At 34.7% G+C, this 72,089-nt stretch overlaps 1 pseudogene; it reads right to left on the bottom strand.

Moving 5' to 3' along the window:
* Positions 1-30,712: 30,712 nt before the first annotated feature.
* On the bottom strand, positions 30,713-32,571 carry LOC112910241 (tissue-type plasminogen activator pseudogene; annotated as a pseudogene).
* Positions 32,572-72,089: the final 39,518 nt, after the last annotated feature.

The raw sequence follows: 72,089 nt of genomic DNA, 5'->3' as shown, positions 1-72,089 counted from the left end.
ACAACAGACTGCAAGTCTGTTTCATACATGTAATAGTTTAATGCCTGTGTAGTTGGATGTAGACCGATTGATTTTTTTTCCATGCAATTAATAATTTATTCCAGTTCTTTCTATTTTATGGCTCCAAATCCTCTAACTTAGGGCCTCTTCATTCAAACTATCCAGGCAGCAAAAAGAGAAAAGGAGAATGGAGAAGGCATAAATAATTCTTAAAAACTTTGGGCATGAGTAACACTGACCAGATTGCTTCTAATCACACTTCTTTGCTGAGGACTAGTGATAAGGCCACATAGAGGCTTACATAAGGGGGAGATGGGCTAGATGGGCTAGCCTCTGGCTCTATCTTTGCTATAGAAAAGGATATAATTCTGGGGGAAAATACGGTCTCCATTGTGATTTTTAATTTGTTCCCCTCACCCCCGATTTGTATATTGACCCTTACCACCCCAGTACTTCATAATGTGACTGTATTTGGAATTAGGGCCTTTAACAGACAGTTAAGGTAAAATGAGGTCATTAGAGCACTCCTTAATTCAATCTGACTGGTGTCCATGTAGGAAGAAATTTGGACACAGAGGGACACAGATAAACATGGAAGACTGCATGGAAACACATGGAAAAGACAGGTGTGTACACTGAGCTGAGGAACAAGTTCTGGAATAAACCTCCATAGTCCTTAGAGAAAACCAACTTTGCTGACACCTTGATCTCATTCTTCTAGTCTGCAACACCGTGAGGAAAGAACTTTGGTAGAACTTTGCTATGGCAACTCTAGGAAACTAAATACATAAGTATATATAGTTATATACACAATTATATAATAATATAGGCAATATAGATGTATGTTTTATCATTGCAAAATATAAATATATATAAGTATGTATATTTTATGATTATATATATTATTATATACAATAATCAAAATAAGTATACATACCAATTATAATGAGAGTAGGTTGTATTCCTATTCTATAGGAAAAAAAGGGAAATGATCATTATCAGATAAAGTTTTAAAAATATTATATATATATTTCAAATACATATAGCAATGTACTAAAACACAAATTATTTTATATAAACATATACATGTAATATGCATAAAGCCTAACAACAGAACACTTCTCTTCTTTTACTCTTGGGCACCTATTTTCATATTTCACTCATATTTAAAAACATTATGCTTTTACCTGGCATGAGTCAACTATCTGTCGTAGAAAAGAAGATGATTGGCTGTCTCCCCCTCCCCTCCTTCTTCCCTTTCTCTCTCTCTGAGATCCACAAATCTCCATTGCAACAATCTCGAGCTCAAGATCTCCATGTGGTAAGTTGTATTCCCCATAAAGTCCATATGTGGTTTCTTTTATATTCACAATCTCTGAATTTATAAACTCAGAATTTTTAAGCTAATAACGTCTAACACTTCTCATCTAAAATAATAAAAGAAAAAGAAAAAGCAGTGGCAGTGAGGTTGGCAGGGGGTGGAATACACAAAATGATGCCTAGAAGCCAAGGTCTTATTTTACTAACAGGTCATGAAATGACCTTAGTTATCCTTGGTAATAGAGATTAATCACTCTACCTAGCAAGGAAACTCCCTTTTCTGCTTCTTTTTTTTTTTTTTCTTTCACTGACACAAAAGTTCTCTAAATATACATGACGACTTTTCAATTCTTCAATTCTAAGTTGAATAAGACCATTTTGGGAAAGATTTCTTCCTTGGGAACCAATATACCTTGAACAGCATAGTCCAAAGTTAACTTGGTTTTTAGGTGCAACAGTGAGATAGTAAGAGGGGACACAGCCATTTCTACTCCTTGGTACCTTGATCTGTGCATTCTGCTTTTACAAAAATAGCATCATATCTTGGCCAGTGGTTTACACAGTAATAGGGTGCTTTCTCTGTAACATCACTATAAATAAGCATTTTAATGGGCATTTCACTATTCTTTCAAGACATCTGTTTATCAAAAAAGCATGGCTATCAGCAAGAATAGGCATGGCTTTCCCTAGTTATTTGTGCTGTGGTTCTCCTTTGGGGCTGTCCAAAGACTCCATATAGCATTCTCACAGTGACACTTGGAGCAATGCTGGATTTGCAGTGCCATAAGTACAAAATGGGACATTTTCTTGTGCTGTGGTCATTGCTGGAACTGGAACTACTGTGGAGACTTCTCTTTTACAAGGTCTCGGGAACACTAGTGGGTTTGCACATCAATTTAGTAAGACTCCTAATATAAGTTCCAGAGTAAATGGGTCAGCACAGCACACCTAAATATGGTATATATTGCCTCCAACACCCAAAAGGCCTACCAAGTATTGTACTTCTTTCCTAGTGGTAAGAAAAACAAGGTAAGCATCTTGGGTTTATTCAGAACCTTCTCCCCCAATAAAATCCCAGAAAATTCACTGTATTGACAGGTTCCTGAATATTTGTCATGTTGTCTCTCCTGCACTTTAGCACTGGGCCATGCATTTTACTTGGGCTTCTAGGGTACCCGATACCCCCAGCTCACCAGATCCCATGACAGCATGTCATTTGCATAGTACACCAGTGTGATTTCATATGGGATGTCAAAAGCATCAAGGTCCTTGAGGACTATATAAGACACCATAGCAAACTGATCTAGTTCTGGGAACGAGAATTAAATTGGACTTCTATCCTTGCCACTGTTGATGATATCCTTTCTGACTGGCATGGAAAGAATACATTTGCCAGATCCCAACAGCAGTCAGTTGCCAGAGACTTGCTAATTTATTAGCAAAAATGTCACCTCTCTGCCCTCAAATGTGATTACAATCACTACCTGACTGCAAGATCCATTCACCAGACATACTATATTAAAAGCTATATGATAAGAACATCATTTTTGTATCTCTTAAGATTTTGAAGATACTGCAGATCCCTGAAAATTTCCAAGAATGTGGTATTGCTTTACATTATGATATTGCTATGGATGGACAGTCCCAGAGATTTCCACTTGATTGCTCCAATAATAGTACTCACTTCATGGGCTGAGGTACAGATTTTGCCGTTTAACAAGTATGTCTAGTGTAACTTCTCTTTGAAGAACTCAAGAGGTAACTTATGGGCTTACCAGGCCTTCTATGAGATAAACTTGAGCCCAAACTTGATATGTTAATTTCCCAAGGATTAGGGACCATTTAGAACAAATATCTAATAACCTCTAATTTTTTTTTTTTTTTTAGTATATCTGTTTTCTAGTACATAGTCACCCTGATAAATGGGCATAGTTCTCTTTAGGACAGGATGCATGAATCATACAAGAGTTGAAAGGTTGTTTCTTAAGAATGTTGGTTCCCAAACTATAGTGTGAATCTGTATCACCTGGAGGGCTTTTTAAAAGATGTATTTCTGAGCCATAAACCTGAATTTCTAACCTGGTAGCTCTGTGATATGCCCAAATGCATTTGCTTTTATAACAAGTTTCTAGTTAATACTGATGTTTCTGAACAAGGGACCATCCTTTGGTAACTCTTTCTTAAAAAATTAAAACTTGCCTTTGATTAGTGGGATTCTGAGTATATGAATTTCCTGAAATATGGAATTGAGGGAAAGCTCTTGGCTTTTGATTTGAAATTTTCAAGAAGAGAATAACTTAAATGTGTTTCCTACTCACGAGGACTTTATTTTTTCCTCATCATATAGCTAAATTGTACTTTAGTACACTGTCCATTCACTTTATTCCTGAAGACCCAATTTTCAATGAACCACATCAGTAATCTCTGTAATTCAAAATATACTGCTTACCACTTTGAGGGTAGTGTACTACCTTGACATGTCTGTGGAAAAGAGATTTTATTTGATTTTGAATAAATTGCTCATATGTGTCCACACAATGGCACTAAATAAAAAAAAAAATTGCCTCTATAACAAATGTCCTTAGTTATATCTAATATGCGCCCCTTCACAATTTTAATAAAGCAAAGAAAGCTCCCTTGCTTTTCTTCATTTTTTCTTACATAGAGGTATCAATTTAGCTCTTAAATTCCTTGAAAAACTTGGGGATTTAAATGTAGCAGTATAGATGTTAAAGCATATAATATGTTTTAAAAAGACTCCAAAATAAATTTAAGGTCTCCATAGTATGAATATATTATTAAGTTTATTAGAAAATATTCTGAGTTTTTTCAAGTTGATTTTATTTTCTTTTAAAAATTATAAATTTCATTATTAATTTTACAACATAAAAGAAAGCCTAACATTATGATTAAAAGCCAATATTTCTTGGGCTTAAAAGGGTTAATATAAAATTATAATTCAAAAAAATAAAATTATAACTCAAACTTAAAAATTATATATATTATAAATTATAAAATATATTCAGAAAATGAACAGGATGAATATATATTTCTTGATCAAAAGACTGATTTGTACTGCAGACATGATATTTGCCTCTCTATAATAATTCCATGTAAAACATTTGAAATTTCTAAAGAGAGTTATTTTACATCTGGAGCATAAGCATTTTCAGAGTTTTAAAGAAGGAAATTTATCATGTTCTTATAAAGGTGTTAGTAAAATAATTCTACAGAAAGGTTCATGTAAATACTCAATGTTAGTAAATGAGATTTCTAAAGTTACCTTTGTGATTTAAAGTTGTGTAAGTTAAGAGTGAATTGCCAAAAACCCTTAAAAAGAAACTTTAAAAACCTAGTAAGAAAGACCATCTTTCTGTATCTATCTTTAAGATAAACCTTCAAACACTAAAAAGTCATAACACCCTTGGGGGCTGTTTGACAGATAAGTAGAAGAGCTGCCAACTGCGGGGAATAGCACTTCAAAATAAGTTCTTGAAAAACAAAGCTTTTAGAGGTACATGTCTACTTTTCTTAGAAGACCCCAATCTTGGGAATAATTCACACAATAAAAAGTAAAAATAAAACTAAAGGTAACCAAATATAAATCTAATAAATTCATTTTAGTAAAGAAATGGAATGGAGCACATTAGACTTTCTAAATTACATTTGCTTCTTTGCAATCATTTCTGTATCAGATGGCACTAAACCTAGGTAACCTAATGTTTCCAAAAAACTAAATACTCATTACATGCAGCACTTTAAAACACAAAACCTATAATAGCCTAAAGCTCAAGGTGTTAAAACTTGACTTTCCAATTACTTCCATTTCCTCCAACACTTAAATCAATTTTTGGAGATGATTAGAGCGCCCAGAACTAACATATATATATTTCTTTTCTTATTCTAGCAGTTTATATAATCACTGTTTCTTCCTATCATTGCTACAATTTGGAAGGCAGTATTGATCTGGTTTTCATTCAGTATATTGAAGATTGATGAAACCCTATATTATAGATTCTACTTTTACCTGCAAGCACCATTTTCCCTTGTTATTACCAACACTAGCAGTCTTTTAGGGAACTAACCCACTCTATTCTACTACTGGAGGCATTGAAATATAATACTCACATTATCTGACCACTTAGGTACAAACACCATGTGGGCCAGTTGGGCTCTTATTTGGGATTTTTTTTTTCCATTTGGAAACTCTTTTGGAAATGAAGTATTTGTGTCTGACATTTGCCTGCTGCCTGCCATCATGTCTCCAGGTGTAGAGGCAGCCTACCTGAAATAATGAAGACAACATGCAGAGAAGCAGAGTCTAGAGATGGAAAGAAAGGCACTGTGTGGTGTTTGAATCCATGATTCCAGTCAGCCCTGAGCCAAGAGCACTTGCTCTTTCTGAGGTTTTACCTAAGTTAGAGCTGCATTTTACTTGCAACCAAGAAAACAACCAGAAAGCCTCAAAGTGTTTATGTTTTAATTTAGCACTACATTAGTTTCCTATTTCTGCTCTTATAAAGTAATACAAATTTACTAAAAACAACAGAAATCAGTGATCTCATAGTTTGGGAGGTTAGGAGTTGGTAATTTGGTTTCGCCTGGCTAAAAACAAGATACTGGCAGTGCTGCATTTCTTTCTGGAAGCTCTATAGCGTGGAGATTTGTTTTCTTGTCTTTTACAGCTTCTAGAATTCTTTGGCTTGTTGCCCTTTTTTATCTTCATAACCAGTAATAGCTGATCAAGTCTTTCTCACATTTCATCACATTGACCCTTCCGCCTTCCTTTTCCACATTTAAGAATGCTTTTATTACATGGGCAAACCAGACAATATAGGACAATCCCCCATCTCAGGGTCACCTGGTTATCAACTCTAATTTCATCTGCTGCTATAATTACCCTTTGCCTGTAATATAAAATATTTACAGGTTCTAGGAATTAGGACATGAACATCTTTTTTTTTTTAAGATTTTATTTATTTATTCATGAGAGATACAGAGAGAGAGGCAGAGACACAGGCAGAGTGAGAAGCAGGTTCCATGCAGGGAGCCCAACATGGGACTGGATCCCAGGACTCCAGGATCATGCCCTGGGCCAGAGGCAGGCGCCAAACCAGTGAGCCACCCAGGGATCCCCAGGACATGAACATCTTTTGAAGGCCATTACTCTACTTACCATAAGCATCAAACTTCAAGAGAGAGAGAGAAATATAAAAAGTGATTTATATACATTTATATTTTTTTCACCATAAAATATTTTAAGATAAACCAGAAACAAATGTAATGCATTTTTAAAAAAGATTTGAGAGAGAGGGAAAGAAAGAGGGGAGGGGAAGAGGGAGAAAGAGTCTTCAGCAGACTCCATCCTGAATGCAGAACCTAAGGCAAGGCTCCATCTTATGACCTTGAGATCACAACCTGAGCTGAAATGGAGAATAGGCCAATCAACTGACTGTGCCGCCCAGGCACCCCAAATGTAATTTTTTTTCATGATTTTTCTTATGAAAAATTATTGTGCTGGTTCACATTAGCCACTACTTTTATAAAATAAAAGGGTTACTGTTTTCTATATTCCTATGCATTGTTGCTAGTGGTATTTGTTTTCCCCTACATAATATGTAAAGTGTGTAGTATAAAATACTGACGGAAAATGTCAGGCATGGAACAAATGCTGGAGATTTTTTATTTCTGCCACTTATTCAAAGCTCAATTCCCTTTTAAAACATCCATCCATGTTATTCCATATTTGAATGGAATACTCCCAGTGATAGAGAACTCATTATTAGGGAGTTTCATGAATACTCAAACTTGGGAGCACTGAAGAATTCCCACATGACTCTGCTTCCATGACTTTTCATTATTTGTAATCTTTGCTGATGAAGAAAGGAATTTCTGGGATCCCTGGGTGGCGCAGCGGTTTGGCGCCTGCCTTTGGCCCGGGGCGCGATCCTGGAGACCCGGGATCGAATCCCACGTCGGGCTCCCGGTGCATGGAGCCTGCTTCTCCCTCTGCCTATGTCTCTGCTTCTCTCTCTCTCACTGTGTGCCTATCATAAAATAAATAAAATTAAAAAAAAAAATTTTAAGAAAGGAATTTCTGCATTTCATGCTTGCATCTAATTTCTCACAGACCCAGCAGACTGTAGCCCCTGGGAACCAATGAGAAACATGGGCTCACTAAGAGGTTGTGAAATCACCAGCTCTGGTCCTGTAATTCCTTGCTCTGGCTTATGAGGGGAATGCAGAGGGGTTGAGGATGAGGCATTCTTACCTTGCAGTACAGGCAACTTGCATTAGTAACACCGTGGCTCACTATACAGCATAGGCATTCTCTTACCCTATTGTACCATGTGAAGCAGCATAGTTGACAATACATATTTTAAAAGGTCAAGCACATATGTCTTCTAGTGATTAATTTTGTTTCTGAGTCAGAACCTGTACAGTTAACAAAGAAAATGACTACTTTCTTTCTTAGTGATCATAATTATCAAATTACTATGTAAGACCTAAAGAATTAGCACAAAATTTTTCATTGTAATGTATCAGTAGGAAGGACATAAAAAAGAGGTTTTGTTATTTTTATTTATTTTTAATTTTTTTGGTTTTGTTATTTTTAAAATGATATATTGCTCTCATTTACTTCATAAATCCAACAATGGATAGATTCTAGAATATTTATAAATGTGTTTGCATATGATCAGGAATCCCAGAGTCTATTAAACCATGTACAGTGAAATAGACACCACTGCTTTGATACTACAAAATCAAATAAGAAGTACCACCACCACCACCATTTTGAAGTGTCTCCAGATATAGCCAAATGTCACCTGAGGAACAAAATCAGTAACTAATTTAAGAGTAGTGTCTATACCAGCAATTGCACTACTAGGTATTTACCCCAAAGATAGAAATGTAGTCATCGAAAGGGGCTGGCACCCTAATATTTATAGCAGCAATATCCACAATAGTCAAACTATGGAAAGAGCTCAGATGTCCATTGACAGATGAATGGATAAAGAAGATGTCTATCTATCTATCTATCTATTTATCTATCTATCTATCTATCTATACAATGGAATGTTACTTAACCAAAAAGAAATATTTCCATTTGCAATGACTTGAATGGAACTAGAGGGTGTTATGCTAAGTGAAATAAGTCAATCAGAGAAAGACAATTACCATATGATTTCATTCATATGTGGGAAGAAGATGATAGGGGAAGGGAGGGAAAAATAAAACAAGATGAAATCAGAGAGTGAGACAAACCATAAGAGACTCTTAATCATAGGAAACAAATGAGGGTTGACGAGGGGAGAGGGGGCAGGGGTAGGGTAACTGGGGATGGGCATTAAGGAGGGCATATGATGTAATGAGCACTGGGTGTTAATATAAGACTGATGAATCACTGAACTCTACCTCTGAAACTAATAATACACTCATATAGTATAATTAATTGAATTTTTTTAAAAGAATAGGATCTGTAGAAGATTTTGCTATAATGAAAAATTAGAAATAGTTTGATATAGACAAAATAAAGTACCCTAAATCTTATAATTCCTTATATTTTAATCACATAGAACTTTCTCTAATAGTTTCAGTTCTTTTGAACCAAGTCGTATGACCAAATCATAGATTGTTTCATCAATTATTTTTTATCAATTATTCAATCATTTCTAATACCCAAAGAGCCATCCCTCTTCTTTCTGTATAGCTCTAGAGAAATATGTGTATATTTTTATGATTTTTTTTAAAAAAGTAATTACATAACATTTATTACATATATATTATGGGCCAAGAAATATGCTAAGTGGTTTGTATGGGAGGTTCCATTTAAGCTTCTTTATATCCTTATTTGTTAGGTCTAATTTCCTCTAATTTGGAATGCTGCTGAACCCCTGAAATAATTTATTTTTGAGAAGGTCTCACAACTTCTTAATGTAAGGACACAGCTTTATGCCAAGCCTGATCCATTTTAGAGTTGGCTAAATTTCTGCCTAAAATTTTCTTGATTGTACACATGTGTTCCTCTCCAATAATGAGCTCCATGAGGGATCTTCTTGATCAGCTTTCTTGCCTCTCTTGCTACTCCCAGCATCTTGCATGCAGGCCCCACTGAACTCAACTAATTTCTACTAGCCAGGAATTACTTTGCTTCATTTGATCTCTAGACCTCAGAAATAATGCTTTTTGCTTCAACCCCTTCACATTTCCACACCAGAGTTAAGGAACAGAACTCAATAGATTTTGACAGCACAGCTTGGTTATGTTGTAATTTTAATTTTGTGGTGCTCCCTACTGGTTGGCCTTTCTCTTCCATGCTACAGTTCTTGCTGTTTTTAATAAACTCACCTTGGTCTGCTGCTCGTTTTAATCAGCACATATGGAAAACACCAGGATTCTCATTTTTTAAAATCTAGTCATCTTGAAGGAAATTTAAGTAACCCATGTTAAAACCTGTGTTGAGACCCTTGGGGGAAATGTGTTGTAAGGTGAGCATGATATGGTTGCAGTGCTAAAATAATTACAAAAGAACTCATGTGGTACCAGACTGATTTGAGCAGTACCCTGTAGCTTCAAAATTCTGAACAAATTTAAGTAAAAATATCTTGCTAGGAAGGGAAAGGTACAAATCAATGTATCAGTGGCAATAAAATAATACCTGGCTGAAAGTGAATAGAACAATGAAAATGTGTAATATCTCACGATAAGAAGTTCAGAAGTGGGCAGAAGCAGGACTGGCTACTAGGCAGGATAATGTCCCCAAGGACCATTTCTTACACATTTCTTCTTTGCCTGCATTGTCTTGGTTACATCCTCTTCTTTAATTATAAGATGGTGACAGCAACTTCATATATCACCAACTCCAACCATCATAAAACTCATAAAACAGCATCCAAAAGCAGTAAAAGATGCCCCCCAGATGTCCCCCAATTTTTTTATCATAGAGGACAATCCAGAAGACTATCCTTTATATCGTATTGGTTAAAAATTGGTTAGACACTATAAAACAATCTCTGGTAAAAGGGAATTGGATTAACATAGCTGGTTACATAATTGGCTTATTCATGAATCAATACCTTTATTAACTTCCCAGAGAACATCATTACCACATAACTAACAAAACTGAGATCCTGTTAGCAAAGCAAAAAAGGGAAAGATGGCTGTTGTTAGTTAACCATATTTTCCATGTTTAGTAAATTTAACTAATTTAAACCTAAAGTGTTTAGGCATTACGTATGTAAGCATTAAGATATAACTTTGCAAATCTTTAAAAAGAGGAGGGGGCACCTGGGTGGCTCAGTCAGTTTAGGGTCTGCCTTCAGCTCAGCTCGTGTTCCAATTGTCCTGAGATCAAGCCCCATGTCGGGCTCCCTGCTCAGTGCAGAGCCTGCTTCTCCCTCTCCCTCTGCTGCTCCCCCTGCTTGTGTTCTCTCTCAAATAAATAAATAAAAATCTTAAAAAAAATACAACTTTGGCTTGCAAATAGTGCTTCAGATTTGTTCTACTTCCATAATATTGGCTGGAAACAGTTCAGTGATGATAGATCATGAAGTAGAGTATCTTGGGATAATAAAATGATTGCTTTCTCACTCCCCAAAATAGTAAATACACAGATACAACTTCACAGACCATCAGAAAATAAACAAATAAATGAATGCTTTGTGGAATTGGCTTCTAATTATAATCAGGAAGTGGAATCCTCTGCCCCATCCCAAACTAGACTGAATCATAACATTGAGGAGTACAGCCCAAGCATTAGTTTTGTTTTGTTGTTGTCGTTGTTGTTGTTGTTGTTGTTGTTTTGTTTTAAGCATTAGCTTCCCAGATAATACTGTGGCCACCTGGGTTTGGAAAACACTGCTCTAGAGTAAAGGCACTTTGAGTTACTTTGGATTTGAAAATCCCAATGTGATAGAAAATGACATTTTTATGTGGTTTTTCAGTTTTAATCACTTCCAGCCCCAGACCCTGGAGACTTAAAATTTTCTCCTGCATTCTTCCTTGTTTTCTTCATCTGTCATCAACAACCTCCATAATAATTCCCTCTGCTCCCCTGATCCTTCCCATCCTCTCATCTCTGACACTCACTCTGAATTGCCTGTACTAGTTTTTTGCAATTTCCCTTGCATCTTGATAGAGTGCAAAGTCATATCCAACACCACCCCTAATTCCTTAGGCATGATGCAAAAAGAAAAAATCCAGCACAATTTGCTGATAGGTAAGGATCTGCTTCCTCCTTTGAGCTAATTCCACAGTGTTTAATATTGGAGTCAACAAGTAGAATGTATTTGAAAAGAGCTTTTGTGTAAGGTTAGAATTTTTGAAGTTCTTACATTGTTTATATATCACTGAAATAAGGTTTGAAGTTTATTATTTGATTCTAAAATGTGCATGTCCTACAAGTTTCCTTTTTTTAAAAGATTTTATTCATTTCTTTGACAGAGAGAGACAGAGACAGAGAGAAAAAGCAGGGGGAGCAGCAGGCAGAGGGAAAGTCAGGCTCCCTCTGAGTATGGAGCCAGATGTGAGGCAAGCCCAGGACACTGGGATTATGACCTGAGCCCAAGGCAGATGCTTAACTGACTGAGCCACCCAGGCGCCCTGGTCCCACGGTTTTAAAAAAATATTTTGAAAACATCAAGACAAATAGCACTCATCCATTGAATAATAACTATCTTAACCAGAGAGTCAGCATCGTATGTTTATCATCATGATCAGGACTATTGTTGTTGTTGTTGTTGTTGTAGTTTTATTTTAAGCATATCTTAAAACTATTGGAGCTAGGTTTAAATCCCAGTTGTTTACCATGTACTTAAACATGGTCAAGTTAATTCACCTCTCTGACTATATTTTGACAGTTACATCACCTCTTTCAATGGGTATATCACCTCTCAACATTGTTACGAATATCAAATAAGAGTTTATATTAGAACACTATAAACATTACTCCCTAATTATTTTTAGAGACAAAGAGGTGGTAATTTATGTAGAGCTATAGATGTATGTTATTCTTTCATATAGACACATGAACTGTTTTAAGAGAAGTAACATGAATGTGTCTCTTCAAATAGGTAAGTATCAGTTTGAAACTGACAAGGAATAAAAAGAGTTTAAAGTCTCATACCATCTATGTGTGACGATTGTCATCAAATATTTCAGTTTGTAAGTAGACAATTATTAATCTCATTTCCTCCCAGGAATCAGATTATTGATGCATTTGAATCATGCGAGAGTGGATGTTCAGCTTTTAGTCACTCACCCAAATAAAGAAACCAACCCTGGATTTAACTCAAGCATAGATGAATAATGTTAATTCCTTACAATTATATTTTCTAAACAAAAAAACAAAAATATGTATTGCAATTTAGACCCATCACCATCTTTATAAAAGAGTTTATATTCATATCTGTAGCAATTAAATGTAAATTAAAGTAGTTACTAATTAATTGTGATTAATTAATTAATTGTTATATAATTAATACTCCTTTAATAAATAAATGTCATGATAAAAGGTAAATATAACTTAAAGAGGAAGAGTAAGAAAGTGTGATAAACTTTTGATTAGGTTGTATCACCAATCACCAGTTACCCTAATTTCAGTTCATTCAATATTGTCCAAAGGATAATTTTTTTCTTCTCTACAGTAAAACTGGTCAATGTAGTTTTTTTCATATTTTAACATACAGAAGCTTCAATATTGCTATTATAACATTTGTTTCTTTAACTAGATGTTACCTTTAGACAAAAGTGTAATGTTTATAGTTTTATTTCTGTATATTTTTGCAAACTCATAAACATTTAGTCTAATATGAGCATAATATATGGCTTCTTAGGGAACTGAAGAGAGCTCCAGCTTAGCTCCATGGCATCTGTGAAGGAGGGAGGTAGATGAGACTTGGATCAGAAGTAAAAGTGGATGTATTCTGGGGAGGTAGGAGGATGGGATTTTCAGCCCCAAACACTCTGTCCTCTTTTTCCTCACAGCAACACAATGGAACCTCTCAGCTTTGGGATCCCAGCAGTATGTGATGTATTTTCCATTGTAGCTTTTAGAAGAAGAGGAAAAGATATAAGTTGTCTGTCTCCAACCAGAAAATCTATTCTTAGAGTCTCCCTGCAGCAAGGATCATTTGGGCATCATCTCTCTGTCTGTGATTATTAGTAACACTTGCTTCAGTTTGTCTTGTTTGAAGACAGAGTGAAATGCTTTTGCCTGCTGGTTATAGTTCTGAGAAGACCCCAGGGTATGTTGGCTGAGAAACTGAGCAAGTCCCTAAATTCACAGTATTTTCAGATTGATAGAGAAAAACCTTTCCAGAAATTAAGAGAGAAGCATGTCTTACTGCTTGCCAGTACTTCATCAGAGCTGCTTCTTCCATCTTAACTGCCACAACTCAGAAGTCTGGGAAGCCCCTGTTTGGCCATATCCAGAACTCTCATTGACACTAACTGACACACATTTATCCCACATTCTGGGTTTTCCCAGGTCCTATAAATATATTCTCTGGATTAGGGAGTTGATAAATGGCATCTGGTTTCTAAAGGGTGCCATGATCATTTATAAATAATATAAACCTGATTGGCCATAATCTCCCACTGAAACCATCAAAGTCCATAGAGAATTTTGGTTCCTTCCTATCAGGTGTGGTAATCTCTGATAAGACACTTCTCATGTTCTCCAACCAAAGGGAAGCCTTGAAGAACTAAGAGATTCTTTCTCACCTTCCCCTAAGTCTATAATGTCTCTGGAAAACAAAATGTGAACACAAAATTTCATGTTTGCACTGCTCCTAGATCCTCTTTTGATAATACCGTATATTGTAACAATAGCATACCCTTCTCTAGATCCCTTCTGTTTACCTACCACATCTGTCCTGTATATCCATGCTATCATCCACCATATGAACTTCAGTGGATACCTAATATTACCTCATAGCATGTAGCAAACATACAATAAGTTTTGGAAGGCTTTGGACAGTTGTATAGATCAAAATTCATCAACCAAATATGTAAGAGATTAGATGTCACTTTAAAATGATGGAGATTACCATCATTATAGGCTCTCTATTGATTTTTTCCCTAGACTCATAAATCAAATCTATATTATGCCCTCTAAGACCCTATTTATCCAACTATCAAGTTCCAATGTGTAAAATCAAAATACTCAGGAAAAAAATATTCTGTGCATCAAATAACTGAAAATGCCCTATTCTAGATGATATTGTCTTCTAAAGGAGAGATTATGTTCCACTCTCCTAAAAAGAGAAGTAGTTTATTTCTGATTCCAGCCAGGGTTGACTTGGGTGGGTCACTGAACTGCAGTGTCTGCAAGGTAAGGTTTAGTTACATAGTAGCTTCTCACCCTTACTATAGAGCAGTTCTTCAAGGCTTTCAACTGAAGGGCTAGCATGTCTTGCTACTTAGATCTAAATGACTGAGGGAAATTCATTTCTGCTCTTCAGAGATTTTAGTATGAACACATATTTTTTTGCCTCTTTCAGGTTCAAAACTTGCACATGCCATAAAGGAGAAACTGGCCTCCCAGTTCTGGACCAGAAACTGGTCTCCCATGATAAGATTCATTATTCCATTCCTGTGCAAATGCTAAAATCTCTGTTAGATTCTTATGCCCCACTGAAGGTCCAAGTCTAAAATCTCAGCCTTTGGCTATAAGGGATCCTAGGTAGAAAAGTGGCAAGTGTCTATAGGATCCTCATTGTCAACTAGACCTTTACTCTCTGACTTACAGTTCATGTCTGTTTTATTTTTTTAACCCTTGTTTTTGGCAGTTCTTTGTTTTCTGAACTACTTGAGACGTGGAAGCTTGCATGCTACTTTAGAGAAGCTTTCAATCCAGCTGTTAACATTCTTTGCAGCTAGACTTCAGTAAATATCATGTTGGGAAAATCATTGTGACTTTGAGGATTATCAGATTTCCAGTTTTATCACTGCACTCCCGTACAACCAGTACAAAATATGCTGGGAACTGTTTCTGCTAGCAGAGAGCTTTGCCTGTGCCAAACCTCAATCCCTAACTTCTAGGCTACATCAGTCTCCTCCTGGGAAGAAATGTCTGCAATCCTCAGGTCACTTCTGAAAAGCATTCCCTGGAATGTCATCCAACCTAATTCTCTTTGCATGCATAGTTACCTGATAACTTTAATTATATGATTTCAATGTTTTACCTTTCCCAGGTGTCTTTAGTGGGAGTATCAATCTGTAACATACTACCTTCACTCAGGAACAGAAATCTTACCAATGAGTTAAGTAGGACAACCCAATGGATTTTCATCAATCTTACTCTCTATAGTATTTGACACCGTCTAGAAACCTCCTTTGCTCTAGTGATAACTTTATTTCCTCAAACTATTTTTTTCACCCTGTAACTAATTCTCTATTTATACTTGTTTAAGGGTAGCCGAAAATGCCCCCCCAAAATATGCTGCTTTGGTGTAATAACTATTTTGAAGGGTAGGTATTTGAAAAACAGTAAATGCTAAGGGCCTTTCTTTGAACTCCCATTATCTCTACCTAGACAGATCCCCAAAAGGAACTCAACTGTCATCAATCCCTTGCCCAGGAATTTCATCACTCAGGGAAGATTGATTCATTGCAAAAGAGGGTACTGGAAATCCACAGCACACCCAGACAAACTTTGTCACAAACTATCATACCTCCCTTCTATTCTACAAGGCCAATTTATCTTTCCTAAAAAAATAATAATAAATAAATAATTATTCTACCCCAAGAGGCCTGCATCTTCACTCTCTTTTCCATATTAAGATGATAAGTAAGTGGGATGCTTGGGTGGCTCAGCAGTTGAGCATCTGCCTTTGGCTCAGGACATGATTCCAGAGTCCCAGGACCAAGTTCTGCATCAGGCTTTCTGCATGGAGCCTGCTTCTCCTCCCTCTTTCTGTGTCTCTGCCTCTCTCTGTGTCTCTCGTGAATAAAAAAATAGAGATGGTATTTAATTTCAAAACTCCCAGGCATCTCAGAAAGTTACTCATTTTTCCCTCCATATCTCCCATGCGTGCATGTGGTATACATGTTAGTAAAACTCTATTTGTTTTTTCTCTTTTTAAATCTACTTTTATCACAGTGGTCTCAGCCAGTAACTCAGAAGAATAGAAGGAAAATTACCCTCCCCCCAACTATCCAATAAAATTTTCTAGCCCTCACCCCTCTAACTCATTCTTCATACACTTTATCCTTATAGATTTTATTTTGTACCATGGCATGATTGTCCTTGAGGATGTTTATAATACCAAATCTACATGTTCCAACCATACATCCTTTTTTATATCTAGATTTTACTGAAAATGTATATTTCTAAACTCGACTCATCTTTCTTCTTAAATTTCATCCATTTCTCAAATCCTCTATGTCAGAGAATACCAAGCCCAGAAGAGTACTTAGTCATTACCCTATTTATTTCTAGCCTTCAGTTTCTTAGGATCCTACTCAGTCATTAATGTTTTGATTCATTTGATAAATAGGTATTAATGAAAACTCTAAATGTGTTAAATGTTGCTTCAAACAATCAAAACTGAACTAGAAAGAAGTATACATATTCCTTTAAAAAGAATAAGGGGCCTAAATTATGGCAATTATTTCTTAATTATTTCTTTTTCATTTTGGAGTCTCTATCTCTCTTGTGTGTGTTTTTTTTTTTTTGTTTTGTTTTGTTTTTTTTTTTTTTTGAGTCTCTATCTCTATATGACTCAGGTCACAGGAGCCATAGGAACTTCTCTGTATTTATTTGGGATGTATCTCTTGCTTCCCTCACACATCTTATCAAGAATTCCAAGGTACTTTTCTAAATGTACATTACCACAAAATATATGTTCTAGAGGACAAAAGTGTCTAGTAGAGAGGAGAAGATGTACTTTGCAAACTAACGTAGTGAATCACAGATAGGGGAGTTGACTTAATAATAAAATACTATGAAAACATGTACTGATGCTCTTGTCATCCGAAAACTTCTGGAGGTTCCTATTCTTCAAAAGGATAGACAGTTATTAACAACATCAATAGGCTCAAAGCCAATGTCAGCAACTGACTTAAATTTGGGGTAGCAAATGAAATATAAGTCATCAATATTTTTTATTAATCTACCAAAATCTACAAAATGCCTCAGCCTTTTCCACTTGTAAAACTAAAAATATATAAAATATGTGACAAGAATAATTTCATATATTCTTCATGGAAGTACAAATCCTTATAATATCTCTGGAGATGCAGCATTTTATTTTGATTTATTTTATTTCTGTAGCAAATTGGAACTCTAAAACTTTCCATGTAGAACATCCAATTAGCATGGACCTTATGCTATAGGGTAGAAGCTAACATGGGATTTGGCCACTTGAATTCCAAAGTAATGCTAAAAACTGGAGAAATAATCGTAGTGTTTTAAAAGTTCTATTGCTGCCAACACAAAGTGAATTTTATTAGAATATCTCTTATTACCTGGCACCCATTAACTCGCTCCCAGATTGGCAGGTCAAGGTGGTAATTTAGGGTTCATGGGAACTAACATTCACTGGTTATTTTTCTCCATAGTTCAGCTATGCACATTACATATTATCATAATAATTCCATAGGAAAAAGGGAGGTTCCAAAACGTATCATGATGAAAAGTCTTGAATCATTCTGCCTGGATCTAAAGTCAGAAATTATCACCCTCATATAATACGACCCTGCTGAAACAAACTAACCCCTTCAGCTTCAGTTACCTTGTCAATATAATAAATTTGTCAATCCCACTTAACCAATGGAGATTTTTCAATTAATGAAATGGTCTATACAAACACTTAACATACTATCTGACACAGAATAAACACTTAATACATGCCAGCAGGAATAGCAGTGGTCATTAATAATTATGTGAAAATGTGATAGTGACATGGAATCTAAGTTAAAAATTCTCCTTCACATATGCATTCCATTGACATTATCCACTTTCTTCAAAAAGCCAATCCCTTTTCTTTGCTAATCTCTTTGTCTGCACATCTTTTATTATAAATAATCAGGCAGTTTCATTTTCTACTTTCGGAAATAGTTTTTATGGAGGACAATTGAGCTGCAATTCTTTTAACCACATGTTTCTCTATTGTGAATGAAAGAATATATTTAGTGTTCAGTCCTTCTGGGTCAAAGATGGAGCTATTTCTTCCTCATCTAAATTTAGCATTTTCAGTCCAATGGGTCTCCTCTCAGCCCCCTATAACCAAAGTGTAATTTTCTCTTTCATTATAGGCATTGTTAACAATTTCATTTGATCCCAACGCTGTATTTATCTTGAGTTTTGCTCTACCTATAAAATGTCGTGGGCTAATTTTAGGACTGCACTGAAGGGTTGAAATGTGTTATTTCTAAATTTACTCTTGCAGCAAATTTTCATGAATAATAGAATTTAGTATTCTTCTCCATTATCTGGTTATAACCACTATTATAATGCAGTATTCTTAGAAAAGCCTTTACATTTTAAAATCTGTTATATAAAGTTCCCAAAAAGTGATATAAATACACATTCCAAGTTACTAACTGAAATCTACCTGAGATGACCTACTTTTATCATATTCTTAGTTTAAAAAAAGGTAATATCTATAAATTTTTATCTTTTGTAGAAATTACTGTAATATTCACTCATGTAGACATTTTACTCTAAATATACTTTCAAATGGTCTTGTGAATGCTACACACATACTTGAGATTTTGTAAGCCACACATCTTTCTGTGGACAGGAAAATGACTCTTTTCTCTCCATTTTCTCTTTTCTCATTCCTTTGGTCAACATATCATACATTTAAACCTATAATCAGAATTTTCTGCTGCCAGCACATCTCAGCAGAACAGTTGAAATATGCAAGAACCAGCCAAATTGAAAATACAATTCAAAAACAAGTCAAGGGGACTACTCAGAATGTGAATATGAGTCATTAGAAAAATCATTAGAGCCTTAATTTAGGCAATTATTCATTATTAGGTATCTGTAAAAATAATACTTAAAATAACAGTCCCAATAATTGTTAAAAAATAGTACTATACCATACATGGACGTTTGCTTTCTGTTTCACTGGCATTGCAATTTGATGAAGGAAAGGATGGCTACCTTACTTACATCATACACAAATACACACATATGTGCATGCACACGCACACATAAACATGCAGATTGTATGATACCAATTGTTTATGCTTGAAAAAGCAAAAGTTTAAAACTTTAAGCACACAGTATAGGGTAATATATTACATATTGAAATAGCTCAGAATTTTTCTTTTTAAAGATTTATTTACTTATTTGAGAGAGAGAGAGAGACAGAGAGATTGAGAGAGAGAGAGAGAGAGAGAGAAGGGGTTGGGGAGAAAGGGAGAAGGAAAGAGAGAATCTTAAGCATTCTGAGCGTGGAGACCACTGTTGGGCTTGATCTCAGGAGCCTGAGATCATCACCTGAGCCAAAATCAAGAGCTGGATGCTCAACCTACCCAGGCACCCCAATAGCCTAGAATTTCTTAAAATAGTCAAGCATAAAGGAAAATATCCTATGTGTAACTACACTGAAATTGAAGATATCTATACATCAAAAGTCATCCTATAATACTAATAGAAGATATTTTCAATATGGAAACTTCTAAAGATAAGAAACCAAAATATATAAACTTCCCTACAGGTTAGAAGTACAATAAACACACAATGTGCAATTCACAATGAATATGAGAAAGAAATAAAGTACTAAAAATCATAAAAATATTGAACTTTACTAGAAATAAGAAACATGTGCATTAATAATCAACCTTACTAGAAATAAGAAAGGTGCAAAAAAGTAGCACAAAATATTTAATGCTTGTCTTCTGCAAATAGTTATAAAACTCAAGTTTTTAATGATAGCTCCTTTGTTTTATTTTATTTTATATTTTATTTTTATTTATTTTTTATTACTTTTGTTTAAGAGAGAATTTTTTTAAACATTTTATTTATTTATTCATGAGACACACAGAGAGAGAGAGGCAGAGACACAGGCAGAGGGAGAAGCAGGCTCCATGCAGGAAGCCTTATGTGGGACTGGATCCCAGGACTCCAGGATCATGCCCTGGGCCAAAAGCAGGCGCCAAACCGCTGAGCCACCCAGGGATCCCCCAGCTCCTTTGTTTTAAAACCTAATTTATGCTCGCCTTATAGTCTACCAAACCATCTGGATAAAATAATTTACTTGGTTTTGTTACCATGGAGAACCTTCACTCCTGGAGGATAAATGTTTAAGTTGATATGATTATTATCAGAAAAAAAAATACTCAGTGAGATAATGAGTTTATGAAATTTTTCAAGATTCATTATCTGACCCATTATGCAGTCTTTCTTGGTAAATTATCTATGTACATTTTAAAATAATGTATATTCTGTAGTGGTTGCACATGTTACACTACAAAAATTATTTAAGTCAAGTTGGTCGATAGTGTTCAAAACTATATGCTCTTGTTGATTTATTTGGATTCAAAGATTTTAATACATATTTTGTTCATATTTTAGAATATAGAGTCAACACAATGTTTTTCAGTTTATTAAGGATATTTTAATTTACAGGTTGTTCCATATAAGTAAATCAATTTACCTACAAATGAAAAAAGAATAAGGAGGTGGAAATAAGCTCTTGGTCTCTGGGCTCATTCATGCAGCTATATACCATTAATCTACAGGCTTAGTGCTGGGCCCAGCTGGTTTTATTTATTCTTGGTCTAGTAGTTTCAAAAATTACACGAAGTGATGTTACAGTCTCCAGCTGTGATTGTGAATTTGTCTATTTCTCCATTTAGATTTGTCAAATTTAGTCTATTTTTAAAGCTCTGATATTATCAACATACATATTTAGGGCTGTCATATTTTTCTGGTGAATCAAATTTTTGCCATTATGAAATGTTCTTCTTTGTCTCTGATAATACTCATTACAGCCCCGCCAACTTTCTTCTGCTTTCTCTTAGCATGGTATATGTTTTCCCTATACTTTTACTTATTACTTTTTTTGTCTCTTGGATACAGAATAAAATCAGGGCTTGCTCTTTTATTCAGCCTGACAACTTTTGCCTTTTTTTTTTTTTGAGTGCCTAATACACTTACATTTAATTTAATCACAATATACTTGCTTTAAAAAAATTATTATTATTATTATTATTATTATTATTATTTTTAGAGAGAGATAAGGAGAGAGTGCACATGCATACCAGCTGGGGTGGAGGGGCAGAAGGAGAGGGAAAGAGAGAATTCTAAAAGGCTCAACCTCATGACCTTGAGATCACAGCCTGGACCAAATCAAGAGTAGGAAGCTTAACCAACTGATCCACTCCAGCACCTCTATAACTGTGTTTTCATTCTATTTCTTTTTTTTTTCATTCTATTTCTCTTTAAGTCCATTTTCTTCCTAATTATTTCCTTTGAGTTATTTAAATATATTTAACATTCTATTTAGATTTGTTTCTATTTTTCTATCCCAACCTTTGGCTAAAGACATTTTAACCTTTGATCATAAAATTATATATATCCTCATTCAGACTGTGTCCACTCCCTCCTTCCCACCTGCATAGTTTCCACCTCCTTCCACCTGAGCAGCAGCCCTCATCTCCAATCTTCAGCTTATACTTCACCTTCCTCAAGCAAAATTTTAGGGTATCTGAGCTTACATTACTTGTTTTCCTTTTCTTAAGGACCAAAGACTTTTACTTCTCTTTATACAATGCTTGCAAACAATTGAACTATACATTTTGTCCAGTTTCATAGATGTTTAAGGCAACATACCAAGCCAAGAACCAGTTACTATGTTATGAATGGAAGAAAAATATTCCAGGACCTACTTTTCAGAGGGATACTAATTATCAGTAGAAGAGGTTCTGAACCTACCTTAAAACCCAGACACTCACTGTAACTATCCTGGCCTGCTAGAGTTCTGTACCGCCCCCCTCCCCCCCCATATAGTCCTGTTCCATGGAGTGTGAGATACATTGCATTGTAAAGAACAAGTGCTAGAATATCTTCCATCACAATCAGGACTTTCTGCAGACCTCATTTTTTTGTTTGTTTGTTTCCAGGTCACATCCAAGAGTAGACAGTAAAGAAGTTATAGAGGACGTCCATATATAGGAAATGTCAGGAAAACCAGGCATGATCCTGGAGACCTGGATCCAGTCCCACATCGGGCTCCCTGCATGGAGTCTGATTCTCCCTCTGCTTGTGTCTCTGCCTGTCTTTCTCTCTCCCTTTCCCTGTGTGTGTGTGTGTGTGTGTCTCATGAATGAATAAATAAAATCTTGAAGAAAACAAAACAGAACCAAAACCAAAGGACATCCGTAAAGTGCTGTGTCTCTTCCTACAGGATGAGAGGTACAAGTGCAACATCTTGTTTCTCATTAGTTGAATATTTACTTTATTTAAATTTAACATATATCAATATTCTTAGGATTAATTGTTCCAACTTACTATTTGTTTTTTTGTTTCATCTATCTTTAGTTCCATTTTTTCCTTCTGTCCTGTTTACTGATTAGATCAATTATATTTCTTATTCTACTTTATCTCTTCTATTTGTATTTGAGATACACATTTTTGTTTTATTTATTAATATTTTATCAGTTGATAAGGGGATTAAAATATTCGTGATGTATTCATTCCACCTTATTATGAGTATTATATCACTTAGAGTATAATGTAGAATATAAATCAATTATACTCCATGACAACTTGACCTCTACTTCTTTTTTTTTTTTTTAAGATTTTTATTTATTTATTCATGAGAGACAGAAAGAGAGAGAGAGAGGCAGAGACATAGGCAGAAGGAGAAGCAGGCTCCATGCAGGGTGCCTGATGTGGGACTCGATCCCGGGTCCCCAGTATCACACCCGGGGCCGAAGGCAGCGCTAAACTGCTGAGCCACCCAGGCTGCCCTTGACCTGTACTCCTTTTGTGACCCTGATACTTCTGTTGATTACAAGAAAACTATTTCCTTTTTTTTTTAAGATTGTATTTATTCATTTGAAATAGAGAGAGGACAAGTGTGAGGGGCAGAGGGAAAGGGAGAAGCAGACTCCCTGCTGAGCAGGGAGCCCAAAACTATTTGCATTTCAGTATCCCTATCATCATCATCTCTGAGCTACAGAAATGCACTTAAGAATGTCTTAGCACTATAGGAATGTTACTTTCTCCTGACCAATTCATTAGTTTAAAAACTGGTTAAAAGTTCTTTTAAAAGAGTTTTTAGAAGATGGGTAAGCAGGTTCTACATAATATTTCCATTCCAATGCTCTCATCTCTCCGGCCATCATCTATTGTATGCCAGGGAGAAGCTGACATTTCAAGCTCATTAATTGTATGCCATCACTGAGTCCACATTCAATTTATCTTTAGCAGATTATTAAAACTATTCCCCTGGGATTCAGCCAAAATTTGAAATTCTAATTCTAATACTAATCCCTTGTAACCACTTCCATATTAATACAGTGATCCTATTGAGCCTTGTATTTCTCCTCCTTGGTACACCACCTTCAGTGTCTAATCTTATGTGTACTCTCCACTGACATTACCTGGTTAGAACTTGCCATTCTTTCAGTACATAGTTTTCACCTCCATGAGTATTCCTTGTAATTCTCATGTGAACTATGCTGAATGCCATAGAATGAATGTCTCCTCCCTCTGCACCCTACGCCTGCCAAATTTATATGTTCAAATCCTAACTGCAATGTGGTAGTATTAGGAAGTAAGGCCTTGAGAGATAATTAGGTCGTGAAGGCAGAATCATCATGAATGAGATTGGTACCATTATAAAAGAGATCTCTTGCACCTTCTACCATGTGAGGACACAGTGAGAAAAAAGCAGAAGGGGTTCCTTCAGCAGAACTTGACTATGCTGCCACTGGGATCTCAAACTTCCTGCCTCCAGAACTTTGAGAAATAAACTTCTGTTGTTTATAAGCCACACAGGCTATGATATTTTGTTATAGCAGCCCACATAGACTAAAATATTGGGTATCCAACTTAATTCATAGACACAGATGAAATATGTGGCAGTAGAATGTATCCTAAGGAGAATCACTGTCTTGAGTATAATGCTTCAAAGATTTAAGGCAGACCAAAACAGTTTCCCTAGATACATTTGAAAGAGTTTCCTGCCACAGTTACAGAATTGCAGATCGATTTGTGGTTATGATTTGTTTGTTTCATCCCTATCTACTCAGATATCTCTATCCCCTACTTCATCATCCCACTCCTCCTCCACTAGTGTATTTACTTACCATGAGAAACCAAGGAAGATTTCTGAATCTATGGAACCCTCAGAATAATTCCGTATGTGAATTTTGGTCACCATAACATCCATGTCTAACTGCAAGAGGAGAAATTAGAATGTGAAGAATCATCTGCCTAAAGTCTTAATGTTCAGACATAGAAATCGAACCCATGAGTTATATACACATACCATTTATGAGAACTAATTGACATGCAACGCTGCAGCACAAAAAAACCCCAAGAAAATAGAGTCAAACTGGGCAACTACATGTAGCGTTCCCACTCTATTACTCTGAAGAAGGCAATAAACTATCACTTGGTCATGTATGTCTTTGGTAAATTCACAGAAATTATGCAATAATGCATTCTAAAACCACGAAAGTAGTTTAACAATAAAGAAAAAAGAAAGGATAACCCTGGAGATGGGTACATATCTCATTGATTAGGTTCATTTGTATTTCATATTTTATATCTTAGGTGATGTGTTAGTTTTCTGTCACTGCTGTAGTTACAACAAACTTAGTGGCTTAACACAATCACAGATTTATTTACTCTCTCATACTTCTGGAGGTCTTTAGTCTCATCAAGGTGTTGGCAGTATTATGTTCCTTCTAGAGGAGTCAGGGAAATGATTTGTTTCCTTTACTTTTGCAGCTCCTAGATGTCTTCTGGATGCATTTCTTGGACCATGGCCCCTTCTATCTTCTAAGTGTATCACTCCAGCCTCTGCCTCTATTGTCCCATCTCTTTCTCCTGCTTTGCTATTCTTGCCCTTTATATAGACCATTGTGATTATATCAAACACACCTGGATAATCTGGAATAACCATCCTACCTCAAGATTTTTTAATCTAATTTCATTTGTAAAAGTCCCTTATGCTATGTAAGATCACACAGTCTTACGTAACATCTTTACTATGTAAGGTAACACATGAGAATTAGCATATAGATATCTTTGGGAGCCCATTTTCGCCTAATACAAATAGCATGACGTTTACATATAATTACTTTATGTTGTTATATACCTTCATTACAGTGTAACCATAAAGATGTCTATAGAAAATAGAAAATAATAATAAATAGAAAATAATAGAAATATAGAATAGAAATATAGAATATAGAAATAGAATAGAATATAGATATATATAGATATAGATAGATATAGATATAGATATATAGATAGATAGATATAGATAGAGATATAGATAGATATAGATATAGATATATAGACATAAATATAGAATAGAAATATAGAATAGAAATAATAGAAAATAATAGAAAATCTAAATAAGTAGGTTTATAAATCAATGAAAGCTTTGAAAGAATTCTTTAAAAATGAAGAAAAAATAGAAACTGGCAAAGTAATATTGATCATACTGATGTCGAATTAGCTTTATCAAATATATTGTATTATATATATGTAGCTATTTAAAATTAATTTAATTTACTGGCTAAAATTTAATGTAAGCAGAATAAACATTGTGACATATTTTATAAATTCCACCCTTGTCCTACGGAAATCATCCGAAAGTTATCCAGAGCAAGTAAAGAAATGAAACCACAAACTCTATTTTCAGGACAAGTAAGAGCAAGCAAATATTCAAACTTTAAAAATAGGCGCGAGGACAATTTAATTGAATGTTAAATGAACTTTGGCTTCCTAGAATAAAGTACACTCAGTCATGATGTATTATTCTCTTTATAAATATTGCTGGATGCTGTTTGCTAAAATTTAATTAGAGAAGTTATATCCATGTTCTTGAATTATATTAAGCTACAGTTATCTTCTTACAGAGTCTTTGATTTGAAAAGCAAGGAATGCTGATGTAGAAAAATGAGCTGGGCAATTTTCCCTCCTTTTAATTTTTGAGAAGATTTTGAGTAGAACTGGTATTATTTTTTTTCTTGAGTGTTTGCAAGAATGCACAAAGGGAGGACCATGTGAAGAAACACAGGGGAAAGGCCACATAAAAATGAGGGATTAGACTGATGCATTTTACAAGCCAAAGAACACCAAAGATTGCCAGTGAATTACTAAAAGCTAGAAGCAAGGAAAGATCCCCCTACAGGTTTCAGAAGGAGCATCATCCTGCAATACACCTTGACTTTGGATTTCTGGTCTCCATAATTAACACATTTCAGGGTCACCCAGTTATGCTACTATAACAATAGCCTTAGAAAATGAATATGGAAGGCAAATCATAAAAATAAAAGAAATATATGTTCAAAAGTGGTATATAATTATCCAAAGAGGAAGTATAAATATCACTTAATTTTATAAAATAATATCAATTTCATTCACAGTAGGAAAAATGCAAACTAAACTTGCATTCTATGCCACTTTTTACTTTCCAAATTGGCAAAAACCTCAATATATTATAGCATGCTTTGTTGGCAAGTGTATAGGGAAATAGGCATTCTCATGGATTCTTGCAGAAAGTTTATAATACAAATCTATAGATATCATCTATGGCAATCTGTGCCACCAAAAACAACAACAACAACAACAACAACAACAAACCACAACAGGTAGGGGAACACTTTGATCAAGAAATTCCACTTCCAAGAATTTATTCTACAGCTCTTCTGCACAGATATAAAATGAGTTAATTGTGAATTTTTCATTTTCAGCAAAATACTGGAAATTATTTAGTGCCTATCAACAGAGTACTGGTTTAATGAATCACTGTAAATCCACAAAAGGGCATAACATAGGGCTATAAAAAAATAAGAAAACTCCAAATGTGTTGAATGTAAAATGCTCTCCTAGATACATATTTAAGAGAAAAGTGCAAGATTAGAATAATGTGTATTGTTTCTTACTATTTATATGAGAAATAAGAAATCAGCAGTTTTTACATTTTTAAATGTTTGTATATATATTTTTATTTTTTACTTTTATTTTGTATATATATCTTTATTATATATGTATAACATTTTTCCAGAAGAAAAAAATCATTAATAATATTTTTGGCCTATATTAATTTATGTGGTTGAGGGACAAGAATATGAAAAAGAATCTTAGGGGATCCCTGGGTGGCGCAGCGGTTTGGCGTCTGCCTTTGGCCCAGGGCGCGATCCTGGAGACCCGGGATCGAATCCCACGTCGGGCTCCCGGTGCATGGAGCCTGCTTCTCCCTCTGCCTGTGTCTCTGCCTCTCTCTCTCTCTCTGTGACTATCATAAATAAAAAAAAAAAAAAAAAATTATTAAAAAAAAAAAAAGAAACGAATCTTGAAGGAACTCTGGGTGGCTCAGTGGTTTAGTGCCTGCCTTCATGCCCAGGGTGTGATCCTGGAGTCTCAGAATCGAGTCCCACATCAGGCTCCCTGCATGGAGCCTGCTTCTCCCTCTGCCTGTGTCTCTGCCTCTCTCTCTCTCTGTGTGTCTTTCATAAGTAAATAAATAAAATCTTTAAACAAACAAAAAAAAGAATCTTGCCTTATTTTGTACATTTTGAATTTTGAATATTAGTGATTTCTTTATTAAAAATTTAGAGAAAAAATAGGATTTGATATAATTTCAACATGATTTTATTAAACATGACATCATGTAGAGTTCTTTGGTTTAATTTTATTAAAGTAACAAATACTTAAATGGTACTCTCTCTGTGCCAGTTACTGTTCTAAGACTTTTGGCCTCTTGTGGGTCTGGTTATTGGCAGTCTACCAGACTCACACAGTGTAAAGGTGGGCATTTATCCAAAGTAATTGATGCAGAGAATTTGAAAATAAGAGACATCTACTACTAGCAGCTAATAAGTATGAGGTATACTGTTTAATTTTAAAGGATTACAAAAGTGATTAAAGTCCAATTTTTACCTTGAAGTTCTCACAATCTAATTTATTACTGAAGTGAATATTTATAGCCTTAATTAGTAATGGCTGCTCTGTTCAGATTCTTTTACTTGACCTAACTTGTGAAATTGTGGTCTTTGGTTTATTATTTACTTATAGTAAATTATTAAAGTTCAAATTTTACTGGTTTTGTAAGTCCTCAAAGCAATAAACATCCCTGGTATTATATGTAGTTATCATTGTATAAGATTATAGGGGATGATTCTTTTTTGTTTTGTTTTGTTAAAGAATTCATTTATTTATTCATGAGAGACACAAAGAGAGAGACACATGAGAGACATAGGCAGACAGAGAAGCAGACTCTCTGTGGGGCATCCGATGAGAGACACGATACCAGGACTCTGGGATCACTACCTGAGCCAAAGGCAGATGCTCAACCACTGAGCCACGCGGGTGCCCCTATAGGGGATGATTATCAATGAGATTCTTGTATGTCTATATATTTTGTGAAAAAACATTAATGACTATATTGAAAGATATTTGTATAGTAAAAGGACTTGGAAGTTAGAGATAGTGTCTTCTTCTGGGATGGAAGGCAGATGTGTTTCCTAACCAGGATTATAAGACAGTATCTTCCTTCAGAGCAAAGATTAGACAGTTACCCCTTCACAAACAGTTACCCTCTTATAACACGGGGGTTTCCTGTGATCAGGATTCTCCACCTGTAACACAAACCACCACATATGAAACATCCGGTGACCCTTCCTCTGAATCTCCCACTATGGGAACTAGGTGATCAGAGAAAGCAGACACAAAAATTAAGTTCATACTGCCTGCCATGCTTTTGTCCTTGACTCAGGAGTCACCAGTCTCCTGCTAAATCTATGAAACTGTGGCAAGCTAAATTGTTTGGTTGATTAAGGCAAAATTTCATACCCCCAAATATTTTTTTTAGTGATTTTCAAATAAATGCTTTTCTTTTCTTTCTTTCTTATTTTTTTTTTCTTTTTGCAAGTGTACTTCTAGACACAAAACTTGGGCTCCTATTTGACAAATAATTATAGATTTTACCTATTTTTCTAATAAAGGATCTAGCAAACCTTAAAATTTTGTGTATAGTCATAAAAACATTAGAGATGCACACACACATATACATGTTAATACTTATTACTTCAAAAAATTATGTATCTTTAAAAAGAAATAATCAACATAATTAAGGAACTGTACATGTGCTTATCTTTCATATTCTCAAGCAACTGTACTAATTTGAAAAAAAAAAGGTTGAAAGCCAAAAGAAGCATTTTTGCTTTTCAATCATTCATTTAAAAACTTACAGTGCTAAGGTAATTTGATTCACTGTATAGATCCTTATTCATAAGTCAATTTATGAATAAGAATAAAATCATTATAAAGCTATTTTGCTTATCTTGATGTTATAAATCAAAGCCACATACATGTATATATGTATAAAATATATAATATGGGAGAATCTGCATTTTTAAAATATTTGCAGGTTTTAAGGAAGAATGCATGTTGCATTTTCATAATGTAATTCAGAGGTATGTTATAAAAGTTGCATATTTCATTTCCTAAACCTCCACTTTTAAGTAAGTAAAGTATTTTCTAATACAATGTATCTGCAACAAGAAAAAACTATAGGAATTCTGTATGTCACAATTAAAATATTATGAAGATAAATATATTTTATTTTATATTTTATTTTGGGAAAATATGTGAAAATTTATTTCAGCACAGTATGATACATGGATGTGGCAACAAGTAAAAACAGATTGATATAAATATACTAAAGCCTAGTTTATCAGTTATTAAAATGATACAAGTCTTCCGTTTTATTATGAAGTTTATAAAGAAAAGGACTTACACTATACACAAAAAGATTTCTTTCCAAGAGCTATAGAGTGGAGAAAGGGAAAAGCCAAATATTTGATTTAAAAGGTGGTGTTGAGGAACATGATCTGGCCAGCCAGCCCATCCCTTATTAGGAGGCCCCTGTCGGCTTCCTTGTGACCTATAAATAGACATTCCATTTCTAAAGCAATCCTTCATTCCTGAAGGACCTAGTTATTTTTTCACTGAGACATGCTTTTATCTTTGCGGTCCCACTTCCAAAGCTTCTCATGTTGACAGATAAGGAGGTGGGGCTTTTGTTCTACCTCTCTTCTGCCCTCGAGGTGGTTTTCCAGGAGGGGTTGGCATTTATCCGTCTTGTCGGCTGACATTCTGAAATCAGATCTTAAGCCCTGAAAACTTCTAAAATAGGAAGTACCTATGAAAACCTATCCTCTCCCCTCTCCTCTGGGTGTCCCCTGCCCTGCCACCCACTTACACTGTGTGATGGCTCAGCTCTGTGAAGAAGCACTCGGCTTGATGTGTCTTCTGAAGTGGAGGAAGCAGAGTCTCCCATGATTTCAGGGAATTCAATGTCCTTGGTCACAGTTGCATGTTGTCCCGAATCCAGTCTAGGTAATTGGTAACCTTGGTATATATACCTGGACCGTCTTTCTGTCCACAGCCAATGTCTCAGCTGATGATGCCAACCAAGGTCACGCGGTTGTCCTTCATGCACACCAAGGGGCCACCTGAGTCACCCTGGCAGGCGTCGTGCAGGTTTGCTTGGTTTCCACCACTCCGTGTGTCTCCGGCACACAGCATATTGCTCGTCATGGTTTTGTTAGACAAATGCCGCGATGTGCAGCGGCTCGATGGGTCCAGCCTGACACGAGCCTCCTTCAGCCGCTCAGAATCGAAAGGAGAAGACGCGTGGTGCTTGCCGCAGCCGGACAGCTCACCTTCTGCCCGGTGGTGGGGCAGCTGCAGGTCGGCCTCGGGGAGACAGGCGGTGCGGACAGCATCGCTCTCCTGGCACAGTGTAGCGGATCCGACTGCAGTTTCAGCAGCGCAGTACCCTTGTTGTAAGAGTCGTCATCAGATTCCTATGGATGATGTACTTTTCTGCTTCAGATTTCTGCTCCTCCTCTCCAGGGACCTCTCCGTATGTTCTGCCCAAGACCACCTTCAGGTGGTGGGGAGGAACCTCTCCTGGAAGCAGTGCGCAGCGGACAGGACCCAGCAGGAACTGATCAGTATCCCCCCCCCCCCAAAAAAAAACTAACCAACCAAACAAACAAACAAAACAAAACCTCTCTCCTGGTGACCTCCTGCTCTTGACAGAGAGCGGCCTGCCAGGGGTGAGAGGTGATGTCTGCGTAGAGCCCTCCCTTAACTGCTTGTAGCGTCTCAGACCACAGGTGGAGCCCTGGGGCACATCACAGTATCCCCGCGTCAGCCTGCGGTCCTTCAGCACATGCACCACGGCTTGGCATCCCCATCTGGGTTCCCACAGCAATTGTGGTTGCCCAGGCCCAGTTGTGTAGAACTTGCCTGCGAGGACCCTGGGATTCCACGGGAGGCAGGAGGTACCAGATGTGGTGAGGCTGTAGGTGCCACGTACGCCAACCCTTTTCCAAAGTAGCAGTCCTCCTTTCTCTCCCTCGGGGCAGGCGGGCGTGCTGCAGAACTCCGTGCTGTACTTCCCCGCCTGGACCACGTAGCACCAGGGCCTTAAGTCCCCATCGGGGTTTCTGCAATAATTGTGATTCCCGAGGCCCAGCCGGATGGGGTCGGGCTTCAGGGCCAGCGCGCTGCTGTTCCAGGTGGCACACTCGGCCCCGCCCTCCGCCGTGCTCCACGTGCCCCGGTAGGTGATGCCCTGGTCCTTGTAGCAGGTGGCACCGGCCTCTATTTCGCAGCGTCTCCCCCAGGAACCCTTCAGGACACTGGCACACGAAATCCGCGAAACACAGAGCCTGCCGGCCCGGCCCGCCGCTGAAGCCCCCGGGCTCGCTGCAGCCTGTGACGGGCACCGGGTGGCCCCGCGGCCGCCCACCCGCGCACCTGCAGGCCTCCACGCGGTTGCCCCGAGGCCCGGCCGCAGCCACGACTCCTTCGGCCCGTACAGCGTGGGGGGCTTCTGGTCTCTGCAGCTCCCTCTCTGTAAGATCTGCTCTTCTGAATCGTGTGTGGACCTCCCGGCTGGGCAAGGTGAGGGCTGCTCCACAAAGCAGCAGCAGCATGCACACAGCTTCTCCTTACTGTCTTCATCGTTCCTTCAGTGTCCCTTGAATTCGCCACCGCTTGCCTTCCTCGCCTCCCTGGGAGAGCCGATACATACGTTTTAATATCTATTAGCTATTATTTATACTAAATTATGTGTGATTTTTAAAGTTTTTCTATTCTTTTCATTATGCTTCTTTATTTTTTATTAATTAGAGCCAAACAAACAAAAATTATCTCTTGCCAGCCTAAAACATCATATACTTTTTATAATTTACAAAAGAGTTAAAGATAATCATTTGCTAATTTATTTTCTTGTTATTGAAATAGGCAGAGAACTGATTATACTGTGAAACTTCCTAGAAGTATCCAAGAATAATGAATTTAGTTTTTTTAATTTTATTTTTTATTCATGAGGGATGCAGAGAGATAGGCAGAGACATAGGCAGAATGAGAAGCAAACTCCCTATGGGGATGAGTGACTCGATCCCAGGACCCCAGGATCAGGGCCTGAGCCAAAGGCAGACGCTCAACCACTGAACCACCCAGGCGTCCCAAGAATAATAATTTAAATAGGATGAAACAACTTTAAACTTATGTGAAAAAAATATTTATTTGATGGGGGTTATATGTTTCTGTCTCTAACTTGCTCAAAGGTAATCTGAGCAAGTCTCTATTATAAAAAATAGGGATACTATACAGTATAGGTTATTTTTCATCCTCATAAACCGGATGTTAAGAAAGTCATAAATCTTCACCTACATGCAGAGGGTACAATTAAAAAGGAAAGGAGAAGATCCTGAAGTTAATCTACTTTAGAATCTACTTTGTCAATAAACATATTATACGTATACTTTAATTTTATGTTATTGGAAATAAAAACTTAATATGCTGACACTAGCAAATTTAGACTTTTTTATAAAGATTTTATTTATTTGAGAGAGAGAGAGAGCATGAGCAGACTGGAGGGGAGCAGCAGAGGCAGAGGGAGAAGTTGACTCCCCAATGAGCAGGGAGCCCCATGTGGCTAGATCCCAGGACCCACCTCCCCTCCATCATGAGATCATGACCTGAGCTGAAGGCAGATGCTTAACCAATTGAGCCACACAGATGTCCCTAGATTTTTAAAAATTTTTACCAATGTAAGTAGTGAAGAAAGACTGCTATTAATTTTTTCCAGGTTTATTAAGGTATAATTGGGAAATAAAAATTGTGTATATTTAAGGTATTGAACATGATGCTTTGATATTCCTATACATTTTGAAATAAATGCTACAGTCAAGCCGACTAACATATCTCACATCTACCACTTCACATAGGTACCTGTTTGTATGTGTAGGGTGTGTGTCATGAGAACCCTTAACGTCTATTTTCAGCAAACTTCAGGTACACAGTATAGTATTAATAACTATAGTCATCAAGCTATATATTAGAGCCCTAGAACTTATTTATTTTATAACTATTATTTAATTTGAAAACAAGTTTATCTCTACATTATATATAACACACTTCAATAAATTGTGGACAGTTTCTTTGGTTTGGAAAATTATCAGAATAGACTCTAACCAAGTATAAGTAAATGTCCTTTCAACAACTATGAATTTACCATTAACATAAATGTAAATGCTCAGTTTTGTGGAATGTAATTATTAGACTAGTTTGCTTGTATTCTTTAGATGTCTTTCCTGTAGTGATAGTTGTTCAAATTTGGTGAGTTATATTCCATAAACAAGGTCTGAGGGGAAGAATCTGAAACAATAATCTCAGAAACTCCATTCTTTAAGCTCCCAAGTGACAAAGTGTGGCATGGATGATGTGCAGAAAGCCTTTTTTTCTAGGTAATTATGCACTGAAACCAAAGCATTGTATACCTGGGGGGTAGATCACCTGAGAACAACCATGATCTGGGAGATAGAGTGACTTTGTAGTGGCCTCAAGAAATGATAGGAGGAATAAAAGAGAGGAAATACAGTAGGGAAAAAAATGGTAGACCAATGCTTGCTAAATTGAATATCTATATATGGGGTTGTTCATGAACCCTGAAGTCTCCATTGAGTAAAACTGTAGGGTATTACGTAAGAGCAAAGGTAAAGGCTTGGTTAATCAACATTAAATCAAGTATCTTGATTTTTTGCAAATGCCAAGATCCATCCCTTAGAGATTTAGATCCACTTGATCTGATTAGAGACAATGAATGGACAGTGATATATTAAAAAAACAAACAAACAAACAAAAAAACTCCTCGCATAATTCTAATGTTTAACCAGAATAATAGTAGTAACCAAATTTTCATTTATTGTGTAAAGAGAGCATTGGACCTGAATTAAGGAGACCTAAATTCTAAGGTTGAATAATATATCTACTAAATAAAATAAATTATAGGACTCTTTTCAGCAAGCCACTTCATATTTTACAGTATACATTTCTTTGGATGTAAAAAAAAATGGTGTTTTATTATATGGCCCTTCTAGTCCTTTACACTTCAGAGATTTTGATAGTCTTAGTCTATGAAGTAAGATCAAAGAAAAATTCCATTTCACAGAGGTTTAATTTCCAGGAACAAAACAAAACACAATACACTTAAGAACATGTTTTGTTAAATTCTCATTCAATAATATTGTGTGTGACTCTCTAGGTACTACCTGAAAATAGCAAATATGCTTTTGAAATTTTAGGAGTATTTTATCACTATATCAGTATATAAAAATGAAAACTTATTTTGTTTTTGTAAAGTGAAACATGGACATCTACAAGGCTTTATTTTTAACTTTTTTTCCTTAAATAATCTGTCCTTGTTTTCTGTCTCTCAAATAGTTCTAAGTGCTTTACACATATTAACTTAGCCAACTCTCTGAGCATCTCCATGAGGTACATTTTCTTATCTACATTTTACAGATAAGAAATCTGAATTTCAGAGAATTTCATTAACTTGCCCAACATCATAACTTCTGATAAACAATACATGTTGACTAGTACAGAATTGTAAATTTTGGTAATAATATTTTAACTATTAATGTCTTAAATTATATATTACATCATCAGTGGTTTGGTCAAAAGAGTATATATGTATTTTCAAATAGTAAATTCATGAGGATGTTATGCTAATCAATATTTTAATTATAATTCTTATTGTATCTTTATATATTTGTTCTGTGGATATAAAATATGTATAATTAAGTTAGAAGTAAGCTACAAAGACATAAGTAAAAGAATTCTGGAACACTGCAATTTTCTAAATGCAAAAGATATATCCTTAGAAATATGTATATATACTGAAAAATTATTCTTTAATAATGTAATAATTATTATCATAATAATAAGTATCAATTTATTTTCCCCAAATATCTTTGAGTTTCTAACAAAAACACATCAGCATTGCATAAAGCCTACCAATAACTCAAAATGACTGAATTCAAAACTAATAGCTGACTACAAGGAGATAGCTATTAGTCATAAGTTATGCACCCCCACAGAGGAGGAGAAAATGTTGTTAGTTAACATGTTAACTCTGAAGAACACTTTTTGCTAACACAAAGCCTTTTACTCTCTTTTTAAACAAGTGAATTTTGAGTCACAGAATACTCTAGGAAAATGTTTTTTTTTCAGAACATTTCAGTATAAGCTGATTTGAGACTTTCAAATGACAAGTTTAAAAAAAAGATATTTTTCATTAGCTTACTTGGTTCTATGTTAATTCTCTATTTCCTCATACAGTTTTCATTTTTTTTCTTTTTAAAAATTTTTCAGATAGCTATTTAATGGTTTGTAAATGACAGAGAGTTTTTAAGTCTATTTAGTCAATAAGCTACATCTAGTTGCCTAGAATGTAGCAAATAGCTTATTTTAAAATAATCAGGTCAAAGAATAAAGAAAAAAAAAATCAGTGATGACATATGTTAACTGAGTACCTTCACAGGGATACGGGCCTTTAAAACAACTCTTGAAGGATAATCAGTTTAACAAAAGCTCTGCCAGCTATTTAAGACTGTATGTTAGGACAGCATTTTCTGTAAGATATTTCCTCATGTTAGATTCACTTGTAGAGGGAATTCTGCTGCTATGCTTCCCTCTAGAATCCTTGACCTTTAATTGAACTCCATTGAGTCACTACTATCAAATGCTTATTGCTATTTAGAACAAAGCTTATAGAGAATGCTAATATGGATCAAGGGAACTCCAAATACGGTATTTCACAATTATATTGTAAGTAAGCTGAAATAATGTAAAACAGCAATTTTATTTTAATAGAGAAAATTGTTAGAGACATTATATTAATTCTGTAATTACACAGTAATGTCATCTATATGTTTTGTGCTTTAAAAATAAAACCCTAATTACAATATTCACAAAAGCAAAGATGGCTATTCTAGTAAGTATTAGGAAGATAAAAAGTAATTTTAAGCTGACCTCTGGTTAACGAAACACTCTCAGATTTGAGAGTTCTGCTCAGCAAGTTTCCTTGCACCTTGATTTAGTGCACTGAAGAGATCTGTGACTAGACGATTGCTCACCACAAGACTCCCTAATTTGTTCCAAATTATCACAATTAAGGAAGGAGCTTTAAAGCTTCCATCATTGCACAAAAGCTGCATTTGGTCTCATGGTATTCTGCTTTGGTATTATAATTAGATAGTTTTAGGGTATTTCATTCTCTTTGAAAAATTAAAACTCAAGTAATTGGTCAACTACTGCAAAGCTATATTTAAGATATTATTCTACTCTTGGATTATCAGGATATTGTAGTTTTGCTACAAAATTCACTCAGGATTGAAATTAATATTTTTAGTTTCCATTCAGACATTAAAGTAATTTAAAATAACACATTGCATTTCTAAATTGAAACAGCTGATCTTAGAAAACATTCTATGTTTAAGTCGAACATAAATCAAATAGCAAATTACATTTATAAATAGTTTCTAAAACAGATTTAGAGAGCAAAGAATGGGAAATTCATTAATAACTTTTAAATGTTTGTTAGTTTATCTCAGATGATACTGGATTAGTAACTTCACTTAAAAGAATTTATAATGGATCCCTGGGTGGCTCAGTGGTTGAGCATCTGCCTTTGGCTCAGGGTATAATCCCGGAGTCCAAGGATCAAGTCCCACATTGGGCTCCCTGCATGGAGCCTGCTCCTCCCTATGCCTGTGTCTCTGCCTCTCTTTCTGCATCTCTCATGAATAAATAAATAAAATCCCTTTTTTAAGAATTTATAATAGGAAAATAATCAGAGCAGTGCACAGAGGATGTTCAACATTATGTAGAAAATGCTCATAAAAGCCTTATTTATAACATGCAAAATGTAGAAATCTAAATGCCTCAAAACAAGTAAATGAAGTTAAATAAATTGTATTACAGAATACTATAGAGACAATATAAAAACAGTAACAATTCAGACTTGAAAAATGTTGTATAGAATAAAAATTTCCTTATGTACTTAAAAGGTAGTGAATATTAAATTTCATATATTCATAGACAAATAAAAGAAACAGAAGAATGAATAATTTCTTTGCCTTGGGTTGTTAATGGATTTACTTTTTGTTTTTAATCTGTTTCCTTTCTTCTCTCTAAATCTTCAATATTCTTCGTGATTTAAAAATTTGAAAATACTCAAAATAGTTTATATTTTACCTTCTCTATACTGTTTTTAAACATAAAAAAGTGCTGATTTTAGGAACTAAAATCTTTAATCTATGACTGCTTATAACTTACAGAAGCAGTCATGCCTTCCACCTTTTAGGGCATTACTCCCAATATGTTTATGCCACATTTACATTTACAGATTGTCCACAACTTAAATTATAAAATTACTGATGGATTATGATGGTTTGCCAGTGGCCACAATTGCCAGATTTTTAATTTCTCAAGTTAACTAGCTTATTTTAATATTAGCTTACAAAGTGCAATACATAAATGTTACTGTCAGCTCAAGGTTTCATTGGTTTATATACTAGTCAGGGTTCTCCAGAGAAACATAACCAACAGGAGGAATGTACATATAGAGGGAGTGAGAAAAAAAAAAATCAGTTAATTTGTTTTCCTGATAGTGGAAAGTTGTTGAGTTGAAAATCTGATGAGGGGAGGCCAGCAGGCTGGAGACACAGGAAAGTGTCCAAAGGCAGAGCAGTTGGAGACCCAGGAAGAGCCAATGTTGCTGGTGAAGTTTGAAGACAGTCCTGAAAGAATTTTTTCTCTCAGGGGGAGGAGGGATTTCTTTCATTCAATTTAGGTTTTCAACCAACTAGACGAGGCCTACCAGTATGCAGAGGGCTTTACTTTGAGTAAAGCATATTTAAGCACTGATTTAAATATTAATTTTACTCGAAAACACCCTCACAGGAGCATATAGAATATCCGACCACATATCTAAGCATTATGGCTCAGCCAAACTGACACATGGAATTAACCATCCCAGCTCGTGTGTCACGTGATTTCTAGTACACACTCTAGATATCGTTAATGTTAGCTTGTCAAACTATCTTGGTAAACAGCTTTATAACTGGTCTTGCTTCAGTAACCCTAACTAAAATTACATAGAGCTATTTTATATGTACTAGGACTATAAGAATATATAACCTAAAAAAGGAAAAAGAGAAAATAGGAAGGAAGGAAGGAAGGAAGGAAGGAAGGAAGGAAGGAAGGAAGGAAAAGAAAGGAAAAAGAAAGAAGAGAAAGAAAAGCAAGAAAACAATTCACAGAAAAGTATAATTCTTTCAACCTTTGTCTAAATCTCTTCAAGTTTGGGGCACCTGGGTAGCTCAGTGGTTGAGCACTTCAGCTCAGGGCGTGATCCCAGGGTCCTGGAATCGAGTCCCACATCAGGCTCCCTACTTGGAGCCTCCTTGTCCCTCTGCCTGTGTCTCTGCCTCTCTCTGTGTCTCTCATGAATAAATAAATAAAATCTTTAAAAATAAATAAATAAGTAAATTTCTTCAAGTTAAAGAAATAAACATCAGCAATGGTAAAAAAAACAAAACAAAAACCACTTGAATGTCTTTCATATTCAAAACTGTGTCATAACCTCTTTCAAAAGTTTTCTTTTTATTTTTTATTTTTACTTTTATTTTTTTTAAAGTTTTCAAAAATAAATGCTTTCTTATTTAATTTCAAAGGATGAGGTACAAAAAGAATTAGTTTGCCAAACCATGGTAGTAGAGCATGAGTAAAATTTGTCTTTCCTGTCTTCGCGAAGGTTTGCATTGTAGGAGCTCTGCCTGTCACTTGACATAAGTCAGACATCTGTGATTACTCATCAATTCAGTGTTTTCCAGAATGCTAAACAACACAGATCTTTTCAAGAGATGCCACCTTCTTCAGAGCACACTTGAGCTTTTAATGTGTCATGTACACTTCTGCTAGTTATTTGATGCTGAGATCTTCTGGTCTAGCAGACTGCAAAGTGCACCGGCAGTTTTTGTTTTTGAAATATTTACAAGCAGAAACTTATGTCCTTCAGGCAGGTTGCTCTCTAATTCTGCAGCAAAATTGCATTGCTGCAATTTCTCTTCATCATAACTGTGAGGAGCAAATATTTTGAGGATCAGAAGTTCTCATTTTCTGTACATTCCTTATGTACTGGTGCATATAGTAGCTTCCTGAGGAGCAGTTTATGAGAGGCCAATTTTCTGATATTTACATGTAAAATTCTTTCTTCTGTTTTTTACATTTCTTTTATAGTTTCCTAGGCTATTGAGAATTCTGGTGCAATTCCCATTTTTGCTCCGCTGCCATTTGTATTTGCTTCCTCCACCCATAGCCCCCAGATACAGCATCTTCTCATCACTTCAGGTGTTCTAATACTCTTAATGGAATTTCTTGAAATGGATTTTTCCCCCTGCTGTGTTCTGGGTTTCTGTCAATCTGGAAAACCATGACTCTCTACCTTGGGAAATTTTATTGTATTATCACAATGAACATTTTTATCTTTCCTTTTTCTCTATCATTCTTTCTATAAATTCTACCATTATAATGCAAATGTTATACTTTTTTAAAAATTGATCCTACAAGACATGTCTCATTCATTATTCTCTTATATTTATTTTAATATCTTGGAAATTTCTTGAGGTTTAGTCTACAATTCTGTTACTAAAGTTCCTTTAATTTCAGACATGAACTTTCATGGGGATTGAGGCAAAAGTAAAAATGTAGACCATGGGATCCCTGGATGGCTCAGTAGTGTAGCTTCACCTTCTGCCCAGGGTGTGATCCTGGTGTCCCGGGATCGAGTCCCACATTGGGCTCCCTGCGTGGAGCCTGCTTCTCCCTCTGCCTGTCTCTGCCTCTCTCTCTTTCTGTGCTTCTCATGAATAAATAAACAAAATCTTAAAAAAAAAATGGAAAGCCACATACCATATGCCTAAATATAAAAAAATTGTCAATCATGCTAACATACTCTGAAAAATGTGTTCTATTCTCCTTCCTTAATAAAAAATACTTTTATGAAACCTGGGTGGCCACATTGAAATTTAGAATTCTTAAATTCCTTGGAATTCCATGCCAAGATACAATGGTATATAGGGATAATGCTGTTTCTCCGTACTACCTGACCCCCTTCTCAGCATATACCCACTTATTTTTTACACATTACAGTGCTTCACCATATCCATGCAAACATCTCTACTAAAATAACTGAGTTCAATCTGTATTCTTTACAAAACGTTTCTCTCGGTCACTTTGGACCTAGTGGAGCATACATTGGTAGCATGGTCCATACTCAGAGGAAATCTAACAAAGAGCCTTGAACTACCCAGAAGAGTAGTCCTATAGCCATTTGTACAGAGCATTTCAGAGCCCTAGTTACATGGAAGGTTGGAGTGGGGTTCTGGGTAGGCACAAACTTTACTCTTTGAAAAGTGTTATCTTGGAAAGAGCCAAAACCAACTAAAGCCAAAACAAAGTCTTCAAAAATAATATACAGTGTAGGGTGGCCTTCCTGGCATTACAGAAAAATTTTAAACAATAACTAAACTACTCCAGTCAAGTACCATATAAACACTTATGGACCCAGTACCATCCATAGCAGCCAAAGCAAGAAGGATGAATAGAGTTCCATCCTTCTGAAGCTATAAAGATAAGCCCCAACACACTTATCCTCCTCCAAGGTAGTATCAGAGGATAGGTACATAATGTTGGTAGATAATGAGCTCCCTGTCCCCAACCTACAATGTTAGTGCAGACCATGTGGAGAACCTGGATTTCTACCCCTACTTAGCAGTATGAAACTCTCCTCCCATTCCCCATGGTGACAGTGTCAGAAGCCTGGTGGGAAATCAGAATTTTAAGCCAGTGATAACGAGGCCACCCTAACTATGGTTTGACCCACATGATGAGCTGGAATTTCTATCTCAAGCCCATAGGAGCAAAAATAAGATGCCACCCAGCCACCTGCCACAATGTTAATGGAGGACAAGGTGTAAACCTGAACTTCTACCTCCATTTGACATAACAAGGCAGCAAGCTCCTTTTTACTACTAGAAGAGAATCAGAGAAAACCAGCTAAAACACATTTAAATAAAATCCAGAAAATCAGAATATAATATAAAAATGCTCATATTTCAATAGAAAATCACTTGTCATACCAAGAACCAAAATGATTTTAAGTCAACTGAAGAAAATAGCTATCAACATCCAGGTGGCAGATCTGAGGAATAATCTGTCAACCATTTTAAAGCACAAATGTAAAAAATGTTTCAATAACAATTATATTTAGAAATTTTAACCACCCTCTTAAAGCTTGATAGAAAAACTAGATAGAGGCACCTGGGTAGTTCAGTGGTTGAGTGTCTGACTTTGGCTCAGGTCATGATTCTGGGTTCCTGGGATCAAATCCTGCTCCCCCATGGGAGTCTGCTTCTCCCTCTGCCTATGTATCTGCCTTAGTCTCTGTCTCTTATGATTAAATAAATAAAATCTTAAAAAAAGAAAAATTATATACAAAAGGTAAGTACAAATACAGAAAAATTTAACGATACATTAACCAACATTATTTAGTCAACAAAACAGATCCAATAACATAAAACACATAACTTACTGGTCCTCACAAAAGAAATATCAATATAGACCATAACCTGGTCAGAAACAAACCTGAAAAAATTTAAAGAACTGAAATCATATAGATTGAATTTTCTGAATTAAGTGGAAATAAATTAGAAATTCATAATATAAAAAAATTGGAGATTCCACACTTTGAAGCTATCCAACACATTTCTAAATAATCCGTTGGTCAAAGAGGAAATCACAAAGGAAATTAAAAAAAAACATCGAATCAAGTGAAAATGATAACAACATAAAATTTGTGTGACTTGGCTAAGGCAGAGTTTAAAGGAAAATTTATAGAAATAAGTAGATACATTACAACAGATAGGAAGTATCATATTAATAAGCTAAGTATCTTTCTCAGTAATTTAGATAAAGAAGAGTGAAATAACCCAAAGCAAGCAGAATGATACTGGAAATCCTACTGAGTCCAGTAAGGCAAGAGATGGAAATAAAAGTCATAAAGCTCATTAAGACAAAAAAAAACTTTACTCACAGATAATATGATTATATAGAAAATCCTTAGGAACCCAGGAAAAAAGGAAATAAAAGATCTTCTAGAACTAGGAAGGTCACAAAATGCATGGACACATGTTTTAAAATTCAGACATATTCTATATACCAGTAATTGATATGTGGGAAACTACATTACAAATATAATTTATGATTGCTCAAAAATAATGAAATATTTATGTGTAAATGTAATAAAACATGTATAGGACTTATAGGCTGCAAACTATACAATGCTGATGCAAGACATTTTAAAAAATCTAAATAACTGGAGAGACATATAGTTGACTTTTGAACAACATGAGAATCAGGGACAACAGCCCCTCACAGCTGAAATCCATTTATTTTTTACTCCCCCCAAAACTTAACTACTAAAGCCTACTGTTGACCAGAAGCCTTACTGGTAACATAGGCAATTAACATAAATTTTTTGTGTTTTATGTATTATATACCGTATTCTTACAATCAAGTAAACTTGAGAAAAGAAAATGTTACTAAGAAAATCAGAAGAAAGAGAAAATCCACTTAGATTACTGTACTGTATTTATTGAAAAAAAATCCACAAATAAGTGGGCCTGCACAATTCAAAAATGACCCTTGTCATTCAAGAGTCAACAGTACTAGGTTAATGGATTAGAATATTCAACATAGTAAAGATATAAACTGTCCCTGAATTGATCTACATGTCTAAGACAATTCTGGTAAAAATCCCAGAAAGTTTTCTTGACTATGTAGAAATCATTATTCTACAATTTATATGGAAATGCAAATTAATTAGAATACTTAAAATAATACTAAAAGAGAATAAAGTGGGGAGAATAAATATACCCAATTTTAAGACTTATATAAAAGTTATATAAATCATGATTGTGTGGTATTAATGGAGGGACAGACATATGGATCAATGAAACAGAATACCAACCAGAAATATTGGTTCCACATAAATATGCCCAACCAAGTTTTGCTAAACATGCCAACACAGCATATTTCTTTTTTTTTTTCCAATTTTATTTTTACTTATTCATAGAGACACACAGAGAGAGAGGCAGAGACACAGGCAGAGGGAGAAGCAGGCATCATACAGAGAGCGTGACGTGGGACTCGATCCAGGGTCTCCAGGATCACGCCCTGGGCTGCAGGCGGTGCCAAACCGCTGTGCCACAGGGGCTGCCCATAAACATGCCAACACAATGGAGGAAAGACATCCTTTTGACAAATGGTATGGTAGAAACTAGATTTCTATAGTCAAACCCAAACCAAAACAAAATAAAACCCTTGACCTAAATCTCATACCTTATATAAAAATTACCTAAAATGGGTCAGGTGCTTAAGTAAAAAATCATAAAATTTTTAGAAGAAAGCCTAGGAGAAAATAGTCAGGTTATGAGGAGAGAAGAGTTTTTAGAGTTGACACTAAAAGCATGATGCATTTAAAAAGAAAAAAAAAAGGTAAATTGGGCCTCATCAACATTAAAATCTGTTGCTCTGCAAAAAAAAAAAACCATATTAAAATATCCTTATTAAGAGAAAAGATAAACTAGAGTGAAATGAAGATTTATGTTCACAAAAATCCTGTGTACATGAATGCTTATAGAAGCTTTATCTGTAATAACCCCAAACTGTGTATCTATCTATCTATCTATCTATCTATCTATCTATCTATCTATCCACACAAAGATATAAAGTGTGGTCAAACCATACCATGGAATACTACTCAGACACAAAGGAATAGAACACAGATAGACCTAACAACTTGGATGACTCTCCAGAGAATTGAAAACTGAGTGAAAACAACAACAAAAACAAAGAAAGATGAGATACTATATGACTCCATTTATAGGGTATTCTTGAGATATATAAATTATAGAAATTGGGGGCAGCCCCGGTGGTGCAGCGGTTAAGCGCTGTCTTTAACCCAGGACCTGATCCGGGAGACCTGGGATCGAGTCCCATGTCGGGCCCCCTGAATGGAGCTTGCTTCTCACTCTGCCTCTGCCTCTGTCTCTGCCTTTCTCTCTCTCTCTCTCTCTCTCTCTCATATGAATAAATAAATAAAATCTTTAAAAAATTATAGAAATTGGGAACAGATTAGTGGTTGCCAGGGGTTAAGTCAGGTCTGAAGGTGGGATAGGTGGATGCAGCTCTAAAACGGCAGTGTGAGGGTTCCTTGTTATAAACGGAAAGTTTGTGATACAGTGTTCTAATAGTTTTGCAAAATGTTCTGACTGGAAGAAATTGGACAAAGGATATACTGGATTTATCTGTATTGTTTCTTACAATAATTGTATATGGATCTTTAGTTATCTCAAAATAAAGAGTTAAATTTTAGTAGAATTGTGTCATAATATCCTCTCTTCCATTATCTTTACTCTTCATTTTAGTAGAGTTTCAGAGGGGAAGAAGTGAACATGCTCCATTTACCATCATTAACCAGAAACCTAGAGTGTTTATTTTATCAAAATCCACAGAATTTCTTTCTTGGTTTTTGGAAAATGTATGCCGTGTTGTCCAAAGTAATACTGAGAAAAAATGCAAAATTGATATTTGGAAACTTTATTATTATTGAACCTGTAGAGTATCTTTTAAAAATTCCAGAGTGAGGAGCACATGGGTGGCTCAGTCAATTAAGCATCTGCCTTTGGCTCAGATCGTTATCCCAGGGTCCAGGGGTCAACCCCCAAATCCGGCTCCCTGCTCAGCAGGGAGCCTGCTTCTCCTTCTCCCTCTGACATTCTCCCTGCTTGTCCTCTCTCTCTCAAATAAATAAATATTTTTTTAAAAGTCCCAGATAGATACTTTTAATACAGATTTTCAATTAGGCCTGAATAGTTAGTAAATCCAATTTCTATGTGACTTAGCCTAGCCTTCACTCCAAACTGAATTAATCCCAACCTACTTTGCAACTGAGGATAATGTTTTTCATTGCTTGATTTTACAGAATTGTTTGTTTCATTTAAAACAAAATAACATTGATCTTCACTAGAAATCGCAGAGTTAGGCACATCCAACTTCTTTCATTTTAATGACAATGGCAATACAAACACATTTTCAAGAAAAAATGGAGAAATTGTTAAAAATATATTTTCCTCTCCATTACTGGATGGCTAGAAAATTCTCTTATAATATTAAATGTTAGAAGAATGTTCAAAATGACAATGAATTTATTCCAAAATGACAATGAATTTATCCCAAAACTAATATGAGCAAAAAGTGTCCTGAGCTCATGTACTGAAATCTCCTATTCATTCCTTGCTTTTTATTTAGGTTGCAAGACTACATCTGAAATTATTTAAGTCATATTTTCTCAGTAATGAATATATGCTCAAATGCCCCTTTATTCAACTCCAAACTGAAACATTTAAAAGAAATAAAGTGCTCCAGTAACTTTAAATCATTTCCTATGACACAAGGCAATTTGGAACTATTGAAGCATTTTGTAAGTGTTTCTTTTTCAAAGTGTTCAATGTTTAGGGATTATAAAGTTATTTATTGCAATACTTTAGATTTATTAACATCATTTTAAAAGAAGGAGGGTTATGATATCTTATAAATCTATCAACTAAAATAGTATAAAATATATTTAATCAATATAAAGGCCATAAAGAAGCATATGCTGAATAAAAGAAGAACAGAAATGGAAAACAAGAACCGTCAACAATTTTGAGGTCAGGCTTTCAAGGGCTATAAATTAAGAGACAGGAATAATAAACACATGATAGTTATTTAAAAATCCTATATATCTGGAATTTAAAATATAAAAATAAACAAATAACCCTTAATATGAAGAAGCATAACCCTTAGGCCAATTATAAGATACATAGAGTTGAATGCCATTTGAAGAATACAGTTCAAAATGGGTAAAATGCCCTATTCTTGAGACTGAACTGGACCCAGTGATTCATTTCTTAATAATACAACATGGCAAAAGTTATATTATTTATGAGATTAATATAAAAAAGACAATGGCTTCCATACTCCCTGCCCTCTCTTGCTTGCTTACTCTGCTGAAGCAAGCTGCCATGTTGTAAACTGGCTCATGGATAGGCCAAAATAGCATAGAACTGAGGTCACCTTCCCATAAGCCACAAAGAACTAAATTTTGCCAGCAGCTATGCTGGCAGTTTTGGAGCAGATACTCCCTAGTAATGACTTCAGAAGAGACTGGGCCCACTCCTCACCCCACCCCACCGCGCAACCACTACCAGCTGGTCTTGAATCTCATGAGAAACTTTGAGCCACTATGCTCTGCAGGATTTCTGATCCATATAAACTTTGAGATAATGTTTACTGTTTTAAGCCATTAAGTGGGTTAATTTTTTAACATCAGTAGATAACTATTATACATAGGTATGACACTACCACAAGGAAATAAATAACTATATGAAAGTAAAAACACAAAAATTAAATTAATGCACTAGAATTTTCACGAACTAGGGGTGGTGGAAGGGGAGGCGGGTGGGGGGTGGGGGTGAATGGGTGACGGGCACTGAGGGGGGCACTTGATGGGATGAGCACTGGGTGTTATTCTGTATGCTGGTAAATTGAACACCAATAAAAAATAAATTTATTTAAAAAAAACAACAACAAAAAAAAACCCCACCAAAGAGTAAACAGAAAAGCAGAAAGAAATGCAATAATAAAAATAAGATATAATTGAAATAAATAGCAACAGAAATTTTATTAATAAAGCTGAAAAGTGATACTTTGAAATATATTAGTAATCTAACATACTAACAAGAAATGTCAGCAAAAAGGTGTTTAAAATAAAAACGCAGAATAAAAGAGAGGAAAGCAATAATAGGTTGAAATGTGATAAAGAAATAATACAAATATTAATACCCAAATCAATTTGAAAAGTTAGGCAAGATGCATTAATTTATTGAAAAACACAAAATTGGAAAAGAAAAAAATGAAAAATGAGTCATCTCATAAACACTAGTGAAATTTGAAATGCTGAAAATATCCAGGCCCAGGCAATATTATGGATGTGTTTTCCCAAGATTTTGAGGAATAGTATTTTGAAAGTTAATATTTTGTGTAGTATCTAACACAAGTAGCTTGAAACAGAAAAAGGGTTAAAGTTGATTAATTAATTTTATGGGAGTAACACAAACTTCATTCCAAAACTAGATAAACTAGATAAACAGACTACAAATAAAGATAATGTATATATTCTTAAAAATTATTAAATATTTATTATTAATTAATAACCAACAATCATTAAATCCATAATATTCATTAATTATTACAATAATTAATATGTAGGTTATATTGACCATTACTATATGTTAATATAATATCTTACAATTAATAAGATAATCATTAACATGTGTAATTTTAAAATTTTCTCATTAAAGTGTATTATGTTTTAGTCCACTGTAAAACCATACTTCTTCAGTCATTTAATTTCTTTCCTGGACTTTTTTTCATAAAGCACACTTTCAAATCAAGTTTCTTTCTTTCTTTTTTTTTCTTTTTTTCCTTCTTTCTTCTTTTTTTTTTTTTTTAATTTTATTTTCCATTCATGAGACACCGAGAGAGAGAGAGAGAGAGAGAGAGAGGCAGAAACACAGTCAGAGGGGGAAACAGACTCCTTATGGGGAACACAATGGAAAGATCCAGCCCAGGATCCCGGGATCACGACCTGAGCCAAAGGCAGACAGAGGCTCAACCACTGAGCCACCCAGGCATGCCTCAAATCAAATTTCTATTAAATTTCTGAAAACATATCAGATAAAAACAAGATATTACTGTAAAGTAACATGGAAGCTAAATGGCTTTTTTTAAAAATGGGTTTTGTAAGGAAATACCCAGAATATTTTTATATTAGTTAAATCATCATTTTAAAGCTACCTATTAGGAAAAGACTTTTTTTGTTAGATTGATTGATTGATTGATTTATGAGAGAAGCTTTATTTATTTATGTATTAGATTTTTAAATTTCTTTTAAAGAATTTATTTTTTTATTCATGAGAGACAGAGAGAGGCAGAGACATAGGTAGAAAGAGGAGCAGGCTCCATGCAGGGAGCCTGATGTGAGACTCTATCCCGGGACTCCAGGATCGGGCCCTGGGAGGAAGACAGACGCTCAACTGCTGAGCCACCCACGTGTCCCGAGGAAAAGACTTTTTAAATAAAATGTTTGGAAAGCTTTCAAAAGGAAAAATTAAATTATGCATTAAAACAAAGTAAATATTCCTTTGGGAATGACTTGTCTAGAGAAATAAGTATTTTATTTGTTCTATTAAAGCAGGTATACACACACATCTGGTGTATATCTAATAATTTTATAAGGGTATAATATTATGAATGGGAAATCTATTATAAGTTTTCTCTGTAATTTCCAATTAGCTATATTATATATCGACCATTACAATAAGCCTAGATTGGACCTCAATTCTTGGATTAATTACACAACCTTTCAGATATTCTTTCAAGATAAATAGTGTGAAACTTATCTCAATTATATCCTGAGACACCCAGTGTTCACCCAGTGTTCATTATTAACTTTGTGTAGAAGCTAGTGTCATAACACATTGTATTCTGTTTATATATGGCATATATAAATTGATCGAGTGGATATGGTTCTATGATGTTTTCTACTGTTGCAATTTAGATTTCAGAACAAGGAATTACATAGGCATAATCTTTGAAAGCTTACATCACATCAGGAAGGTTAATAGAATATTATTTATTTATTCATTCATTATAGAGGTTTTAAATGTCTCTCTTTCCACCTCTTGAAAATTAAGAGATACATGTTTAGTAGAAAGGTATACAAAAAACCTTTGGGAAATAAGTAACTAATAGCTTTAATTTGTTTACTAACTATTCAAAAGTTCACAGAGTTGTGTGTGCAAGGCATGACTCTACCTATTGCAAAGTTAGCAATTAACAAAACAAAGAAAAACTCCCTACCCTTAGTCTAATGGAATAGATAAACATAAAAAAATACATAAATAAGTAAACATACTGTATAAAAATAAAAAAAAAACACATTAAATGGGAAAATAAATCATAAAAGAGATTGAGTACTATAAAGATAAGATGTTCAATTTTAGCCCTGGAGGACTTCATTGAAAATGAGGCATTTGAGTAAAGACCGAATTTTGCCAGGTACAGAGTACTCTGTATATTTGAGGTATATAGTATTCCAAGCATAAAGAGGAAAAATATCAATTTTCTAAGGAAAAATACCTGTGTTGAGATACTTCAAAAAAGAATTCATGCATAGTCAAAAATACAAGGCAAGATATAACTAGTAAGGAGTTGCCATTAATTAAGACTGGATATCTGTAGGAATGGGTTTTGAAAAAAAAATCAGGAATCCAGTTTGGATCATAGCAGGTTTGGGATGTCTAGTAGATACACACATAGAAATGTAGAGTAAGAAATGAATATAGAAGTCTGGCGTTCTTGGCTGGGTGTGTAACTTTGAGTGTTTCAAAATACCAGTTGTGTTGCAGTGTGATGGTACTCATCTAGACTGGATTAAATCTCAAAGACAGTGGGTAGAAGCAAAAGAAGCCAAAGTATTAAAAGAATATGATAAGAAGAAAAGTATGAGATTGTTGTGCCCTGAAGTCAAATTTAAAAAGTATATTCAGAAGAAAGGAGTGAGAGACAGAGCAAATGCTTCTCGGAGGAATGAGAATCAATCATTGGCTGGAGCTGCATGGAACCAGAGCTGTTTCCAGGGTTGGGGCTTGTAATGTATATTATCCAACAATCTAAATCCTTGCATTTAGAATTAGGTACAATGTTATATATTTATTTAGAATGAGAAAAGATTTTGCATCAAATTACAGACTTCTCTTTTTTTTAAGGTTTATTTATTTTAGAGAGAGAGCAGCACATGGAGTAGAGGTGGAGAGGGAAAGAGAATCTGAGGCCTGAGTCCCTGCTGAGCACAGAGTGGGATTTAGGGCTCAATCCCAGAACCATGAGATCATGACCTGAGCCAAATCAAGAGCCAGCAGCTTAACTGCCTCAGCCACCCAGGGACCCCAGATTAAAGACTTCTTTAGAGAGGTGGCATATATGACAAATAGTACAAAATCCAGGGGAAAATAATACAGTGTTTTTTAAGTAACTGCCTGATGCAAGTGTGCAATATATATTTTCCTGTACAATTTTGGCTACATAATCTTTGTTCACTTCTTTATATGCTGAGGATATTGCAAGATCATTTCTGAAGAGAAAAAGACATCAGTTTTTTCTCCAGCAGGTTGGTCTTTTTTTTTTTATCACTTAGTAAGGTTTCTTTCACAAATTTTGACATCAAAATTCATAGGTTTCTGTGGAAATATAGTAAGATTTTGGCATTGAAACTTCTGCCAGTCTTCTTTCTTTCATTTTGTATTTTTTCCTCTTATTAGTAACATGTGAATTTGTATAGGATCAGTAATTCCTAATCTTAACTTGAAATTAAGGGGAAAATAATTCAAATAAATTAAGTTGTCAGTATAGTCTATCGATAACCTAATTCTTAATTAAATTATTCTCATGTAACGTACATTGAGTTATTGATAAATATTTGAAATATTATCCCTGGAATACTTATTTTTCCAGGCAATTTTATTGCAGGGTAGAGCCACCATACTCTTCAAGATATGGTGTGTGAGATAGATTCAGATTCAATCCAATAAATGGAGATTCATTAAAATTTTACCTCACATACAGATGTATTTACTACTTATGTTATAGCCCAACAAACATGGTTTCTGATAAATTCTGTTTTTTCAGAAGTCACACAGGAAAAAGAAAGTACAATGTATATATACTTGTTTGTACTGCATCATCAAGTATATTCCTGACAGGTGACAACATTCATTTTGACTAGGCATCCATGAGAATTAAAACATGGCTTACAAAGCTCCATATTTGATGATTGGATGAATTTTCCACAGTCTAGCATCTGGCACTGTATATTTCAAGACATATCTTGTATGTTGCCTACATACTTCCAGATACCAAGTGCAGAAGCTACATTCACCTGCATGTTCATGTCACAATTCCAGGTGATTTACATAGAAGGTGAGAAGTATTCCTAGAAAGTATTCTTATCCTACTTTGGCCAGAAATAACCAACTGTATGCAAAAGCAAGTATAAACAATATGAATATATCCTATTAAGCCAAAATTTAGTGTATCTCCAAATCAACTTGCCCTTGGCTGGGTGGATTCCCCAAACACCCAGGATTGTTATCCCCTCACTCAAGGAGAAGTATGAAGGAAAGAGGCATTGTTCCTAACTATGTGAGGTAAAATATTTTACTTTTCCAAATTTTATTTAAACATACTTACATTAAATAAATAAATAAATAAATAAATAAATAAATAAATAAATAAATAAACATACTTACACCAGCATCCCTCCCAAATAGAGAGATAGAAATGACCAATGAAAGTGAGAGGTTCCAAACCTTAAGCATAATGGTCGCAGTAAATCTATCCTGGCGTGAAGTTTGATTACAATGTTGATAAAACAATTTGGTGGAAGTGTGAGGGGCAAAGCCAAACGGGAATGGGTTTAAGAAAGAATGCGAGGCAGAATTTGGCTGTCATAGAGGAGGAAGGCATTGTAAATGGAATGTAGAGATGCCTTTGAGATAGTTCTGATTTTTTTCTTTGTAACTGAATTCTGGTTAAAAATTAAGTTATATTTTATTAAAGTAATATTTAAAATAATATATTTAAAGGAAGAGAGAAAAATATAGTTTGACAGGATAAATCAGGAAGTAAGCCACATTTATTCAACAAGTATTCCTAAATAACTACTGAACTAGCAGGAATTACTGCAGTCTAGAGACAATGATGATTGTCTAGGCATGCCTTCTGGACCTTATATTCTATTGGTTAACTCACATATGCACCAAGTAAACTGGTACATAACTCATTAGGATATGTAATAAGTTATGCTGAGGATGTAAACTGTATAGTAGAGTAGAGACACAGTGTAATTAGTGGTAGTAACAGAGATGATATTAAATTAGCAACTGCGGTATTATGAAAGGCCTTTCTCAGAAGGTGGCATTTAAGCTTAAATAGGAAAGGTGTAAAGGAGCCATCAGAGGGGAAATCCATGAGGCCCTCTGTGTAGAACAGAATACAAGTACAAAGGCTCCAAGATAAGAAGAGTATACTTTCCATGCTCAGAAAGAAGTGAAACACAAGCAGACTATTGCCAGAAAGCTAACAGTCATACCAGACTGCACCCTCTCCCTCATCCTCCATATTGCCAAGTTTAGTCTGCACTGTCTACTCTAATAGCTAATAGTCATATTATAAAATTAAAATTAATTGAAATAAATATAACAATTGAATACTTAGTTCTACTAGTATCATTTGAAGTTCTTAATAGGCATAGATGTCTAATAGCTACTTTATTAGCAAATGTAAGTAAAGAATATTTCAACCTCCCCCAGAAAATTTTACTTGTAGAACATAGTATGTACTTCCAAGAGTGGACCATTATTTTTTCTGGAGTAAATTTGGTCCAATTACATTTATGGAAAAAAAACATTTTAGGACTTGCCATGAATATGTACATGCACTCACCATTCTTTACTCTCTATAGAATAAGATGATTTAAAAATCAGAACTATTTTAATTAATAATGATGCCTTTTTTTGACTAATTGCGTACATTGGAACAAATGGATTTTAAAGTATTTCTTGTTTATTGGATAATGCTTTAGAATAGAGAGGTGCCTTCCTTTTGATCCTGCTCAGATGAAGTTATACAAGGATTATTGACCATCACAAACTGGCAGAAAATGGAGTCAGTTCATGAGGATTTGGTACCTGACAAGCATCTCATACATTCCCACTCTTCATACACACAAAGTATAGTTGTGTATGATGAGAAATTGCTTGAACTGTTGGAAAAGGAACAGAGCTGAATCCAACAAAAACAATATTGAATATGATCAAAAATAATACTGAGTATCACTATGAATATTCAAGATAGATAAAGGAGCCGAAGAAAAATATTTTAATAGGAGTGTTTTTAGGTATTGTGAAAGTACTATTTCATTGTTTACAAGAACTATATGTATATACAACACTATGTAAGATCTAGCTCAGAAATGGAAGTCACCCTTGGTTTGGGCAATGTTCATAATTTTTCTTTCATTTCAATGTGCTCCATCATTACCTTAAGAAAGAATCTCATCTTCTTTCTCTAGGCAATTCCATTTGCCACCATTGAGCTTTGAAAACTGCCTATTTCATCCTCTTCTGTCTTCTGCTGATGTTTCCACTTTGCTTAAAACATTTTTATGGCTGTCCATCAACTGACATTAGTATCAATATTTAACACTTCCAAATTTTCTGGTGTATTCTTATACTTCCTATGTCATCTCCGTCTCTAACTGGGTATTTTTCAGTTATTTGCCCACATTTGATCAATGTTTCTGTGTACTTTTAACAGCTTTATTCTCCAGTTCTAATGCTGTCTTCATTCATTATTTGCCAAATGAGCGCTAACATAACCTCCTCTGTGAAGTCCTTGAAATCAGTGCCTGCCCCACTAGGAGCAAGGAAGATCATGGCCTCATTTGTGTTGCCAAGGATTCTTTGGAGGGTGGATTTTTTTTTTGGGGGGGGGGTTCTCATTGCACAGTGTTATACATACATATAATTTTTCTAATATATGATGAACTACAAAAGAACAGTGCCTTTAAATTTTGAGTTTATTTAAAATTTTTTGCTACACATTTAGAAACTGCTCAGTAAACATCTCTTGAACATTATCAATGGATGTAGAAACAGAAGTTTGAGGAATAACATGAAAGTTACAGGTTTTTGTAAACATCACCTGCAAACCTTAAAAAAAAAAAAGACCTCTCAGAGGCATCTGGGTGGCTCAGTTGGTTAAGCATCTGACTCTTGATCGCATCTGAGGTCTTGATCTGAGGGTTGTGAGTTCTAGTCCTGTGTTGGGCTCCACACTGAGTGTAGAGTTTATTAAAAAAAAAAAAAAAGTCTATCAACCATACAACATACAACTCAGGTGAAAAAATAATTTAAAAAACAGGTAATTGAGGCAACTTATTTATTATAGTAGTGTCTGAGTAATGATTTTTCTTTAATGAATTTTACCATGTCCTTGTCATAAAATTATTGGGTAAATAAAATATTCCAAAGACCAATGGTTCCAACTATTTCCTGTATTCATTGGTATTGAAAATAAAAACCATATTATAGATATAGTATGATTTTTCTTTAGTTAATACATTTTGTCACATTTATTTAAAATATACTCTGTGATTTTGAATTAGTATGTGTTAATTTTTATTACATATACACACATGGCATACTTTTGCCTTGTTTGAACACAACATTTAAAAGTCAACACTCTGACAGCTGAAATAGAAGTCTTTATTTTATGACAAAATTGCATAGCTATAATTAAAAGTTTGTAAACATTAATATTCTACCACTGTCAAAGCCATCAATACAATAATGAAATTTAAATTAGAGATTAATGGATTTAGACACTAAACTATATAAAAATGATAAACTGTATGTTAAATATTTTTAGCACATTCTTGAAATATCTAGAAAAGCCTATTAACAATGCATATCATATGATCAGATTTGCTAATGGCTACTATTTCAAATAAGATTTTCACTTTTTACTATGATGCTATCTGAAGAGTACATACTCTGGAATTGTATCTAATTTCCTGGATGAGGTAACTTATAAATAGGAACCAAAATAAAATTTATTAGGCAAGCAGAAAAGATAGTAATTGTGAACAGATAATAAAAATGTTAAATCACAATTTCCTCTTATTCTACCCCCTTCCTTAGGTCTCCAGCATCTTTATCTTTTCTCTTCTCAAGAGAATAAAAATTCCTTTAAAAAGGGGCTTTTTACTTTTTTATCATCAATATTTTCTTTAGAATAAAATTAAGTATAGGTACTGTACTAAGGTTTATTTCTTCTGACATTTATTAACCTTGGATCATTGATAAATATAAACATGACAAATTCAGAATGTATAAATTAGGATGCTTTTGATTTTGAGTAGATGTCCAGGTTATTCACTTTAAAAATTTTGTTCTATACTTCACCTCAGTGATCCACTACTTTAATTTTTGTGTCTCACATCTTTTCCTAACCAATAATTACACTGATACCAAATTCCAGTATCAGTTGTTCTATTCCATAGAATTCATTTTTTAAACGGCGTCCTCATTTCTAAAACTCTTTAACTCCAACAGGATCTCCAATCCTATGAAGCTGAAACATTTTCAATTTCTGTACCACCAACCCTGCTAATCTCATTATTCCCTAGTATAACTGAGCCCACGATCCATCAAATAAAGAATCCATTGTATATATTATCAACTCTTTTGCCTTACTCGGTCCCCACATGACCCAGCAAAATCTTTACCCTATTTAGATTCAACTTTATCTACTTTATTGATGTATCAGAAAAGTTTCTCAAAGCTGAGGAAATTCATACAGCCATGCAGAGGGGATTCGCTCTAAAATTCTCTGCTACATGACCTTCTACTACATTTCCCTTGTGAATTTATTATTCAATTTTAAGTATGTATTCTATATCTACTCTTCCTCCTTGATTCTTTCTCTATCTTTACTCCATCCTGATTATCTTTTAAGTTCACACACACACACACACACACATCAATGAGAAGGATTTTCATTTCCTTTTAAAACTATATCAGCTACAAGCACGCACTGTCTCCCCTCTTGGATACAATGCATTTGTACTCCAAGACACTGTTCTGGAAATTATTCCCTTCCTCTTTTTAAACTAGTGTTCATTTCTATGAGAGCATTTTCACCAAAATAAAAATCTGCTGGAAAATTTCTTCTTTATTAACAAAAAATCTATTTCTTTTATTATGGCTTAGGAAAACAGAAGTGTCATACCTTTATTACTAAGCCCACTTCACTTATTATTATTCCTTGAATCTACTTCAAGAGTCTTATATATATTGATGTCTCTATTGAAAATGTTCCCATTGAGTTTACGGATATAATTTATTTTGTCATGACAAATGGTCTTTATCTTTGTTGATTTCCAAGCAGTACTTGATGCAATTAATCTCAACTTCCTCCTTGAAATACTGTTCATCTAGATTCTGGGAAATCACAATTTACTGATATTTATTTATTTATTTATTTATTTATTTCATAGCTTGTCGCTCTTTTCAGGCTTCTTTGATGAATATGCTTCCTTTTTCCTACTTTAAGCTATTGACACCACAAGAGCTCAGTTCTAGACTCTTCTCTTTTAACTATGTCTACTGTCATTACCTAGGTAAGCCATAACACAGCAGTGAATTTAAATTCCACTTATAAGTTGAACAGTTCTTTTTTTTTTTTTTTTTTTGGTCAATCTTCTGACCAAAATTCTTTCAGAAATGCTAGAGAACCAAGCATGATTATCTAACTGCTTTCTTGATAACTTTATATAGATAGAGGCATAGTAGACATCTCAGGTATAAGATGAAAATGAGACCAAAATTAAACTCTTAATTTATCTCACCTAAAATCTTTCCATTATCAATATTCTAATTTTAGCTCTCATCATTCAGTAATTCATCTCCCCCTAAAAATGTCCCTTCCCTGTTACTTATGAGACCAAAATTGTTAGAATTAAACTTAACTACTGATTTGTAGCTTATCCTACATATCTGAGTTATAAGGATACAATTCATCCAGATTCTCATCATTTCTTACTACCTCTGTTACTACTACTCTGGTCCAAGTCACCCTCAATGCTTTTCTGGAATAGTCTTAAATAATTGATTTGCTATCTTGTCCTTGTTTCTACTCCTTTTCAACAATTCCTGTTTGAAACAGTATCAGTTCATGTCAATACTCTAAACAAAACACCTTAAATGGGATCTCTTAGATTTTAAAGAAAATGCAAGTATCTATATGGCTTCCTGTGATCTATATAGCCTAGTATTACGTCTCTGATCCTTACTGTCATTTTAAGATGTTCAAGTTGTACTTGTCTCCTTGTTAATCCTTGCACATTCTAAGTATGCTCACAACTCAGTGTTATACATTTTTTATTTCCTCTGGAAAGCGCTTTGCTACATACCTTAAATAATTGTATCCTTACTTTCTTCAGATGATACCACAGAGAAGCCTTCTACATCACTATCTAAAATATCACCTCTTATCTTTCTATGTGCTTAATCTAATTTATGTCCTTAGCCTTCTTCATTGCTCTTATCATTGCCTAGGCTTATATTTCATATTTGCTAATTGCTAATGTCCTGAAACAGACAGAGAACTCCATGAAGGCAGAGAATTTATCTTCAGCACAGATAAAAGTAGGCACATAGTAAATGTTCAATAAATGTTCCTAATCAATGAATGAAAAATTGCTTTCATCTATGAAGAAAATTTTAAATTTATATATCTGGATTTTTTTGAAGTTCCATGAGAAGTTGGATTATGGCTCGTATTAGTTGGAGTTTGATGGAAGAAGTAAAATTACTATGAGTAATATTGAATAAAAAATATCAAGATAGAACTTTGCAGTTCTTTGGTCATTTCTCTTTGTACATCCTCAGGACCTCTGTATGTGTTCTTTCTATGTGGGCTAATTTGGGTTTTCTCACAGTATGATGGCTTCAGTGGAATAGGAGCTTTTCTTTTGTTAACTCAGGATTCCAAAGCAAAAGGGGTAGTGAGCCAAGCAGAAGTTGCACTACCTTTTATGACATAATCTCAAAAATATTTACCTTCACCTCTATAACATTCTCTTTGTTGCAAGTTGAGTCACAGGTCAACCCAGGTACAAATGGGAAGATAATTAGACTTCTCTCTTGATAGGGCAATAGTAAAGTCACTTAGCAGGAGACCATGGGGCAACAAGTCTATTGTTGCACTAATCTTTTGAAAATATAATCTTCCAGCATTCACCCTCTTGCCACAATAAGTCACATCACTCTCACATGCAATACACATTCATTCCTTCTCCTACGTCCATCAAAGCCTTATCCTATTATGGAATCATAATAGGAAGTCTGGAAGTCATATTTGTTTATAAGACCACATGAACATATATTCCTCTGGTACAAGTTTTTCTATATCAGTCTTATTTAGAAGACCTGGGAACTAAATAGACAAGTTATGTATCTCCCTCCTGCCACTTCATCTTTACTCCAAAACACTGAATAATGTCGCAGGGATGGAATAACCACTATAGACATTCACATTCAAAAAGTGGAAAAAGAGAAGCACACAGTGGTCAATGCCCATAGCACCTCCGAAATCTAGCAGGACACGTGTTGCTAGTTTCTTAATTATGGCTCAGTCCTATTCTTTGGTAATTTTTGTCTGTATGTATAGAATCTGCACTTTTGAGTCAACTTTGTGGTTTTCATAAGAAAACTGAGTTTGCAACTGAATTGACTTTTTACTATGTTTCCTGCCATAAATGTTTGGGAATCCAAAGGCCTCTTTTCATTTTGTTTATTTTTTTTATCACTTATAATGATGACTGTAGGTATCCTCTACCCAGAAAAAAACGTCTTAAAAATGTGTTTGTTTGTTTTTTTTTTTGTTTTGTTTTTGTTTTTGTTTTTAGTGAATTGTATTGGAATGTATTCAATCAGAAAAAAATACCCAAAAATCTGAGACAAATACTTCCCTAATTTAGGCTCTGAATGAAGCTGATATAAGGTAATGTTTTTCAATTTCTTGTAATCCCTATTGTGTAAGAGAAAAACAAAGGATTTTACAATCCCACTCTGGGTTTTGGGGGGTTTGTTGCTGTTTTTGTTGTTGTTGCTTTGTTTACACTAGGGTTCATGCCTACTTGCAGAACTCTTTGCTGGCTAAAAGGATTATTCTGAGCCCAGGGCACCTGGGTGGCCCAGTTAGTTAAGCATCTGCCTTTAGCACAGGTCACAATTCCAGGGTCCTGGGATCAAACCCCATGTTGGGCTCCCTGTTCAGCTCCCTCTCCTCTGCTGCCCCACATGTTTGTACTCTCTCTCTCCCTGTCAAATAAATAAATAAAATCTTAAAAGAAGATTATTCTGAGCCCTTTATATTTCCTCCAAATTCACTCCAATATAAAATAACTAATTCTTTATACTTACTTTCCTTACTCATTTTGTTATAAACTATCTTCAAGTGATAGCCTGGACATTCTGCCTAGAAGTATGTCCCTAGCAAGATCATCAAATCATTAGGTACATCCTATTTTTCCAGGTTAGCATGGATGACAATTTAGCTGCATTTTCTGGCACTATAACATGGGTCTCTTTTCAATAACCTTCCAAAAACGATTTCCTCACTCTTTTTTTTAAAAGATTTTTAATTTTTATTTATTCATAGAGACACACAGAGAGAGGCAGAGACACAGGCAGAGGGAGAAGCAGGCTCCATGGAGGGAGCCATGGGACTCGTTCCCGGGTCTCCAGGATCACGCCCTGGGCTGCAAGCGGAGCTAAACCTCTGCGGCACCGGCGCTGCCACTCCTCACTCTTTTTAAATGCCTTGCTGACAATGTCTTCAAATTCTTTTAAACTTCTGCATTTATTCTGATGAAGGTGCTACCTCCTTCAATTAACTGTCTCCTCAAAGGCCTTCCAGCTTTGATCTAATACCCAGTTCAAAAGCCAATGTCATATTTTAAAGTTGTTTTTAGGGTACATAAAAACATACCCTTTCCTGTGATTAATTAACTATGAGACCCAGCTCCTGCAGATGAACTAGAGATCTGTCAGCAGGGTAAGTAAGATTTTTTTTTTTTAATTTTTAAAGGAAAAAAACAAAGTCGTCACACTTATTTTTCTGCTTAAGATTTTAATGGAAAAATAAAATAACTAGAACTAAAATGTCTTCACTATATTTTGAAGGAAAATTGTCACGGAAAAAGAGAAATAAGTGAATTTCTTGATGATGTCTTTGAACTGTTTAATGACTCAATTTTGGAATAACTCCACATTGAGTGCCTTGGATGAGCTGATAGATATTAAATAGAAGCAAATATCCTCTGCACCAGACACAGATCTCTGTGCTACATGTATAAAAAAGGATGATTCCACACAAATAGGTCCTTCATGAGGAATAAAGAGGATGCTTTTAGGACTTTCCTGTCAAGTATCTGCTTAAAAGCTTATAATTCTCTATTTCCTCTAAGAATAATTGGCTTTAACTACAGGTTGAAGTTATTTAGCTCTTCATATGGAATTTGGTCTATACTGTTAGGACTATTCTTGGTGCCTCAGACTAAACAGTTTATGATTCATTCATATTTCATTTATAAATACTTTAAAAACTATATTACTTAACATAAAAAGCCCTTAATTGCTCTGCGTGAATAGTTTAGGGATCAAGATTACTTCAGAAAGTGGCAAAATATGGAAAGGGCCAAACACTAGGGAGTTTGGCCATTCATTGAATGGAGCAAAGTGCCCTCTTGAATAAAATACTCTAAAATTACCAAAAACAAGAGTAAAAAATTGTTATTTATATCAATCTCATCTTATCTGAAGAAAGTAAAGGAAAGCAAGAAGAGGAGATACATTGGATACTTTTTATTTTTACTTCAAAGCTTTTCAGTTCAGCACGGCAATGACATCAACTTTTCTCAGGTGACTATATTTTCACCAAGTTGAACCATATAGCTCTCACTTTCAGCCTAGATTTGCTAACACTTACGTGTGGAGTTAAACCCTACAGTGCCAACCAGTGTGATCATGTACCCTTGTATTACATTTCCATTCCCTATATATATGATGGATACTTATATATATAATATGTATGTATGTATACTTTTTAGATTCAACACAAAACCGGGTGGCAGGTAGAGAGTTCCCACGTTCCCCTGAACCCACACAGGTGTAGCCTTTCCCACTATTAACATTTCCCATCACAGTGGTATATTTGTTACAACTGATGAGCCTGCATTGACTCATCATCATCACCCAAAGTCCATAGTTCATATTCTGTTTCACTCTTGATGTCATATATTCAGTTGGTTTTGACAAAAGTATAATGACATGTATCTATAATTACAGAATGTAGAATCTAGTCTCACTGCCCTAAAAATCTGCTGTGTTCCACCTGTACTTCCTTCCCATTAGCTCCTAGCAGCCACTGGTTTTTTACTGTCTCCGTAATTGTGCCTTTTCCAAAAGTTGTATAGTTGGAATCATACAAGATGTGGCCTTTAAAGATAGGCTTCTTTCACTTAGTAGTATGTATTTAAGTTTAGGCTTCTTCCCTGTCTTTTCATGTCTTGATAACTGATTTTGAAAGCAGACCCTCAGGGTAGAATTCTGGAACTGGATCACTCATGAGTTAGATAGCAATATTGTTTATTGCCAATGGTAAGCAATGTAGTGGTAGCCTCTGATACATAGGAACATCACATCTCAAACTGAGATTAACTGCAGGAAGAAAGTGAAGCATATGCATTAGCATTACAGTTAGGAAGACATTCACTGGCTATCCATCAGGAAAAGATTCAGATGGAAAGTGAAGCATTGGTTTATATGGCTGCAGTGGCATATAATTCTGATAATTACAAGGATTATGAGTTGATCAGCTTTCCATTCAAGATTCTACAGACCATAAAATAAAATAAGCTCAAGTTAGCTAACTGCCAATCCAAATAATGCTGTGACAATCTAAGTACTTTTATGATCACATGTAAAAACACCCTTATCCCCTGCAGCTATACAGCAGATTACAGAAAATCAGGTTTGGGATTTAAATATGAGGTCAAGGGATCCCTGGGTAGCACAGTGGTTTAGCGCCTGCCTTTGGCCCAGGGCGTGATCCTGGAGACCCGGGATCAAATCCCACGTTGGGCTCCCAGTGCATGGGGCCTGCTTCTCCCTCTGCCTCTCTCTCTCTCTCTCTCTCTCTCTCTCTCTCTCTGTGACTATCATAAATAAATAAATAAAAATTTTAAAAAATGAATAAAAAAAATAAATAAATATGAGGTCAAATGACTACAAAGGTGCTGCAAGCGCAGTGCCAACATTTGGCCTGTGCTCAAATCAGGGCTGTGAGTAGAAAACTAGTGGGACTCTGGGACAAAGGTAGCAACATTTGAATGGATGCAATTGAGAACCATTACCTCCAGATTCCCATGACCTCTGTAGACCAAAGAAAGATGTCTTTCACATCTTCTTAGCCATCATTTCCCTCAAACACTATTCTAGCCATCAGCCTATAGAAACTGAAATAGCAGAGCACGTCACCTGATATGGACCAGTTATTTGTCCCAGTATTCCTCTGACACCTTAGAAGGAGACACCTATAGGAAACACTGGGGATTTGAGCTTGCACAAGCTAAGCACTATAGAGACTGAATATCTAGGCTACTCTTGACCAAAGGGGGAGGGAGTCAGAGAATTAAGAGTACTCTCAAAAATGCCCTTCCTCTTCCAGACTTTAGGTGGACTATTGTGAATTTCATTCTACAGGGCACCTTAAAAGATTCCAGATAGATTGAGCCCCAGCTACTCATGTTGATGGACCAGCTTGATAACATACTCTTTTTTTTTTTTAAAGATTTTATTTATTTATTCATGAAAGACACACAGAGAGAGAAGCAGGCTCCAAGCAGGGAGCCCGATTGGGATTCAGTCCCGGGACTCCAGGATCATGTTCTGGGTGGAAGGCAGGCACTAAACCACTGAACCACCCAAGGATCCCCAATAACACACGTGTATTGACTCATTCTGTCTAATATTTTTTAGTTCTCTACTCCTGGTCCCTGGATTTTTCTAAATAAACAATTTGTATCAAAGACTTTAGCTTAGGCCTTAAATTTCTGGAAAAATCCAGGAATAGATGCAGACCAAATGTTCAAGACAGTTGATAGTTTATTGAATCTATTAGTAATAGGAATTAATTCACTAATCAAAAAAGTACCTCATGTTTAGAAACCCAGAAATGTCTCTCTCTCTCTCTCTTTTTTAACCATGGTCCATCTGCTTAGTGTTTGACTTGTCAAATAAAAATTAATTTCTTTAGTCTCTGGGACTATATTTAATTATTATAGCATCTAGATAAACACTCTGCCTCTTTGCTCAGTAAGCAAAGTTTTGGGAGCTCTTCCTAATAAAGATGTTGTTTGTCCTTCCAATTTATGTTGCAAAGTGTTGCTGCAAATTAAATTTACCAAAGTTCCAGTCTTTTATTATATAGAAGTCACTTGCATGTTTTCAAAGAAAACTAGATAAATTAAAGATGATTCAGAAAAGAGTAATACAAATAGTTCAAAAAATGAAGAATGGGACATGGAGTAAAGGCAATAAATACATCTGTAACTCCAAGACAACAAAGACTGAATAAGGTCTAATTTCTCTGTATTCAAGAAATATCATAAACATCTAAAACTAACATAATTCAGTTTTTTTAGAAGTTTGTTTAGAAGTTGGATGATATCATTTGTTTTTACTGGGAAATAGACTGCAATCTTCCTTTATGGTCAATCTTCCTTTATGGTCAATACTCTCAAATTTCTGGTTTTAATTTTAAAACAAAATTTAAACTACAACATTTTTGAAAAAAATTAATCTGAAAACATCATTTCAGCAGAAAAAAATAATCTAAACAGAATCTTAAATTTGTGATAAGATAAAATGTGTTATTAAAATAAGACAATTGATACTAAATCTTCAGTGTTTATAATTTTAAAGTGTTAAGTAGAAAATGCTGAGATTTTAATGCTTTCTTATTACATTATTACTATAAAATAACACAGTATTATAAGTTCTTAGTAAAATGTGAAGAATGGTTTGTAGCATAACAAATCTAATAATAGAGTATTAATTGAATGACATGATAACTTTACCTTTTTTTTTTGAAGTTTTTATTTATTTTTTCATGAGAGACACAGAGAAACAGGCAGAGACATAGGCAGCAGGAGAAGCAGGCTCCCTGCAGGGAGCCCTATGTAGGACTCCATCCCAGGACCCCGGGATCACTACCTGAGCCAAAGGCAGACACTTAACCACTGAACCACCCAGGTGCTGCAACTTCTCCAACTTTTTATGGAACACTTCATTTAATTCATTTCACAACTGATACAGATAAATTGTTTTAAAAATTCAAAAAACTATTGAAACAGAAGCACTTGTCAGGTAAATAATTTTGCATAATCACTAAAATATGAGAAATATTAAGAAGTGAAGAAAAAATCAAGCAACAACCTAGTATATATACTCAAGGTATCTTTGTCATATATATAAAGGTATTTTACACCATATATATCAAATTAATGTGAATTACAATAAAACAAGAGCAAATTGAAGAATACCCTGAACTAGCAAATACAACAAAAGCTCTATAGTTCTCTAGGCCCAAGAGGGCATTATCATTTACATAATGTGCTACTGAGTCAATAACAAGGGCCATTTTGATCTCTCAGAAAATGTGGAGAAAAATAAGGTAAAGGAAGGGTACATAGGAAAATAGAAAAGAACAGCATCCATAAAACAGATTGTGCATTGATCATGGGAATTTCAATTACTGGGAAAATGTCTTGTGTAATAGCTCTGGAGTCAATAAAGTAGAATGCATAGTCTTAGGAGGAATGCTGGACGATTTTCACACACTATTTGTTATGAAACATCAACAGCAAAGTAAAAACAAGAACTCTTCAATAGAATTCTTCTCAACAAAATGAGTCATCATGAAATTCCTAGAGTCTGGGGATCACTGAACTTTAAAATATTTTCAGTTTCTATTGAAGTAGACAATGTCTGCTGTATTTAATAAACTATGTAAACTGGGCAGCCCGGGTGGCTCAGCAGTTTAGCACTGCCTTCAGCCGAGGGTGTGATCCCCACATCTGGCTCCCTGTATGGAGCCTGCTTCTCCCTCTGCCTGTGTCTCTGCCTCTCTCTCTCTCTTTCTTTCTCTCTCAATCTCTCTCTCATGGACAAATAAATAAAATCTAAAAAAAAAAAACAAAAAAACAAAAACAAAACTGTGTAAACTATCACAGCTTCTAACCCAGGAGGCAAAAGGTTACTCTCATGCATCAAACTTAACAATTATATATAACATGACCCACACTTCTGGATATTTTTTTCTCTGAATTAATTTCTTACAATTAATCCTAAGCCTAAATATGTTGATCATAATTCAAATACCTTTTTGAAACATCCACATACTAGATAATTTCCACATTTTTTCTGTTTTAAAGTTTAATTCATATGAAAAGTGTAACATTACATTATGAGAGATTACTATCTAATGTAATTTAAATTTGGAACAAAAATGACATACATTTTCTTCATGCTAAATCCAAAACAAGTATTAAAGTGCATTAGTGCTAGTATGAAAAAAATTAGAAGTTTTCAAAGAGCCAAAGCTACTAACGTATTCAGGTAAAAACTATTTTTTTGTGTGTGTGTGAAGAACTCTGATATAACTATGTAAATAAATATATGCACTTCGTTGTTAGTGAAGAAAATGTAAAATCTTAAGTTCTATTATTTTGCTTTACAAAATCAAATACCAATCTGAAATATCTCAGCAATGTAAGCAAATATAAATGGCAGAAATAATAATAATGATAATAATAATAATAATAGATTAAACATAACTATTTTTAAATTTTGCACTCTGATATAATAAAATTATATTTTACATAAAGAACATATTGTTATTACTTTTCTTAAATATTTATTTATCTATTTGAGAGAGCATAGTGGGGAGGGGCATAGGGAGAAGGAAAGAGAATCTTAAGCAGGCTTCCTGCCTAGTGTGGAGCCTGACAAGGGATTTGATCTCACCCTGATATCATGCCCTGAGCCAAATCCAAGAGTCAGATGCTTAACTGACTGTGTCCCCCAGGTGCCCTGAGAACATTTCTATGATTTTTCATATAAGAAACTAAAATAAAACTTAATGCAAAATTAATGAATTCCGTGAAAATCATATTTCTTTTTAACTGAATTACCTGATCATCTCAGTATAAATGACTGATCTGCAAATACAATAGACTAAATTTAGTATGATTACTATTGGCATTAAAATCTACAGATGGAGTTATATATTTGAACAGTGATTATTATATATATAAGTACATATGAATTACATTTTTGAATGCTAAGCAACATGTGTACTAACATTCCTTTATGCACTTTTTCTAAACACTAATTTTGAATAGAAAATAATGAACATTATAGGATACCCATTTTGACATTTTACTGATACTTTTGTATACCATATTTTAAACTCTGATATAAGGATAATAGTGAAGATTCAATACAAAAATAATTCAAACCAAACAAAAATTTGCATCTATTGAGATGGTCATATAATTGTTAGTCTTCATTTTGCAAAACAAAAATTTTTGTTTGTGGAATTGAGCCCCACGTCCAACTCTGTGCTTAGCAAGGAGTCTGCTTGAAGATTTTGAAGATTTTCTCCCTCTACTTCTCCCCCTATTTGTGTACACATGCTCTCTTTCTCACTGTCAAATAAATAAATAAATAAATAAATAAATAACAAATTAAGTAAGTAAATAAGTAAATAAATAAATAAATATTTTTAAAAAAGAAAGAAAAACCCACAGCTAACATCACTGACTCAATGATGAAAAACTGAGAACTTTCCTGAGATCTGAACAAGACAAGAATGTCCATTCCCACCACTCTTATTCAACATGGTACTAGAAGTTCTAGCCACAGCAAGCAGACAGAAAAAGAAATAAGGGTAGCAAGGCAGCCTGGGTGACTCAGCAGTTTAGCGCAGCCTTCAGCCCAGGGTGTGATGCTGGAGACCGGGTTCAAGTCCCATGTCAGGCTCCCTGCATGGAGGAGCCTGCTTCTCCCTCTGCCTGTGTCTCTGCCTCTCTCTCTCTTTCTCTGTCTCTGTTTCTGTGTGTTTCTCATAAATAAATAAATAAAATCTTTTTTAAAAAAGGCATCCAGTTTGGTCAGTAAGAAATAAAACTGTCACTATTTGCAGATGATATGATGTTATACACAGAAGCTCTTAACATCAAAAAGTTATTAGAATAAATGAATTCAGTAAAATTTCAGGATACAAAATTAATACAGAGAAACCTATTGTGTTTTCATATACTATTTTTTTAAGTAGCAGAAAGAGAAATTAAGAAAACAATTCCATTTACAATTGTACCAAAGAGAATAGAATATTTAGAAACGAACTTGACCAAGGAGATGAAAACCTGTACTCTGAAAGCTATAGAACAGTGATGAAAGAAATTGAAGACAACACACAATAAAGGAAAGATATTCCATGTTCATAGATTAAAAGAATTAATATTTTAAAATGTCCATACTACTTAAAGCAATCTACAGATTAAATGCAATCCCTATAAGAATATCAGTATTTTTTACAGAACCAGAAAAAAATAATACTAAAATTTATATGAAAATACAAAAGACTCCAAATAGCCAAAGAAATCTTGAGAAAGGGGAACAAAGATAGAGGTATCTAATTTCAGATTTCAAGACATATTACAAAACTATAATAATGCAAACAGTATGGTATGCACAAAAATAGATACATAGATCAATCAAACAAAATAGAGAGCCCAGAAATAAACCCATGCTTATGTGGTCAGTTAATCTGTGACAAAGAAGTAAGAATATACCATGGAGAAAAAATAGTATCTTTAATAAATGGTTCTGGGGAAATGGGAAAAAAAAAAAAAAGAAAAGAAAAGGAACAAGGCCACAACACTACTTGGTGTACAAATGAACAAGTTCACTTTCTTACACCATACACAAAAACAAACCCAAAATGGATTAAAGACCTAAATATGAGGCTTGAAACCATAAAACTTAAAGAAGTAAAGCAAAGAAAGTAATCTCTTTAACATTGGCCCTAACAACATTTTTCTACACCACATTTTCTCAGGCAAGAGAGCCAAAAGAAAAACAAAACTTCTGGGACTATACCAAAATAAAAAGGTTTTGCACAACAAAGAAAACCATCAATAAAACAAAAAAAGCAATGTCCTGAATGGGAGAAGATATTTACAAGAGATATATGCAATAAAGGGTTAATATCCAAAGTATGTAAAGAACTTATACAACTCAACACTAAAAAATAATAATAATAGTAATAACAAAAATCTAATTAAAAAATGGGCAGAGGACTTGAATAGTTTTTACCAAAGAAGACATAGAGATGGCCAATAGACACATGGAAAGGTGCTAATCAATATCACTAATCATTAGGGAAATGAAAATCAAAACTATAATGAGTTGTCATCTTATACAACTCAGAATGGCTAGTATCAAAAAGATAAGAAATAACAAGTGTTGTGAGTATGTGGAGAAAAGGAGCCCTCATGCACTGTTGGGGGGAATGTAAATTAGTGAAGCCATGGTGGAAAATAGTATGGAAATTATCCAAAAATTAAAAATACAAATACCATAAGATTAGTTATCCCACTCTGGCTATTACTCAAAGAAAATGAAAACACTAATTCAAAAAGATAAATGCACTTCTATGTTTATTGCAATATTATTTACAATAGCCAATATATAGAAGCAACCTGAGTCCATTGATAGATGAATAGTTGAAGAAGTTTTATATATATATATATATACATATACATATATATAATATATATACCATGTACATATGTGTGTGGGTATGTATGATGGAATATTACTCAGCCACAAAAAAAAATGAGACCTTGCCATTTGTGACAACATGGATGGACCTAGAGGGTATTATGCTGAATGAAATAATTTACAGAGAAAGACAAATATATGATTTCACTTACATGTGAAATCTAAAAAACAAAACAAATGTAAACAAAAGAAAGCAGAAACAGATCCATAAATACAGAGTACTGGTGGCTGCTGTGGGTGAAGGGTGAAGGGGAATGGGAAGTACAGGTTTCAAAAAAAAAAAAAGGAAAAAAGAAAAATTGTATATATAAGATAATAGGACCATATTCATAGGGTTTTATGATAATTCAATGAGATAACATGCAATAATTTTAATATTTTATTGAATAGGTATTATATGGCAGGTGCTGTGTTGATAAATGTTTAATAAAAAAAATTGTTTCAACTGTTGTCCTATCAGGCATCAAATGACAGTATATCAAAAGTCTGAAGTTTGAAAAATAATTGGAGTAAGAATGTCTATCTGGCAAAAAAATGCTAGAAAGAAAGCCCTTAAGTCAACTCATCAAGAAATGGAAGGTATAGATGAACCAATAGAATAATCAAAGGACAGTGAGAATTGTGGCAAAAGATTTTGTGTACTGTTGTCCCAGAACTCTTAATAATAGTATTAATAATAATGAGGAAGAGGAGAAGGGTAAATATAATAATGCAAAAGATGATAATGAAATAGCAATAATAAAGTGCTCATTATTGTTTTGCATTGCAATAGCCTTGAAATACTAAGAAGAATTGTAAGTGGTTTGATTATATTAACAAAAAATATCAGGACTTTAGAAGGTTTTCTTATATCTCAAGAAATACATAGGTAGAACTAATAAGAACACTAATGGTACTTTGAACTTCTAGTACTAAAAGAGAAAAAAAATCTGCTATAATATATGAGTGGAAAGTACAGAAAGTATGTGTGTACTAGAAGGATAAACAGAATTCTGTATTAGTTACTTGTCATCCAGAATAATGATGAAAATCTAAAATAACCAGAACTTACTATACTTGCTTTGATTACAAATCATTCATAATTATGATGGATCACCAGTGAATGGGGTTCAGGTTGTATATTCTCCTTTCAAATATGGTACACAGTAGAAAATATTATTTTTCAGATGTAGTCATGTCATCAGACTAGAGTTATTAGTTCAATTTTTCAAGATATGACTCTATCATAAAATTTGCCTAAATTCATGTTCACATTACATTGTTGGCTCATAATGGAAATAAATGTCAACCATTCTCCATGGAATTACTTAATCAAACTCCTTCAAGAATGACTATTAATTTTTCATCTGTGATTTCATCTTGCTGCCATGCCCTCCACTATGTACTTATGTAAATGAACTTTTTCTCTTCTAGAAATGTGCTACTATAGAAATTTGAACATACATATATATTTTAAAGGTTTTATTTATTTATTCATGAGAGACACAGAAAGAGAGACAGAGATATAGGCAGAAGGAGAAGCAGGCTCCCCTAGGGAGCCTGATGCAGGACTCAATCCCAGAACCCTAGGATCACAACCTGAACCAAAGGCAGACACTAAACCACTGAACCACCCAGGCTCCCTGAACCTACATATTTTTTAAAAGATTTTATTTATTTATTTGAGAGAGAAAGAGAGAACAAGCAGGGAGGAGGGGCAGTGGGAGAGAGAGAGAAGCAGATTCCCCACTGAGCAGGGAGCCAGCCTCTGGACTCAATCCCAGGACACTCAGATCATGACCTGAGCTGAAGACAGACGCTTCATCACTATTTATCATGATTTATCAGCATACACATTCAGCTAGACCATGATCATTTTTGGTCAATTCCATGTACCCAGCTTGTAGTTCACACATACTGAATTGAATGTGTTATTTAAGTACTGACTCCAATTGTTTAATAATCTGATCAAGTAAAAATCCTTGTAGTTAAATATGTTCAATTTTTGAGAAAAAATATTAAAGGTGTAAGTAATTTTAGGTTTAGTGTGGCCTGGATGGCTCAGTGGTTTAAGCTTCCGACTCTTAGTTTATGGCTCAGGTCATGATATCAGAGTCCAGAGATTGAGCTCTGCATAAGCCCCCTGTGCTGGGCAAGGAACCTGCTTGACTCTCTCCTTCCGTTTCCCTCTGTACCTTCCTCCTCCTTGACCCCAACCCCACGTCCATGCGTATGTGCTCTTTTAAAAATAAATAAATAAATAAATAAATAAATAAACAAATAAATAAATAAATAAATATAAATTTTAGTTATATCAAACAGTATTAGAGTCTGTTATAAAGAAAAAAACATATTTACAAGAACAGGAGCACTCTTATTGTCAAAATACTGACATCTGTATGTGATAGCTTTAACAACACTGGATATAGCTATCTTTTAAATTTTATTTATTATTTATGTATGTATGTATGTATGTATGTATTTATTTATTTTAATGGATTTTATTTATTTATTCA

This window comes from Vulpes vulpes, chromosome 6 (genome assembly GCF_048418805.1).
Source record: "Vulpes vulpes isolate BD-2025 chromosome 6, VulVul3, whole genome shotgun sequence".
Lineage (NCBI taxonomy): Eukaryota > Metazoa > Chordata > Mammalia > Carnivora > Canidae > Vulpes > Vulpes vulpes.
Note: the sequence above shows the minus strand (reverse complement) of the source record. Positions and strands in the feature narration are given on the sequence as shown.